The sequence below is a fragment of the Sceloporus occidentalis genome, unplaced genomic scaffold, assembly GCF_023333645.1.
Source record: "Sceloporus occidentalis isolate IW3139 unplaced genomic scaffold, rSceOcc1.0.p SCAF_336, whole genome shotgun sequence".
Taxonomy (NCBI): Eukaryota; Metazoa; Chordata; class Lepidosauria; order Squamata; family Phrynosomatidae; genus Sceloporus; species Sceloporus occidentalis.
Window position 1 is genome coordinate 108,338 of NW_028317316.1, and position 71,013 is coordinate 179,350.

Genomic DNA, 71,013 nt, shown 5'->3' on the forward strand with positions numbered 1-71,013 from the left:
GTATTTGCATCCTGGAAAGTAACTGTAATCATTAAGCGCTGAGTTATATCATTTTATTTCAATTTTGTTGTTTTGGATCAGGTGGAGTCCTGCTCAGGCACCAAGAATTAAAATATAAGCCTTACTGATGAGGTTTGCCCTCTGCACATACGTTATAGCCATTGCACTGCACAACCGCCAGGTTTTAAGTGATGAAGGGTTGCAGACATAGTTTTGTGTTTTTTTTCCATTATGTGCACATACATTATTTCTTGTCTGTTTGCTTTATAGAATGCATTCTTTCATATAATCTATGACTTCTTTCATGCAGTGTTTTCGGGTGTTTAGGGTATACTGTATACCAAATGCATTGGAAAAATCAAAAATTTTAATATATATATCCACGGAAAAAATAGGAGTACTCGCAGGACTTCATATTAAAGTGCAAAAATATTTATTAGTTTAGGTCATATCATTGAGTGGCAGTGCTGCTGAGGAGTGGGTAGCACCAGGGCCGGCCCTACAATGGAGCCGACTGGGGCAATTGCCCCAGGCGGCACTTCAGAAGGGGCGGCACTTTGCCGCCCCAAGCGGTTTTTTTTTTGTTTTTTTTGAAGCGGAGGAGAGAGAGAGGGGCACCGAGTGGTTTTCGCTTACCTGCTCGGCGCCCCTCTCTCTCTCCTCTGCGGCGAGTTTCCCTGTTCGGTCTCTGTGCCGGCTTGTAATGCAGAGCGCCGGAAGTGACGTGAATTTCCGGCGCTCAGCATTACAAGCCGGCACCGTGGCAGCACAGGGAGACTCGCCGCAGGACTGTTTAAGGGTAAGTACCGGTGGGGGGCGGGTAGATAATGCCGCCCCCCCTCGGCGGGGGGCGGCATTTTAAACTTCGCCCCAGGCGGCGTTAAGTCTTCGGCCGGCCCTGGGTAGCACCTAATCGTTACAGGCCAGCTATCCCTCCTTTTACTGCAATTCCTGGCATTAATATTGATGTAACCGTAGTACTGTGCTGCTAGCCCTAATTATTTTTGGGCAAAGCGGCCATGGACCCCATTGACACGCCAGAATTTCTTAATGTTAATGGGCATTATAAGAAAGCCCTCCGCTCCTATTCGAGCACCAGCCCCATCTGTAGTACACCCATTTATGCCCAGTCTATGGCTAGGCAAAGAGCATTTCATAAATTTTAACAACAGCCTATGCCCCCTAGGGAGCACCACTGATTACCCACCTCGCTGCCAGGTTTCCAGAGGTTTATACACCAGGAAGGAATATCTGTGTGGATGAATCCCTGATTATAAAGGAAGCTTGGGATTCAAGCAGTATATCCTTCCAAACATTCCAGGTATGGAGTGAAGGTGTATAAGCTCTGCAAGGGCGAGACTGGGTACACTCAGGCCTTCCATGTATATGAGGGAAAGCATAGCCACCTTGACCCTCCAGGTTGCTCAGAACATCTGGGAACCAGTGGAAAAATTGTTTGGGACTTAATATTGCCCCTTATGAACAGTGTTCCCTCTAAGCTGTGCGCTTGTGCGCGTGCACATAGCTTTCAGAGGGAGCGCAGACAAACAAAAATTGTGCGCACAACCAGTAGCGTACCGAAGGGGGGGCGGTCCGCTACCGGTTGTGTGCACAGCACCCCTCCAGAGACGGACAGTAATGTCTGCCGCTAGAGGAGCAAGCTCGGTTGGGGAGATCAAGGATCTCCCTCCAACCGGCTTAAAATCAATCAAGGGAGCGGGAGGTCTGTTAATACAGACCTCCGATCCTGCTCCCTTCTGATGCGTGCGGCAACTGATGCTGTGCATCGGGATTTGATGTCAGATCCCGGCGCACAGCCCACCGTCTTTACTGCACCGGAAGGAGAGGACACAGAAGAGGAAGAACGAAGAGGAGAAAAAGTGACAGAGAAAAGGTAGGAAAACACTCTGTGAGAGTGAATTAGTAAGTGTGCGAGAGTGATGGGTGTTATGTTGTAGTTTAAACTGAATGTTTGTGAATGAGTGTGTGTAACGACCGAGGTACGGGATCTGGATCCGCGATGCGAGAGTAATGAGAAGGTGAAACTCAGGAACATAAAATAAAAAATAATAACGGGATCCGAGGGGTCAGGCAATAGAGTAGTCGGGGTCACAAGCAAAGGTCAGGGCAGGCAGCGAAACAACGGAGGTCAGGTTCAAGCAGGAGTCAATACCAGAGAGATAAATCAGGATTCAAACGCTAGTGTAGGCAAAAAGGCACTAACACAGGCAAGAGTGTAGTGCCAAATGAGGGTTTAAATATCCCTCCAACAATACAGATCCTCCTACCCTCCTAATTAGGGGGAGGAGGAAAAATGATAAATGTCACTTTAAGAGTGACATGAATATTCATTAGTTTAGCCGTTCGCTACGTAGAGGCGTGCGCCCCGTCACGATCCCTCGAACTCGCCGGGGACGCGTGTCTCGAAGGAGGACGGACCCGGCGGCAGCTCACCGCGACGGCACGAGTAGGGAGCCGACCGCGCGGGCTATGTCTCAGCGTCCCTGCCGGCGGCAACACGACGGGAGCAGTAAAAGTACCCCCCCTCTATGAGAGCCATCCTGGCGATCAGGAGCAGGCTTCTGTGGAAATCTGGAATGGAAAGAAGGAATCTTGGCAGGAGCATGAACTTCAGAGGCCGGAATCCAAGAACTCTCCTCAGGACCGTATCCCTTCCATCTAATAAAATATTGTAATTGCCCCCGTTTCTTTCTAGAATCTAAGTCTGTACTTCATATTCCTCTTCATCTTGTATCGTTACTGGTTCAGGAACACGGACCGAGGAAGAGAATTGGTCACCACTGATTTAAGCAACGAGACATGAAATGCGTTATTGATGCGCAAAGTTTTAGGTAAAACCAGGGAATAGGTAACTTCGTTGATTCTTGCTTTAATCTTGTACGGCCCTATATATTTGGGTCCCAAAGTTCTGGCAGCTTGCTGAAGATGCCTCTGGACCAATATTTGTCAGCTGTCTTCTTTTGCAGTCTTTTAGTGTGCTTTAAATGTTCAGCCAGTATTGCCCAATGATCTTGCAAAACTCGAAATTGAGCTTCTGCCGCTGGAACCCCTGTGGAACTGGTTTCCTGAGGCCATAATTGGGGTTCGTATCCATGAACAGCTTTGAAAGGAGACATCCTTAAAGATTCATGAAATGAGCTATTGTAAGACCATTCAGCGAGATGTAATAATGTAGACCAATCTGACTGGTCTTCTGAGACATACATCCTAAGATACTGTTTCAGTACTTGGTTAGCTCTTTCAGCTTGTCCATTGGATTGTGGGTGGTGTGAAGAAGAAAAATGCAGTTCGATACCCCTGAGCTTACACATGGCCCTCCAAAACCTGGAAATGAATTGTGATCCTCTATCGGAAATTATTCTTTGAGGTACACCGTGTAAACGTACGATCTCTTTCATGAAGATCTCGGCTAAGGTACTGGCAGACGGCAGTTTGGAGAGAGGGATAAAATGAGCTTGCATGCTGAACAGATCAACTACAACCAGAATTGTCGTGTGGCCTTTGGAGGGAGGTAGGTCTGTAACAAAATCCATGTCACCAAAATCAGGAATCTGCACTCACTCCCCACAGGAACTCAGGTGCTTAGCTGTGCCAGGAAGGGCCAGCTCCCCAATAAATCAAAATAGAAAAAGGCTCCAGGCACTCATGGGTTCCATCAGGCAGATTTATTGGAATAAATCTGCCTGATGGAACCCATGAGTGCCTGGAGCCTTTTTCTATTTTGTAACAAAATCCATGGCTTTATGTTGCCATGGTTGTTCTGGAACAGGTAGTGGACATAACAATCCTGCCGGTCTGATGCGGGGTATTTTATTATGACCACATACGTTACATGCTTGTACAAAGTCTACAATGTCCCGAGTCATAGAAGGCCACCAAAAATGTCTCTGGAGAAGAAATTTCACATTCCGAATTCCCCGATGACCCACTACTGGAGAAGCATGACCCCAAGATAAAACGGCTTTACGAAACCGCGGCTGAACATATAATCTCCCAGGAGGTGGTGTCAGTCCCTTAGGACGAGGTGTCTGCGATTTGGAGATGCGCCACATGAGGGTGTTGTGAATGGTGGCAATGATTTTGGTAGGAGGTATGATTGGTTCAACAGGGGTGTCAAAATTAAGTGCTTCGTGTTTCCTGGACAATGCATCTGCTTTACGATTCTTTGAACCCGGACGAAACGAGATCGAGAAATTAAAACGGGTAAAAAACAATGCCTTGTACGAAAAGATTGCAATTTATCTGAGGCAAATTGCACAAAAAAGCAAATCCTAGGATTTAATTGTCTTTTAATCCAAGACATTTCAGGGATCTTGTACCAGATGCACCTGGTCCCCAGGCACTGATGAGGGAAAGCAGAATTGGGGCTACCATTTTTATTTTTAAAATCCCCCTTACGGAAAAGAAGCAGAACCCCCCAAAAAAGATGCAGAGTATGCTACAGCATGGGCAAAAATTGCGTCGGTAACTGCTTCAAGCTGTACCACACCGTTGCCTATTTTATTTCTTTTTTGTTCCTGCTCCAGCCTTTTAATTTTTTTGTCTATGAGCCTAAATTTTGCTCTGTATATATCCCATATATTTGCACTGACAAGTGTCCCCTTTGTCTATTCTGTGGCTGGATCAAATCCCTTCTTGCAGAAAGGCCAGGCTTTCTTGTAACCTGTCCCTTCTGATAGTTGGGTACAAAAATTTTTGACCCGGATGTTAAACTTCCAAATTGAAAAACTGAATTGCTCAAATGTGGCCTTTTAGCCCCGAAACAATCTGACAAACCCATGTCATGGTTGGTATCACTGTACTCAGGGGATGTTGCTGAACATATATTGTGGTGTTGTTTGGCAGTGACATATACAGTATCTTACAAAAGTGAGTACACCCCTCACATTTTTGTAAATATTTTATTATATCTTTTCATTTGACAACACTGAAGAAACACTCTGCTACAATGTAAAGTAGTGAGTGTACAGCCTGTATAACAGTGTAAATTTGCTCTCCCTTCAAAATAACTGAAAAACTTTGTTTTCAAAAATATTTGGGTTGATGGGGTGAATTTCATTGGCCGGCTTCAAAGATGTCCAAAATAGGACATTGGGTCATAATGACCAGATTTGGGGAAAAAAAGGTTTTGAAATAGCAATATGCTACTTGTTACTTATTGCCCTACAACTTGCAAACAACAAACAAACATAAAAACATAGGGTATTTCTAAACTCAGGACAAATAGTAGAGTCTAATTAGCAGGTTTTTTTTATCAGCTTTTGTAGATGAGTAATATTTATAGTAAATCAGATGATACAATGAAAATATGGTATCTAAAGAAAGCCCGTTTTGTCCTGAAAACAAACAATATATAATTTGTGTGGGTTCAGTAAATGAGAAACAAGAAAATTACAGCTACACATACAGCCATTGTCACGAAAGGTCCAAACAATAAAATCAGCCATTGTCACGCGGGGGTTAAAGTGTTTCTCTCCATGTGGTATAATAGTAATCTTAGGTTTTAATGAACAATCTAGCTCCTCTCTCAGTGGCTTCCCACTGTATCTAGGCTCTGATAAACCATGTTTTAATTACATTCAGTGGCATGCCAAGGTTGATAATTACTGTAAGTCTAAAATCCCAAAGCAGACTAAAAGTGTATGTGGTAATGAGAACAAGTTAATGAAAAGATTGCCTGATACGTCTGCTATAGTTATACTGCTTTCAAGTCTGATCTTCCAATATGTTTAGAACAGCATACATTTCACTAATTAGTAAGCCAAGTAAAAACTATATTGTGTATAAGACTTTCTATAACAACACATCCATGCAAGGGGTATGACAACACTAAAACTGACAGGGTATATATATAATATATTAGTACCCCATTAATTTTAGGACTGGCATATGTTTAGAGAGAAAGTATAAATGACACATACACTTTCACTTAGCAGATGTTCTGAGGATTCAACAGAAGAGTTACCAAATTAGATGACATGATTTCAAGTTAGAAGTGAGAAAAACTTACTTTACAGAAAGGGTGCTAGATACTGTACCTGGAATACACTTCAGAAAGTACTACAGACCAACACAGAAAAGGAATTCAACAAAGCTTGACATTTACATTAAGTTATAAAGAATTTCTAGCACTTATAATTGTGTTACCTTGATATTTACTTATGTCCCTAGGGGTTATGTGGCCATTAGATCCTGCAGCAAGAAAAAGATGAAATCACACACTTACAACAGAATCACAAAGACAGCTTGCTGTGATGTGTTTGATGGTTGACTGGAAGAATACCTACCAAGTATCCCATCAACATCAAGGCTGACAACCACTTTTATGATAATTGGCATAATAAGGCCCAGGCCTAGTAGGTCTAGGATGGTCAGATCAAGTGGAGCAGCAGCAGCTCCTGGTGGGGCAGCCCTCTATTAGTCACCCTAGTGTTCCATAGCTCTTAATGGAAGATCAAAAATCCTTTAAACGGTAGGTTGTACTATAGAGGTCTGAGCAGATGATGTCCACAGTCTAATATGCATGAGAACTAAAGGCCTGGGTTAGAAGGTCATATTCCAGGCTCTAGAGGAAGAGGACTCAGTAGAAGAAGAGATCCTCCGCTGCTTAGGAGTTTTGAGGTTGAAGGTCTTGCTGTTAAATTTTATCAGAATATTTGGAAATATATTCTAGGATACTGCATTTACCACTACTAGGTACAAATGTGCTTGAATATATATATATATATATATATATATATATATATATATATACACACATATATATATGTCCCAATAAAATTTATGATACATATTTAAAATAGCACTATGATTCCCAAATGAATACAAAACAATAAACAATACATCCCTTAAAGAATACAAAACTAGTTTCACTATAGCAGTAGAACAAAATCTAACTAAGTCAGTAAGTTGTTAACTATTTGTGAACTGATGCTAGTAGGTGGCTGGAGGCAATTCAACAAAGCCTTCCCTAAGAAGAGAAAATAATTCTATACTGCTCCTCCAGCTAAGCAAGACTACAAGTGCTCAATTCTGGGAAATTCTTTGTTTAATGTGTTTTTATTAATTTGGGGATCATATGGCTATTTTAAGTATTTATCATTATAAGTTAAAGTTAATATATATATATATATATATATATATATATATATATATATATATATATATATATATATATATATATTTGGTTATGAATTGTACCATATTTACCATACTACCTGAACTCAAGCTGGCCTAGATGTTTAAGATTCGGGCTTTAATGATACTTTATATAATTTGATGGTAGTTTGTTGCCTTAATGCAGCAGTTGTGGGTTAATCAAGTGTCTTTGTTTTAAAGATCTTGCAAGAAATCTGTTTAGAACTGTCAACATCATGGGCCTGTGGGAGTCATGTGTACATAAAACAATGATTCTAAGTAACTAATTATGTTTTGTTAAGCACCCTTACTGCATTAAGTGAAACTGCTTAACAAAACATAATTAGTTACTTCACTAAAATCACTTGTGTCTCCCCTCAGCAATCATCGCTTCTTTACACTCATGTCTCTATGATGTCATCCAACCTGCACCTAATCGCTAGAATTCCTTGACTTGTTCAGTCTGAGTGTTCCCTAGGTATTCACTAAAAACCACCTGTTCAGAACCAAATAATTCTAAAAAAGAAGCTATCCCACTTACTTCAGCATGTGATCTTTGGGTCAAATCATCCTCGCTTATGCAGACTCTCTCGCCTTCCTTCTAATTCCCCCTCAACCACGTAATAGACTGTAACTCAAAATAACAGTGCCCTCTTCTCCTTCTGGATCAGTATGTCTAACGCTTATTTGTGTTTTTAATAATTTTGTATATTATTATTTTTAATATTATTATTAAATTTGTATTCTCCCTTTGTGATTGGGCTATGGAATTTGGAACTATAAATGAAAAATAGCAATAATCATAATTGTAAATTGGATCCAATTGTACCTAGATTTAAAAGTGGGACCTGTGTCCGGGTCTGTATGATATGAATCTAGTTTAATGAACAGTATAATGTTCCAGGCAAGCAAAAATAGCCACCAAAACTCAATATAAATATATTATGAATAAAATATTAAAACTTCCCCAATGTATAGCCACAACCCATGTCTGGCACTCTCCAAAGCCTATTCAAAACTATATATACAATGGCGCTCATACAATAATAGAAAAAAACAAAAAGCAGTAGATATAACTCCCTCTAGGGCGCTTCAGCTGTGTTCCTTTCCAAGTGCTATATGGTTTCATAAAGTGCTGGATGTTTTCTCAAAGTGCAGTGTCCAATAAAGAAAAAACACACAAATAAATCGATAGATAGATAGACAGATAGATAAGAAAAAGGTGCAAATCACAGGATCAAAAGCCTTTAATGTCCTCAATTGTCTGGATGAGAAAAAAGTTGCATGTTTGATCCCTCCACATTGCTCCATTTATTTACAATGCTTGTTCACAATGCGTCCGCTTACAGCAGCAAAGATGCGTGCATCTCAATGTATTGGGCGTATGTATGGGGTCCTCTTATGGACAAACATCTGTTACCATATGCATAATGTCAAAGACAGACTCGTCAAAAGAAATAATGTACCTTAAAGTACTTTATAAGTAATATGAATACTTTAAAAAATGAAAACTAAAGCACTTATGTTAGGATGAAGCTGCAGCTCTATTACTCCGAGGTCCAACAATTATCACCAATAATTGGCTGCTTGAAGCAACCAGTCAGTGGCAGAAAAGTGCTCCAATTAAAATGTTGTTTGACCCCTTCACAATGTTTGCCAAAACAGCGCTGGGGCTGACCTGCAGTAAGTATATCAGTACTAAGAAATGTGTTTGTCCTGAACACTTCACCTGCTACGAAAAATAGCTGGTGTATGGGAAAAGGGACAAATGCATTTGGAGGGGCTCTTCATTTAAAAGGGGGACACCACCATCTATCAGTCTGTCCATCAAAATAGTTAAATGAAAATGATTTTGAACTAGAACAAAATTATATACAAGACATTTTTAGTTGCTCCCTTGAGTCATAAATGTTTTCATGGCGTCTAAAAGGTTGCAGATTACCATTATAGCTCTAACTGTGATAAGTGCCTTTTTTGTATTCTTAAAGAAAAACATTTCAAAATGTCCCTGTTTAGAGAGTATATGTGTCCATTAGTGGGTAATAATAGGCATAGCTTTTATAATCGCTGAATATAACCGCTGTAGTTTCTCCCTGTTTGTCTGCTACCAGAACATTCAATATGCCCATCAATTATTCAAATCTTGTCCTTGTTTGCACTATAATGTGCCAACAGCTAAACTGTGGAGAGAAAAGGAACATTGCAATAAATATAACAAAAGGCATGTTTCTGTCAGGCCGAACATCTGGTCCATCACCTCTCTGAAAACCAAATAAATTTTAAGTAAAAAAGTTGTAAAGCAACTTTGCAAGGTGTTGTTTTTTTAGTAAGATACATTACAGGGTTGGAATTAATGACAGGGACTCAGACAGCTGTCGCCCCAGAACATGTCTATTGTATGTTAGTAAGTCTTGTTCCCACCCGAGGCGCAACAAAAGCCACCACAGCATGAGGACTATGCCTATGTGAATGCTTAATGTAAAAAGGCATGGCGTGTGTGTGTGGATGCTTTTTTGTTAGGGAATCAGCTGTAAAAATGTACATTTACTTTGTAGAACTTATGTACCTGGGTATGTAAAGCATGTCATTACATACATAGTTGGAAGCTGCGTCACTGGTAAATTGACACTTTGCCCCTCATCATGATTGTTTCACAAATTATAAACAGTATTATAGATCAATATACAGTTTCCAATGTATTTGTAGTACATAATACAACAATACATTCAATGTTTGCATAACCATTCTGGACAAATTATGCTAGTATTTGCCAAATAAAGGATACAGTTAGGTGCTAAATGACAAGACATCTGTTTTAAATGATTGATATCATTTATTATCCTTTATTTATTTAGCACCAACAATTTATGCAGTGCTTCTTACAGTACATGTATGACAAATCTAGAACTGACAGACTAAGACAAACCGATGCATTTGGTAAGAGCTTGCTTGCAAGCTTACAACTTAGAGGATCAGTTTTATAAGCCATATGAAATAGTAAAAGCATTCAAAACAAAACATACTTGTAGGTGATAATACAACCTATGATGCAACATCCATCATTATTATTCTGAAGGTCTTTTGTGTTATAGACCACAAAAGATCACCTGGCAATTTCTAATTTAGAACAATAAATAATAAATTTTGGATAAACTGCTAACTGGTTGGTGACCAATCTGCGGCATTCTGTTTACTGCAGAGGAAGCCTCTGCTTTTAACTATAAACAAAAGCCTTTTTTTCTTTAATAGAAGTCTTTTGTGTGCAGTTAAACATGTGAGACTTCCCCAGAGACGGGGGAATTGACTGAAAATCGGCTCAGTAGCTCATAAGCTGCCCCAATGCTACAGAAAATGATTTTGTGCTAAAAACAATAGTGGGTGGAGGATGTTGAGGTGCCACAACATATTAGACACACGGTTGACATTGTGGGTCCACTTTGCCAACCACGTATCACATATGTTGTCAGAACTGAAAAGGTTAATGGCAGCTGGATTTTGTTATTAGCATCAATTATTTATATAGATTTACCAACGCTTGGTACAATACATAAAGTGTTACAACCTCAAACTGACAAAGAATAACTGATGTCACAAAGATGTCATAAAGTTTCTTTTCAACCTTACAATCATGGAGAGCAAAGCTTTACTTACCGCTCTTGTATTAAATGCAAAATACCTTTCAATCTGTATATGCAAAGACTGAAATTAATATGTTATATTATTCATAGGGCACATCCAGAATATGTTGTGGTCATGACCTGAAAAGATAATCCATTTATAGCTCCTAATGAATTATTTAAACTGAATCAACTAACTACATGAGCTTGTCATACTGCAGATCTGTCTGCAAAATATTTTTATTTTTATTGATCCTATCTTGTCTAGTTAACGAGCCCACATGGCTCTGGTTGTAATTAAGGCATTTTACGTGCAAAAGTCCTATTATATAAAGTAAATTAGTGAGCAAGAATGACAAGCATGGCGTGTTTCAGGTCATTTGTTGTGTCAGCAGCAGAGGATACCCTATAAACAAAAGCCGCTTTAAAGGAACAGATAGGGCAAACGCTGTGGGTGAGGTAAGGCGGGTGCGAGAGAGAGTATGTATATACAGTCGTGTGAGAATGAATGTTTGTGACCCTCTTTGAATTCTATGGTTTTACATAACAACATAATAACAATCATCTGTTCCTTAGCAGGTCTAAAAATTAGGTAAATACAACCTCAGATGAACAACAACAAGTGACATGATTTATTCAACAAAAATAAAGCCAAAATGGGGAAGCAATTGTACGCCCTTACTGATTCCATCGGAATTAAAATGCTAAGTATCAGACAGGTGTTGCTAATTAATTGCCCTTGATTAATTAATCAACAGCTCCTCCAACACCATACACTTACATACACACAGACACTCTAAAAATATACACTTACATATATATACATACATACATTCACCCCCATTTTAGAGAGCTACACATTTATTCACAATGTTTATTAGGTCTGTTGATAAAGTAATTCACATTCATTCTGTTTAAAAAACATTGTTTTCAGTAATGTATTAATCGGTAAATTTCATACTATACCAGACATGCAGATGTGCACCGGCTGCCATAGAGGAGGGTCCAGGTCTCCTGCAGCGCTGCAGGGGATCTGGATCTTAGTCTTGTAGTCAGACCTCTGTTTGAGGTCTGATTATAAGACGACCTTGAATATAAGACGAGGGATATTTTTCATAGCATTTGCTCTGAAAAAACATTGTCTTATAATCAAGCAAATACGGTAATTTTTTTCAGGCTTCAGCCACGATATGGTATATCAAATCACATGGGTAGGGATTGAAAATACAGACCGCAACTGGCGCAGTAACGTCAATCAACTTTTTGTCATCCAGTGTCAAAAAGGCACTTACAAGTAACAGTAACACATAGTTCCAGTATCGCTTTCTTTTGCCAACAACACTGGGAACCGAAAGAGTACTATAAAGTCTCATTCTACTCAAACATAAATTCACAAAAAGTCAGCCATGAGGCTGATGAGGTTTATAAATACTCATCAAATAAAGTGCCCACAAAAAATGTCATGGTTAAATCAGATATAAGTATCAATAAATTATCATACATAGATCAATGTTCTAATATTTATGGTATATACATATAAACAACTCCATAGTTAATTTATAATAAATACATTAAATAAACTTATTTAAAATTAAGTATAAAAGTATTCCCCAAATTAATTACATTTTAGAATTCATATGAAAAATATAATACATATTTGTATACATACAAAAATAAAAAGTTTAATTAAAATCACATTTTATTAATGATTATTAATACTACTGGCTTAAGAGGTTTGGAGGTAGTGAGTGTGATCACGATCAGTCGAGAAGGTATAGTCCAGGCCGTTCATAGACTTGATGTACCAGTGCGTCATAAAGGGGCGCAAATGGATTAATCTAATTTTTATTTGTTTACTTTTTCCTTTCATGTATGTATCTATAAAAGGGTAAATCACCCTTTTTTTGTTAACTTGTCAATTTACTCCACACTGTGTGCTTTGGCACATCTAATAATGCATTTTGCTTCCTTAAGGTTAACTTTATATTTGCTTTCATCCTTCTCATTATGAGTCTATTTATCGCTCTTTAATGCCACATAGTGGTTTCCATAGTGGTTTCCTATTTCTTTTATTTTTGCTAACAAGTTTAATGCAATACTTTGCAGCCTTTAGCACATCTCTTAAATATATCCATTTCTGCTGGTCTTCATTGAGATGGACATCAAAGACTCAACTATATATATTTTCATTTTAGAAAATTCAGCCTTTCTAAAATCTAAAACCTTACTTTTAGTGAGGTCCAATTCAGCCTTTGTCCTTATATTAAACTGATTCATGATCATGGGAGCCCAAACACTCTCCTACAGCGACATCCGTAATCAAGTCTCCATTTGTCAATACCAAATCCAACACAGCCTCCTTCTTTGTTGGCTCTCCCATCAATTGCCTAACAAACAATACCTGTAAATAATTTAGATTTCCATAATAATCAATATGAAATTATTTTTCATTTCAATCCACCAGCAAGGTGAAGGGCTCGCTTGAGTTGCCCTGTGACAACACTATGATCTTTTCTGCTTCCAGGAGTGGATTTGACGTCTACATGTAGTGAGATCCTGACCCCCCTCCAAGCAACAATAGTATTCATTTGGCTCAGGTTGTAACAAGTTCAACTGAAAACTCACTATAAACTCAGATATGAGAGCTTGTGTCAGAGCCGGTCTAAATATCAGATGCCAAGCTGATGGATTTCCACTATTCTTTGTCCGGTGTTCCCTCCCTTGTAGAACACTGCCTCCTGAACCTAGAATTTCCTTGACCTCATACCTGGATGCCAGGGGGGTTGGTGTCAGAGAAAGAGAGGGAGTGGAGCAATGAACTTATTCTGTAAAATATTTATTTTCTACATGACTCACAGAGGTTTTATTGAATTTTCCTTAGGCTGCAAGGGGTTACCGATCTGTTTTTTGCCTGTAAACGTTTGGCATGATATACATATTCTGGCCTCGGATGACTTTATTACACAGCACACCTAAATAGTGAAGTTGGAGGCCATAGATGGGGGTGTCTGGGGGTACAGTGTGCACTCTACCTACTGCAGCAAGTTTTCCTTTCCAAATTTACATAATGCACTCTCTCATACAAGACCTCTCTTTTTCCTTTAATGTGTCCCTGTTGGATTATTATTATTATTATTATTACCATTTACCATTTTTAACTTGTGAGACTAAATGGACATGTATGTTACTTTTGTGGGATAAAGTTTAGCTCCACATTTAGGTAAACTAGTACCTGCTTAACATCCCTTGTGTGGCTGCAACTTATTCATGCACTAGACAAAAGACAGCCACCACTGTGTGTTAACCAGACCTCAACCAGTTTAGCACCCCTCCAAATTAAGAATTTTGACAAAAGATCATTCCATTTGCTAGACCAGGTTAGATCAACTGGTTTTCGCTTTTTAGATCTACTCTAAAATATGCAATACTAACAGTCATTTTCAGGGAAAGCTAACCTGTAACCAGGTCACGTCAACATTTGGACAAAATGTTATTGGCTATGAAAGTTCTGCACTAGATAGGGTTTGGTCAGCCAAAATGTTTGTTAGGCTTATTCCTGAGAGATTGTGTTTTTAATGAGGGGGGGCTACCCTCAACTGAAATTTGGACAAATTCGTATTTATTTTGATAGATATTCATTAGATTAGATCAACTGTTTATTTTCTTCAGTTAGATATATCACACAAGAGGAGGTATTCACAACCTGATTTTGTAGGGGTGATGATAGGTTAGACCCTTCAACTAAAATTTGGACACAATTTTACTTTATCAGCCATGATGGATCACCATTGATCACACTGATGAGCCTGCCACAAGGAAGGAACAAAGAAGAAGATTTGTTGAAAATGCCATGGGCCACAAGCTTTTGAGCTGGCTGAGAATCATAGGAATTATAGTCCAGAGCTGAGTTTTGTCACCTTAACTGTTGTTAACTACCCTTTATTAAGCTTAGCCATCATCATCATACCTGGGAACTTCTGGGCTCCGGCTACCCGGAGCCTTCCCTTGCGGGACGCGGCCAGGACTGCACGGCAGCGGGAAACACCACCATTTAAAAGAAAAATGGGTGGGGAGCGGGGCGTGTCACCTGGCAATCTCCGGGTCAAACCCGGAGAGTTCCCAGGTATGAGCATCAAGGAAACTGTGGCTGCTGCCACAGCACTGAAGTTCTTATGATATGCAGCCACCATCATGATAACTGTTTGTTTGGCAGAGTATTTTGGAGTTGTAGACCTCACTATTGTCACTATCATGTACAACCTATTGCTGGCAGCCTGTATACTGTGAATAGCTAGCATGTTGTACTGTGCAGCTGGAAGACTACATGACAATGATATTGATATTGATACTGCATCACCGTCAGTGGCTGGCACAGCATGTTCTGGTAATAACTTTGTTATATCACCATCTGTGGCTGGCACATGATATGCTGGTAATAATTATGTTATATCACCATCAGTGACTGACACGCCATATGCTGGTATAACCTAATTCTCTTTTCTCTGCACCAGGAGCCAACAGCCGAAGCTGAACTCATTCTTGTTGTAATAAAGCATTGGTAATGCAATTAACTACTCCAGCAATAGCCCTGACACACATGTTCAAAATTTGGCCCGTGGGGATTATGCGACATGCAAAGTTCAGTTTGCCTAAAAGTTTTAACGTAATCTTCTGTGCTGCGCTGAACACACCCACCAAACACCTCAAATCCCGCACCTTGTTCATGGGAAGCTGAGAAACCATATTAACCGAGTTAATTTCAATGCAGAGGAATTTCAACGTAGTGCAGGGCCAAGAAAACCCCAAACCTGTCAAAACATGCTTTAGTGTAGTCAGCAGCATGTCCCAAACATCCGAAGCAGCAGGCCTATCATGCAAAAAGTCGCATGATACAGGTTGCACACCTGCTTCCTCTCTGACCACCCATTCAGGGAAGGAGCTAAATGCCTCGAAATATGCACGAGATAGAACATCCCATGGGAAGACATTTGTCAACATACAGTAATAGCTACCCTCTGGTACCTCACCCCGGCTCGACTGTCACATATGTTTCCGTCCTGCTCGCCTTTCTGTTGGCGTGGTTGCCCGGACAGGGGCACCATGCTTCATGTGTGGTGGCTGTGTCCCCCTGTTTCTCAACTTTGGAGACGATTGATACATCTTTTGGAATCCACACTGCAAATATGCCTCCCCTTTACACCACAATTAGTGTTATTCCACATGTTTCCAGATGACATTTCTGTTTGTGTTAAGAAATTGGTGATTCATTTCTTTTTAACTTTAAAATTGATGATAGCCCGTAATTGGAAGTCGGCCACACTCCCGAAACTCGTTGATATACTCTATCATCTGGAACACACGCACCTCCTAGAAAAATTGTCATTCCAGAATGATCAACGAATGCCTTTGTTTGATAAGGTGTGGGCTGCTTGGACGCAGGTCCAGCTTTCCCCACTGTGGCAGGGATGATTGTTGCGGTTTTTCTGTGTGATCGTGCCCAGTCCTTTCTCTCTTCTGTATCAGATTACCATATGGTTCTCCCGATGACTTGTCCTGTTTTGGTCGTGGTATGATAACATTCTAATAGAGCACTATTTTGTTTTCATTTTTCCTCCTTTTTTTATTTATTTTCTTTTTGTTCTGATGTCTGTTCTCCCGGTTGGGCTCCCATAGCCGTAAGGCTCCTTCGTCGAGTCTCGTGCCACTGTTGCGACTGTTCTTCTGTTGCTATTGTGCATTTATGCATATTTACCACTTGTGCCTCTTTATTGGGACTATTGCCAATGTATTACATTGTTTTATTTACTGTATTATCAATGTTGCTATTGATTTTTCATGTGTATGTTGTTCTGCAACTTTGCCTCGACGAACTTAAAAATGAAAAATCCAATAAAAAACTTTAAATGTAAAAAAAAAAGTAATAGCTACCCTCCCAACAACAACCTAGCAAGTGAAAGCATTCCGGGTGTACTGGCAATAACCTGATCTACATCTTCATTGTCTCCACTACCCTCCCCTGTCTGAAGTTGACCACCTCAGTACACCCAGTCATGCCACCACTCCGCTTATTCAAGGTCTCTGGGGCTCACTGTCCCATTGTCTATTAGCGGCAGACAGTGGGCTGCTGGTAATAATAACTACACTATATGTAGCTACCAACATATGTGCTGATTCTAAATATATTATAACACTCTCTGGCTAGCAGCCCATATGCTTATTTTAACTATATTATACAGTTGTTTGTAGATAGCTACATATATTTTTATTGGAACTATAGTAAACCACTGTGGTGGTGGCAGACTATATGTTAATTGTAAGTATATGGTAACACATTTTGTGGAGAGCAGACTATAATCTGGCTATGTAATTAATTGATTTTGTGATGAGGTTTCCAGTTTACTTTCACAGTTACAGATACCAGGTGTCTGGAGCTCAATCCTCCTAGTTTAGACATACATAGTTGAATTTAGGAACTAAGGAAATTGGGCAGACTAGTTGGGCCGAATGTTTCTTCTGCAAACACATTCTAGCTCAGAGCCAGACTGAGAATAAAAATCAACCATGGGGGGGGGGGAATCTCAAGAGGCCCAATACTGCATTGAGACAGCATTGCACGTAGATAGCAGCTATCAAAAAGCATAAAATAGATAGAAACCATGCATGTTTTACATTAAAAAATGTAAAGCAGTATGCCCCCTTAATACATCACAGAGCCCTGTTAGGGTGCTAGCCCCCTCAACAAAGTTACAATATCTCAGGAATTAGACTAGATCTAACAAAGATTTTGTCTGTCAAATCTGATCTAACGCAAAGCTGTCATAATCAATAATATTTTGTCCAAATGTTTGTTAATATTGTATATTTAAGGTAGATCTAATGGGGAATATAACAGTTGATCTAAAAAATGGAATGATCTTTTGTTAAACAAAATTACATATTATTATTACATGGGAGGTAAACCGGGTGAGGTGTTAAGGAGTGCCTATGAGTTGTTCTTATGTGAGCGTCTGTCTGTGGGTGTTGCAAGTACTATTTGTGTGTGTCCTCCTCTTAGTGTTGTGCTGTGTGTGGTGAGTGTCTGAGTGCTGATGTCGAACTGTCTGTCTATGCAGGCTGGACTGGCTAATGCCAGTGTGCTCATCAGATCAGTATATGCCTGGCTGCACACTATGTGAGCATAATAATGTAGCTTGTGTCCATGCATATCCATACCTGGTTATTAGGCAGCCACTGGCCTTAAAGTGCCAAGCAGCCGCGTCATCACCAGTCTGACCCCGTACAGCAGTATGTTTGACTATGATCCTGCTTTGCATATCAGTGAATGTGCAAGTGAGATAACGCACCATAAAGCTCTAAGTGGGAGTCTGATCTCTCTGTTAATAGGTTCAACTGAACCATCAAAGTGTTAATAAAGTGTAAACTTGGCACAGCATACTACAATCTATGATATTATTTTACAAAGGCAGGATTATATCAGCAATATGAGCTTAACTAAAGAGATAATGAATTGATATTTTTTTATTAAAGTGCTATGATTTAAATCTGGCTTTAACCCCTTAATGACAAGACTCGTAGTATACTTTGGGACAAAGGCTCTTTTAACATTTTTCAGTGTTGCTGTGTAGCTGTAATTTTCTTATTTTGTGCACACGCACACATTATATATTGTTTTTTTCAGGACAAGCAGGGCTTTTTTTTTTTAGATACCATTATTTTTATCATATCTAATTTACTATAAAAAAAATAATGTTTTTTTTTTTTGTTAAAAAAAGGACTCAATTTTTTTTTTACTCATCTGCAAAAACAAATGAAAAAAACTGCTAAATAGATCTACTGTTTGCCCTGATTTTAGAAATACCCAATATTTTTCATGGTTTTTTTTGCAAGTTATTGGGCAATAATTACAAGCAGCATTTTGCGATTTCAAACTTTTTTTCCTGAAATCTGGTCATTCTGTCTCATGTGCTATCTTTGGAAACAAGACACCCTGGGTATTTCAAATGCTGGTATTTTCATGCACTAATTCTACCATCAGCCTTTGTCAAACTTTACGGTAGTAATTTTTTCCCACACACATTGTACTTAAGGTGTGAATTTTCGCTTCTGCTATATGTCACTTTCAAACAAACCTCGATATGTGTTCAGTAACATCTCCTGAGTTCATCGATACCCCCCCATGCATGGGTTTGTTGGGTAATTTGGGATAGCTGGGCTCCATTGACCTGCATGGTTGAATGCAGTACCCTCTGTGAACTAATTGATGTGACATTTGGTGCCGCCATCTTGTGAATGGCAGCAATCAAATGATTGTATCCTAACATTTAGACACAGATCATGATACAATCTAAGAGGGATAAACGTATTGTCTTGAGTGTAGAGTTGTCTATGGGACTTTCTGTCCAATGGTACTATATCTGCCCTCCAAAGACAGATTCAGCTTTACAAGGCCTCGTCTAAAAATGTAGGGATGTGAGTTCACTTAAAAGGTATAGAGTTGTACCGTTTTAGCCACAGAAAGCTAATTTGGTAAAGATGATACCTTTATTGGCTGTCTAATGGACTGCACAATTTTAAGACTATCTAGGTCTCTTCTTCAGGCATATTCATTTGGTTCTTACGTGAGCATCTACCTGCAAATTGTATGCATGTGTGTCCTCCTCTTAGTATTGATGTGTGTGTGTGTGAAGTGAGTGTGAATGCTGAATTGTGTGTCTGTAAGTGCTGATGTCTTAGGGTCTGTCTTTGCAGGACCAGACTGGCAAATGCTAGTATGCCCACCCGATCAGGATATTCCCCCTGCATGCTATGCAAGCATAAAACTGAAACGTGTCCATGCGATTCCACCCATTGCCTGCACTTGTCATTGGGTGGCCACTGGCCTTAAAGTGCCAGGGCCACCATGTCATCAGCAGTCCAACGCTATATAGCAGTAATAAACCAGATGCCAAAGGCTCAGCTATTCAATGACTCAAAGACTCTTTTACTATTTGAAAATTTAATTTTTTTCTCTCTCAAATGAGCACCAAACACATTGTAAATGACAGAAATAATGCACTTTTGCCTAATACGGAAAAGTTATGTACAGTAACACAAAACATGGAGACAAACGTTTACATTTAGAACAAAACGTGACCTGATAAAACTCATAAGCAATATTATAACAAAATAGTACACACATTTTGTAAACACAGAAGCAATACACATATGTATCCGATTGATTTACCTTGTAAGATAGAATATGGATTTCTTATACCTCACAAGTGAATTATGCTTGTAAAGGTTTGACAGGATAGTTTTTCCACGTTAAATATGCTACATGCATGAGCCTCACTAATCCCCTGGATGCAGAAGATTTCAGAAAACCTCACAACATTTAACATAGAAAGATCTTCGATTCCTCCCTTTACTTTTTTTCTGTAGGATTTAACTTACACCAAACACAGGCATCGTAAACTTATCTACTGTGGCCTTTTAACATCATCCAAAGTAATACCAGATATTTCTATTACAATAAAAATTTAAGCGATATTGCCCCCTATTTCCAGGTTAATATATTAATTTTGCCCAAAATGCACACATTGGTGATCTAAAAGACCACTAAAGGATAGTTTTATTACGGGAAGAAGGATCTTCTTTGTCAAGCTTACATGTCAATACTTAAAAAGGTAGCTATCCAGATATTTAGAAACCATCAAGCCAAATGGATTTTGACAGCTATCCTTTAAGATAAGAGCTCTGCCTCCTTACGACGCACTTAAAAGGAACCCTCCTGTCTGTAAATGAAGCCTCTAAAATACATCCTTTCATTTATAGTCAAATCTGCCCAAGGATCTGCTGAACACTACAACTTTAAAAGAGCTGAACAGTAACCGGTTCAGAATTTGGAGCACTAAAGCGGAAGTTTCTTCTCAAAACACATTGTCAAACCTCCACACACCACACACTCCCTCATAAGTTAACTGAGGATTGTTAATGTTCCTTAGAGAAAGTTACATTACCGTAGTTCAGAGCTTTAGTAGATTAACCTATATGGGAAGAAAATGTAATGTGTGGGTCTTCAGAAAACCTTTCCCCTGAAAGGTAGAGTAACCCAATATTAACGTTGATATTTTGCAGCTTTATTACATTATATCCAACCACTATCCAAAAAGCCAGTGTTACTGGAGCTCTTAATCAATGTGCTTGGGGGGGGGGGTTCTTAAATTTCTCCTTCCTACAGGGGTTGAAAGGGTGTCTTTCTAGCTCCGGACCAGAGTTGCATAATCCAAATCGGTTTTGCTGTCCTTTTTCAGAACATACCGAGAAGATTTTTTTTTCTTCCTCATATTCAATTGGGTACTCGTTTTGCACGGCAACTTAATACGTTTTAAAATATATTTTTTCTTAACTAGTTACATTAATCTAAAGATTAATTAAATCTTATGTTTCCTTTTTATGTTGCCAAACAAGCAATATTTTCAAATGGTACTTGTACCCTCCTTAATGTAACCAACTCTGCAATATCCAAGTCAAATGCATTTAAAACACTTTAGTGATATTTCTATTTTTATAGACACTTCTATATATATCTATATATAATCTATATATTAATCTTTAAATATTTTGCATGTTGAAGAAGAAGAAGAAAAAAAATAAGTAAAACCCTAAAGTACACTCTTGGGGTATCTGAATTCCCAATAGGGACACCGTACTGCAGGACCAGGGCGCTATATATTAAACAAGAAGGGTTTTGTTCTTGGCATTTGGAAACTTCAGAGCTATAAGGGCTTCCAGGAAAAGCATTTAGAGCTACAACAATAAAAGTGCATGTATTTTTCTTAACCTGTGGGAAGAAAGGCTACATTAAATTGGTCACTATGATCCAGGTGCTAGCCACTGTGTATGGTACAGTCTTAGCAGCATTAAATAGAAATGAAATAGCATAATAAACGAAGCCATCTCACCAAAGCTTTGCGAAAGTACTCCTTTGAATCTAACTTTGGTGAGGAAACCCATATTTAACTGGGAATCAAACAGCATTAGAACAGGTATCAAAAAAGCATATTTTTACTTAAATGTAACTAGGTAAGAGAATATACATTTTAAGCTCATTGTGCAAATAAAGCTTTCAAAAAAATCTAAAAGTGAAATATAGGCTTGCATTCTGCAAATTTGGCCGCGGCCTATTTTTGGTTTTGCACTTAATTGTCAAGCTATAGCAACAAACATAAGAAATGTTCTATGATGAAGACCTGGAATGTCTTATATTGACAGTCATCATGTGCATCAAAATCCCACACTGCCTTAACATCAGGAGGATTGGGATACTCACTGAAAGAACTGGAAAAAAATTAAAGATCAAGACAGTCAAACAGCTGTCACTGAACGTTGTACACAGGGGCAGTTGGCCAATATCTAGATTTAAGAGCTACAAAGCTCCACATTCTAGAATTGATGCAACAGAAAACGAACCAAAAGAAAATTAGTACTCCAGACATCTCAAATTATACATAATCTCCGATCCATGGTGCACAGTATTGCTAAAACAATCAAATAGGAGAAGCAGTTATTCCCAGAGTTTGTTGCTATAGTTTAGAAATAAATGCCATTATGTACTCATTCTTTCAGCATGTAGAGTTGGATTTCTTGCTTTTAATCCTGGCAGAAAAAAAAATCTTATCTAAATAACATTTTGCAACTTTGATGCCTCCTCAGAATTCATCTGAACCCCCAATGAAGAGCTAAAAAAAAACAAAAAAAAAACCCAGCTCTATATGATGTACCAAGTGGCATGTAAATCCTACAGCTAACTATATCTAGTTCCAACAAATGTCCACATGCATATAAAAGTGTGTGCCAGTATAAAAAAATAAATAAAAAAATACAACAATGCAGTTTCAACCCCACATCGGTGTGATGTGGGGTTGAAACTGCATTGTTGTATTTTTACATCATTCACACCAAATACAAAAAATAATGTAATATGTGATTAAACCACACTAATGAAAATTCATTTTTTAAATACCTTTGGCCTGTGCAAACCAGTTCTAATATAATATGGGCAACAGAAAGGCACATTCTTTACATAAATCCTTTGAATATCAGTTAAGTCCAAACTATCTAGAAAGAAAAGGGTACTTTAACCTGTAGTTTTTTCTTTTTTTTACATTTTTTCTGAAACTCTTTTCAAAGAGAAATACGCAAGGAAACCCTAGTTAGTTGCCTTTAGGATGGCAGGAAGTGCATGTGGTTATATTCCAAAATGCTTCAAATAACATTTTTTGGGAAACAGTTTCAAAGCATGTCATGTCATGTCTATGGAAAGGGGTAAAAATGGCCTTAAGTTATATGAAACATGTTATTGTTGAGCAGGGGCATTATGTTGCTTTGATTCTTCTGCCATTTTGGAAGGCTGGAAGCTCTTAGAACCAACAAAACTAGTAATATAAACACTCAATGTTTTTGAGTTCTGGAAGTTGGTAAAAAAAGTGTTTATCATTGGCCATCTGCGTCAATGGTTTTATGGGTTAACAAGCCAGTTACACAAATTAGTTACCCATTTTTATCTTTTCTAGGAGTGGCCAGATGGCTCCTTTCATAAGAGCATAATTTAAAACAAAAATGGATCAGAGGACTGCAATACCCTCAATGCCTTCCATACACAATCCTTCCTTAAAAGGGAAGCGTTGTCACCCTTTTCATCATCCATTCATCGTTTTTGCATCTGCCACCAAGCTAATCTGGCATACAAAGTACAAGACAACACGTGACAAATATATTGACATTTTTGTTTGCTTGAATATATTATTTGCATGTGAAATTAGGCCTGAAGGAAGAAAGAGCTTTAGCAAAGGCCTTAAAATAAACACATTCTCTTCTGTTTTGAAAGATTCCTGTAACTCTATTAGCACAGGAATTTGGGAAAAACCATAATAGAATACTGGCATGACATTTATATTGTTTTTTATTTTGCATATTATCTTTTTCATATCAGTATGACTATTGATCACCCAGATCAATAGAGGCAAAAGGCAAATTATAATATACGTTATACAGTTACTACTTATCCCCATCGTTTAATCTAAAACTCAAATATGCTCCTTTTTGGGCTCTCTATTAGAAAGTAAATTAAATATTTGGCTCCTAGTTTATACTTGTGCAAATAATCCACAATGATGACTATGCATCTGGTGATTCAGTACTGTGGTACAGCACTTAAGCTGCTGTGTAGATGGATGTTCATTTCATACTTTGTACTGTGACAGATGCTGGACCCCCATTTTATGAAAATTATTGGGTCTTAATTATTATTATTATTATTTATTTATTTTTTATCAGGTACAATCTGTAATGTTCCCTTGGTGATTTATTCAGTGAAGACTACATCATTACTGGTATAGTGAATCTGGACATTCAGTATATAATGTGCAGGGATTAAGGTGCAGTTTGGGAATAATAATAATAATAATACCAACAAAACCCCCATAAACCAAACAAGATCTAGATTCATTGATCTTGTGTTAAATCATTCTAATAGATGTAGGAGGGGGAAAGTACCATTTGGCCATATCCAATATAATTGGATTGCAGCATTACCATGGATAGGGGTAGTTCCGGTCTTTGTACTTTCTTGGACATATACATTTTTGGTATCTGCAAGGTAGATGTTCATAACCAAGCATTTCCTGAAAGTAAGCAGCAAGGTTTTCCCCTTCCTTAGGAAAGAACCTTTAACAAAATTCCACCATACAACCCTGACTTACTAGCAACAACTCCATCCTTTTTTTCCAGTTTTAATCCATGACCTCACCCACCCAGTGTGTCTCATTCCTTATGCCATACATACAGCTTTAAATCAACTTTAACAGTAAAAGAAGTGACTGGGCTGTGAGGCTCTTAATTCTTTCCTTTAACCAACTCTACGAAAGAGCAGGATGAGGCCAAGGGCAACTCACAAAAGGGATACAAAGCAAAGAGACAGAGTGTCAGAAATTGAGAGGTCATTCACCAAGAATGATGGATTACGGCTGAGAGGATGCTCCATGCGGCACAGCCTCTGACTTATATGAAACCAAGCACTCAGTTACTCGATCATTCTAAGGGTATAACGTTCAGCTGGATGTTCTTCTCAGACTTCTTAGAGGGACCGCTGTTTCAATCCCAGCCATTATCCTTGATCATGTGAGCTAATTCAATGATGTATTTTCCTTCTTTATACTTCTGGCTGCTTTCAAATGCATGTTCCTGGCAAAAAAAACAAGAAAAAATAGATCTCTCTATACAATATCAATAAATAACGAGCCTTTGACAGGTGGACAATAAAATTAGGCTGGTCGCACAATTTAAAAAAGAATAAAAAATAAAAAAAAATGCAGGTTTTTTTTTTGTAGAATCTCAAGATGCCAAATTTGGGTCTACAATCTACTCCCGAATTTAGTCACGTGACGAGATGCAGAAAACCATTCTATGATCAAGACAGACAAGGGCCCATTGGGTTTAGCTATAAAGTCATGTAAGCATGTTCTTCAGATGAGGAAATATTAGAAAACAAACTAAATTAATATGACTTTTACTTCACTATACATAAGACAGTTATATACTAGAAAAAAAATAGGGCTTTGCAAAAGGTTAATGGTAGGGGGGATACCTACTTCATAAAACAAGAGGCCCGTGATGATCAATTTTTTTTGCCATGTTTAATCATCCAGATTTAATTTTTCATGTGCTTTAAACTACACTAATACATAGAAGACGATATTAGGACTAAAACATAAGCTAACATTTTTGCACACCCTCTCCAAATGTGCTTTTAATTTTCTTCATCAAGATAGGTACTACTATTGCTGAAAAACTGTTTTTAAATACTTATTTTTTGGATTAGTTTTATTTTTAATTTATCTTTATTTCCCCCACTTCTTTATTCTGCATCCCTGTTTTCCTGATCCCATGCCAAGTCTAGCGACTTGTGCAGGGGTGCTAAGCCCCCAAATATTTTGCTAGGCTTTTAACAGATCTGGGCAATGAGCTCATACTAAATTTAACATATATACATTGCTGCTTACTTTCATGCCTACTTGATGCGTTTTCCCCAGAATCCAAACATAATTTTTGCTTTGGTTCCCCTAACATCCCTTCTACTTTGCTGAAGGCGGCACCCAGCCTGTCTTACAGGCTTCTCCACAAATGGCACAGCCAGGTTTGCTACGCAGGACCGGTGCCTGCTGACAGTAGTCGGTCATCATGTAAATTAAGGTGCAGCATAGTTTTGTTTTACTGATCTCTGAAAACACCACAAGGACATAACAACCCCTTCAATCACCCTGACACATATGCAATACTCACATATTTCCAGCCAAGTGTTGTTTTGCAATTTTCACAGTAGATATCGGCTACCGCATGAAGCCCAGTGAGTAACACACGCTCTTCCGCAGGCCCACAACCCACGTTAACACTGGATATTGAGACATAAAGGAACATTAAAAGGTTAGTTCTCACTTTATCAAGATCTCATATGCTATATTAATAAAACAGATACAGAAGCAGAACAGAGACACTCCTATTTTCTAGAGGGTCATCGTAGTACAGTGGACTATTGGCAGCATAATAAAAGTAACATACTTGTCTAGCTCTTTGAAGAATAATGGATATATGACACACATACCTAAAGGTTACCTCTTAACTGATCCTCCAAAGACATCATAAGAAGTAAATAGTATTTGTACATACATAGTAAAATGCACATAAAGGACACAGTTAATCTAATAATAAAGCAAATTCACAGTTACATAATGTAGTTATAATTTCGGTATAGTCTAATAAAATATGAAAACATGTTTACTCAAGAGTTATGAATCAAACGCCATTTTTTGTTTTCTAGATAAAATACTGATCTGATCTATGAAAGCAATATCCAGTAGGTCCAACAGTACAGAACAGTCCGATGCCCTTTTTGTAATTGTCTGGATATATAGATTGCTTAGAATAGATGCACTCGTGGAAGAATTTTAGTTCTATATGAAGCACTGTAGATCTTAAATTGCATAGATTTTCATTAATGCCATGGCCCCCAGCTCTCTCGGCCCCTATTTTCTGGGTATGTGTATGATCGTAAGCTGCAGGTCACAACTTCTCTACAAAGGGATGTTTGTTTAGAAATTAAATTATGCAAGTAACATACGGGTGTAAATTGTATCCTTGTATTACCAGTAGTAGCCCCTTTTGAGTGGAAGTTACACTCAAAAATGGCAAACTACCATTCCTGCCAATACCTACAGTCACATCCAATATAAAAAAAAAGAAAAAAAAACAAAACTCTTTGGACATCAAAAAAGTTGGTTTATATTTATATGATGTGCGAGCTGAAAAAAATATGCAGAAAATTACCTAGTGGATTACAGCGCATACTTTTTACAAAGGCTATGCGTAACGTAATTTTCATGTGCAAGGATCAGAGTTGATTGAATGTGTATAACAGTTAATGAACTGGTGATATTGTAATATTGGGCCAATTTCCATTGAAAAATCTATTTTAAATAGAGCTTTTCTTCTCCTTAGACTGCTGGAATTGTTTTTGTTGGGTATAGTGTGTAGACTGGCAGAGCCTTAGTACAGAGAGGGTTTGGCAAACAGAGATCATGTGAAAAATGCTGAGGTCTGGCATGTTTTTTTTTTTTGTAAAAAGGCTTTCATATCCACCAGTTTAAATGCAGAATGGTGAAGGTCATTAACATCTTACTTTCCACTTTCTAAAAACATTATAGGTCACAACTCAAATTTAAAAGAAAATAAATCATGGCATTTAGGTTAACCCAACTCTAGGAACTACAGAGTAATTAAGCAGATTATGCATTTCATTGTATTTCTGGATTTGTTAAAGAGTACAGTGGGTTCAACCTTCTCTAGTTTGTAACTGAGTGGATTGTGGTAGCCCTGGCTTTTTTTAAAGCAAAACAAACGGCCCTATTCCATGAAGAAAGAGTACTTTGTTCTGTACACACAGATGTAATCCCACATACTGTAAATGCTTAGAAGCAGGGAAAACAGTTTTGAGAGTGTGAGCTTAGTTGAAAAATACACTGAAAAATGACTTGTTGCCGGGGGGGGGGGCACTTTTGGGGTCGTTATTTTTAGGTAAAAATTACTGGAGCTACATCTGGATTTCTCCCAACAGTCAGTATCTCTATTCATTTTGACATTTTGTCTACATTTGTGCTTTCAAAACACAGAAAAGCACACAAAAAAGGACTATAAATTACAGGACGGCACCCAGAGGATGATGGAGAAGGGCCTTTTGGAGGAGCCCAGTGTATATTATATAGTGGGTATATTTAGCTAACAGAACTTGTGTAAAGCGATAGAAACCCAAAGGGCGACAAAAGTCATGTACGGAGGCTCTAATTCGCGATGTTCTGGGAGCATTTTAGGTCTTCTGTATTAATAGCTCAAAGAACACGGCTGCTGGTATCATATGGACTTTTTGACCTATAAGTTTTGGCCACAAACCAGCCAAAACTGATATTCCATAAATGGACATGTAAAAAGGTTTCATTATTGGAAGAAAAAAAAAATGCAAAATAAGTTGCTCCAAATTTAATGATACTCACACAGAATTGAATAGATATGCCCGACCTTGACTTCCTTGAAAAGACTGCAATTCAAAAAGGAGACAAAAAAAATTATTATGCACCATATTTGCACTGTGCCATTTATTATAATACCCTGTTGTAAATAAAAGTTTAATCAGATTTTCTGCAATTAAAATAGACCATCATGTTTTAAGTTTCAATTCCAGAGGGGAGACTTTGCAAAACAATATGCTCTTCATCCTTTGGGCAGTGAAAGGTTAAAGTTCCTTTTTATCTAGATATAGGGTAAATAAGCCAGTTATAGATAGATTCAAGGGGAAGGATATTTCAGTACACAAATATGCTATGTTTTGCATTACTACGGTTTATTCATAATCTGAGATCATCTAATGAGTGACATGTGCTTAATAGAAATGCCGTTTTCCCTCTGGTGTAAAAGGGAGGAGACCATAGTACTGGGGTGTTCAACATGTGGCCCGTGGCAAGGCCCCCATAGGAGTAGCACGTCGAGCTCCATCAAAGATGCCGTTTGTGTGCCTATGCATGTACGTGTGTGTGTGTGTGTGTCTGGGTATTGGTGTGTGGGGAGATAAATCAGTATGTGAACAGGTGTCTGTCTGGGTAGGTTAGTGTACGTGGATATTTTACTGTGGAAACATCTTTGTCTGGATAGGTTAGATTACGTGTCTGGGTAGGTTAGTGAAAGTGTGTTAGCATAAGCGAGTGTCTGGGAGTGTGCATTAGTGCTGAGTGTTTAACTCAATGTATGTTAGTGAGAGTGCCCGACCCAGGGTCAGGCTTTGGATCAGTGCTTGCCTCCAACTACATTTGTTAGTCGGAGGGACTGTGGTTCCAGAAACTAGCATCATAACCTTTGCCTGCATGATCATCAGGGGATTGAGCTTCAACACAGGGTAGCCAACCAACGCCGGCCCAAAGACCCAGGACAGGTTCTTAGCCCTTGATCACTTTCATCAGTGATATCAGTAACATCCATGAATTCGGAGTGCAGGTTTTTTTGCAAGTTGCACGGGAAGTCTTTCAGAATGTCGCACGCAGCAACATTTTCCGACGTAGCCTTCAGTGCGCAACATCCCTCCTCTACCCTGTGCGTTCGCATGAGGTCATGCTCAAGGGTCAGAGGGAGGGAAGATGAGAGAAGTGCAAACATCACTTTTAGGAGCAGATCACAAGAAGTTTTATTCCTATGCAGCTCTGTGAGACACACAAACTATACATTTACAGTTTTATGAGGTCTGTGATTCATACTGCATATTATTGTCAACGCACAAATCTCTCATTGTAGAAGAAAAAAACCAAAAAAAAACCATGGACATAGTAGAACACAAGGGTCGGTATCAGTGCATTAGCATGCCAAATTTTTTTTTTTTAATAAATATCCCAAATAAATCCAATTTTAGTATTGGGTTCTTCTTTTGAGATGATGTTTAAGATAAGTCATGTATCTAAAGACATTTTCTTAAATTAGAATATCAGAGATAAAGAAGATTTGGCCCAAGAGCAGCATGAAGATATATGCCAAGCAAAAAACAAAAAGAGGTGCATCCTTGTCTTATTTTCCAGAATATCCAAAGTGCTCTGCACCCCTGCTGGTGGCCTAGTTGACAGAGGAAGCGAAACTTGTCCAGTTTATGTGCCAAGCATGCATACAGACCAAGTGGGGTATATTACATGAGACTCAAAGATTAACCTCTCGGGGCCAAGAACAACAAGTTAACAGGTTTATTGATTCAGCCCCAAGTTGACCAGATCTTCTTCAGGCATCTCTGAGACGTTTGTGCCCAAATCAAGGGCAATGTTTGTGGGGTCTCAGTTGCTAAAATTTTAGTTATGGGTCTATGTCAAACATTCAATATTAAGTCAAAGAGACAGTTGCGAAATGGACAGTTAAATGCACAAATTAAAATGGCACAACATATGTAAAGTTTCAAATTATACCTGTTTTATAATTTTACCTGAAGAAAAAGAAGATTGCTTGACACAATTGCCATCTAGGACCACACACACAGTACAAACGACTGTATTTATAACATGGGTAACTATCACAAATAAAAGTAGGACACTTAGTAGCTTGGGGGTAGAAGCATTGCATGTTAGGGAGTAACTGCCAATAACACATTTATATATTCCATATTAATATTTGTTTGGCGCATGCATGAAGTTAAATGTAAAAAACCCAAAAACATTTAAATATGTGCACTATAATGTCAAGAAAGGAAAAACAAACCATATCAATTGTATACAATTACACTGGAGTTCCATTTTTTGCTACTTCTTCATATAATAAGTGTTTATATATTATTAAATTCCCTGTAATACCGGGCACAATTGAGTAATACTGTAAAAACAATCCAATGTTCCCATCTAGAGAGAGATGGCTCAAATTACATGACAAAATATTGCAATATCATACTGTATATGCATTTAATATGCACGCATGGACTGTAAATTGAGAAACAACTAAAGTACATTGCAACAAAAAATACTAGCACTGATATAAAATGTTCTTTTCTTTCTGTAACAATATCAGCCCATTCAAATACAGCCGCTTCTATATGCAGCATGTAATGTTCAATAATTCCACCAAGGGAGTTCATTCTCTTTCAAAACTTCAGCTGCTTCTGAGAAAGGTTTACTCAATTTTAACCACATTCCCTTTTTAAGCCACTTGCTTACAGCTGAAGTGCCATCTCTGTACCTTAATTTTAAGCGCTAATCCCGTGTCCAAAATTCACATGCTCACATATTCTTTTTGAATTCAATTAATTGTATTTTAATCGTAAATGGTCACATGCTCCATTTAAAACTTGGCTTTGTGAAACACCAAGTCATAAAGAGAAACGAAGGCAAGGTCTACCTGGTGGAAAAGGTCAAACAATTGGCAAACTATAATGGATGACACGGGACTGACATCAATTGGGCAGGCAGAGTTTACCACTGCTTCATTTTCCCAGTACATTGGATAAAGTTCTCCACTATGGCCTAAACCACTCCCTTCTTCTTAAACTCTCTTACCATACTATTAACAAATGTTCATTGCCTTTGCATAGTTTTAACAAAGATATCCAAGACAATCCTACCAAATTGCAACAAGTAAAGTATGAAATTAGTTACACTTGCACCTGGGCTAGCCACATGCGGGCCAACGCTAGCCCCAAACAACCTGTAGTTGATGATGAGTGGGCAAGCAGGAAGTGGAAGGGGAGTGGGAATGGTGAAACACTCCCCTGCCTGAAGAAATAAGAAGTTGACCCGGATATTCAGGGCATCATCCAGCAAGTCCATGAAGGGGACAGCAGCCCTTTTACTTCAAAATGTTGGATTTACACAGATACTAGTTTCCAACGTATCTTCTGTTAACGGCAGGATTCAGGATTGAACCCTACTGGGATCTGCCTATCTAGAACAGACTAAACGGTTCAGTGCAAATCCAAAATGATCTGTGTGTTTATAGAAAGAAAGAAAAATAGTTTTTTTGTGGTTTTTTTTATGTGTTTTCTACTGCAAAACAACATATGATCAGATAGCCACACTTAAATAAACACTTTATTATTTTCTTTTAACATGGTCTGTTACAAGGTTCCAACATTATATATTTAGTTTGTTACAGCAACACAAAGTGTGTCCTTGTTCCATGGCTATGCTGAAACACTATCCACGGATTCCACCCACAGATTATGAAAATGCCTAAATGGACAATGGTCAGGATTCTTGGCTGCCTGATGGTTTTAGAAAGTTAAGGAAAAAAGAAAAGTATGTTCGAGATATTAATCAACGTGTCTACTGTGCATTTATTCCCAAAGTAATATTAAAATATATTTACATTGCAAGCAATTTTTCAAAAACGAAAAGAAATGCAAAGTTGCTATGGCAATTGGAACAACTTAAGCACCACACTTGCTTAATAAAGATTTAGTGTTGAACATGAATATTTGTAGAAAAAACAGCCACATACTATTCCTTTGAAGAAGAAACCCCCCCCCCCCCAAAAAAAACAACAAAAAACGGGTATAGGTTCTGTTAAGCATATACAGAAATAAAAACAGATTTATTTTTATGCATCTAGTAATTTGGTTGTCCATTTGCATGGGTCTGACTGTGATGGTGTAAGACAAACTGATTTGTTTTCTGTTACAATTTTAAAACCATACATTACATAAAATAAAAAAAAAAAAAAAATAGTCAAGTACCCCATCTTACAGCATACGTTATGGTAAAGGAATTATATTTCCTAAACAGACAGAATACGCGATAAAACAGAGTCCCTAACCTAATGTGGTGTTCCCAGTTGCCAAAATGACTGTTGCCGAGAACGTGGGTTAACCCACCAGAGAGTTGACTGATGGGGCAATTTCTCCTGGTTGGAAGTCCTAGGTGCTAGTGTTCTGGGGCCTGTAGCAACCATTAGCTGTCGTCTGACCAAACTAAAGGCAGTGCCATGGCCCGAGTCTGGACAAAATTGTTCCTTACTGGCATTTACGGTCACCCCAAAAAACTACAACCCAATAGAAGGAAAGGAGGGTAGGAAAACAAAGCAAAAATGTTAGTTTTACCGAAAGGGTGATAGATATTGGTACAGCCTCCCAGCAGATCCAACATGAAACCAAGGACTGATTAAAGTTTTTAAATCAGGATTTATGGGCAGACTAGAGGGGCCATATGGTTTCCATGCTGTCAAATTTGACGTTTCTAGTGATAACTAGGTAGACACCGGCATAATCTATAGACACCAAATCAAACAAAAAAAAGTGTATAAATTGTTCACATTAGGTTTCTGGCCAAAGTTTATAGAAGTGCTGTCCTGATTTCTTACTGCAACATCATTGAAGCTATGCTCTTTTCACTTCTATAAAGAGCAGTAGAAGACACAACAACTTCTTAAATGCTTACTAACTCTAAAGAAAGTGTCATTCACCTCATTTGATACAATTTCAAATCAAGTCAGATTTGCAAACCCTCAAGTAACCTACTGCATCAACTCAAGGCTCTACAGATTTCAATTTAAATTTGAATGTTCTGTGAGCTCAGACTTCCCCCTTAGAGATCTCTCTATCTCAAGTAGTGATAGATTGTCAAAGATTATCATTTACCTGAGTAGTAAAAACACTCACAATGTTAACGGACATAACTCCTTTCCCAGTGGTGGGCTGCAGGGATCAAGTAGTGGGATGCAGCCCCAGGCTTCACCCAAGTGTCCTCTGTTGTTGCATCAAACTTATTTTGTGCTGATTACAGGACTTGACATCACATCATGGTGCGGCACCTCGGAAGGACATTCTGGCATCGGGTGTGAAATATAATAGGTGCTTTGTTGGCTAGGCATAGACCTCAGTAGGTTAAAAACAGGCCAGGTCTAATCTCCCCAACGAGCCTGCGGAAAAGCAGTGCCCCAAGGAGCCCAATCATTACGTTAATGCAGGAGAGGACTTTTGCCTCCAGAACCTAGGCCAGTATATTCCACCATGGAACAGATTGGGACAAAATAGCCTCTTCTGCAATTACATAATCAGATATCAAGCTCAGATGCGGTTTCAAGAATTGTACTAAAGTATTTTTTTCCTCTGTAATTTGCCTGGTTGCCAGGGTTATAAACAGGAATTGAATAAACCATAATAGCCTCTCACTGTGATAGAGAGAATAGATGCATGCAGTAGATTCAGAAATGCAAGCCAATGTTCAGCAATATATAGCTGCTTAGGAATTGCTTACAACGGGGCTAAGCAGGTACGTAGTGGGTATCAAGAGATAAGAATAGCGATGGATTTTCCTTGGCGTCAACACCCAGAAATACAATTGCTGACACATTTTTCGTCATTCATAATTAATAGGATGGAACTTGCCGCTGAGCTGTGTAGGAAGATTAGACCGTGTAGGTCTATAGCAAGGACATATAAACGGAAAAGCTTTAGCTTTACCATAGCTAATCTGTCAGTGCAACTCTATGTCTGAATGCTCTAAGTCAAGACAATTAAAAACCTTGAGCCCCCAGAAAATGTTTAGCTTTTACACAAAAAAACTACCAATACAACTAAGACTCATTCACTCTTAATAGTACCAAGAGTTGTGCAAGTACAAACTAAATTTTGGGAATTCAATCTTTGTACAGATTTTCTTTTTTGCCACCCAGTTATCAGACCGACTTATGAAATTTTTACGCTATTAATTATAACTCATATGTTGCCTGGTAACAATACATTCAGCCACCATATAAAAAAACAAGTTACATTTTTATACCTTGTACAGTTGCTTAGTTCTAGCCCCATCCGTGATCTGGTATCATGGAAAAGACAGCTTGCAGCTGGGTTTGACCCAATCTGTATGGCACATTCAGCAAATACCATTCAAAATATACAAAGGAGGCATAAATATTGGGGATTCCGTCACACTACATGGCCATTTATTTCTCAGCCCTTCCTGCCACACAGGTGCCTCATTAATGGTGTCCAGAGATTAAATAGCTTCAGTGTCTCTTTTGGGTTTAAATGCAAAGCAGTCCCACTGATTGACCTCCTTGGTAAGCAATATAGCCATGAAAAAATAGATAGGACTTGCCAAACTTGGGGTACTTTGAAGAAGTAGTGGTAGAGCCTTGGATAGATGTTTGAATGGTATTTGCTGGATATGTGCTGAATTCTGGCTTTGCTTCCTGCACCTATTGGTCAATTTTCTAGTAGCAACCCGGGAATCCGAATGTTTATGCCTTTTAAAACTTGTTAGGCTGTGCGTTCACCTATCTTTGTTTACCTAGTATACGATACGTTACTGTACTGTAAGCACACGTGTCCACATCTTGTATTCGGGGTAAAGCAATCATTAATTTGTTGTTGCAGCATTGAAAATTATTACTACAAATGTTTTAATTACAAAATCTAGTGCCCCAGGCAGACCCTTGAACAATGCATGCATATGAAAGTACTTTAATGTGTCTTCAAATAACCTGAACAGATAATTATAAGTGCCAGAGCTAACTGGATTCTGCAGAATGCCCACCATCCATTTGCTAGGTACCCCTCTGCTATCTTTCGTATGAAAGCACACAGGATGGCTGTAGTGTCCATTCTTAAGGCTAGTATTTTGAATGAGTAACAAACAGGGTAAGGGGCAGGTAAAAATGCTATAAAAAGTATTTCCAAATAAAGGAGCATTTAATGGGACTCTGCCCTACGCAGCAACCCCAATTGCACATCCTCTGTTCGGAACGGTGGGACATGGTGTCATGTTCATGTCCCGAAACTCTGCCCTTACACAGCCAGCACAGGGGAAAACTGCTATGGAGGCTATGTTGGGTAGAATAGAGGTTGGAATCCACTGCATAAACTGTAGCAGTAAGGATAGCACTGCCATTTCAAAGCACTTAAATTAGAATATTTTATTGTGTATTAGGCCTTATTTAATTACTTACATAATGCAAAACCTCCTAAAGTGTGTGACACGCACAGTAAGCCAACATGTTAATTTGTCGTTTTCTGTAAAATCCAATGCCAGTTTTCTTCTACAGTGATTAGCATAAACCCAAAGTATGTTTTCTGTTTATACTAACGGACCCTTGCCAAACTTGATTTTTGATAATGCAGTTATTACGCAATGGGAATTTGGTGTAATTCTACAGCTTAACACAGATCTTTTCAGTTTCTGATACATAAATCATAATGAAGAGGTACTGCATTATTATATGGAAGGACAATATAGACTGAATTTTAATAAGAAAGAAAGGGAAAAAATAAAAAATAAAAAAAGACAAAAATTCCCTCCCACTTTGCTTAAGTAATATGAATCCTGACTACCTAAGAGGGTTGTCTCAGGATTGATTTTTAATAATAATAATAAATGATTAACCGAGTATTGGAGTAAATATAAGCACAACTTCTATCCATATGCTGTAAAGTTACCAACATTCTAGGACACTAGGCTATAAAACAGGGAGTTTAGTTTAATAGCAAAGTGGCATATAATACAAAAAGTAGATACGAATAAATAATCACACCAAACCTTAATCTGAAGAGAGGACTGCATATAATTAAAAAAAAATAAAAATGTAATATATATGCATGTGTTTATATCAAAAGTAGAATATATCAAATTAATAAAATCTGATGTGTTAAATGCAAATAACTGGAGGATGATCTGATTTTAGATAAACATTATACAGTACAACATAAATCACGGGCTAAATGCCTTCCTTTACATTGAACAAATCTGCCTAAATACTTAGAATTTAATGCCCGACAAACATGCAACACTACCAGATAATCAACTGCTTCTCTAAAAGCATTAATTTCACAGGTGAACATTTTCCATTTAAAATCTGAAGTTTATCTGTCTTATCGCTATACATGTCTTTGTAACCATGACAACTGTATAAAGCATCCTTATCAAAAAATGGGGCAAAAGAAAAAAAAAAATCTAACTGCAGATTTTTATTTTTTTTTTTTAAATTAAAACTGTTAAATTACTGAACATTTTTTGGTTATACACTGAGAAAACTGGAAGTATCATCATGCCATGGAATATTCTAATGCATCAAACCTATTCACTTAAAACTGATTTACGGCTCATTTGGATCAAATGAGTTTCCAGTCTTAAATTGTAGAAGCCCCATTGCATTACTTTTATCGATAAGGCTTATTTTTAGCCAACCCCTCATACGCAATTTTACAAAAATTCTGCACAAGTTTATAGGTATGTCTATAAAATATTTAACAGCTGCAAACCTGGCCTACCATTGGAGAACAATTTACATGAGATGGGTCTGGTCCCATTATTTAAATATTATTTACACTGTATTTAATAGTGAAGCAAACGAGAAGGGGTTGCCAGTTGTGGGACTCAATGGCTTAAATTCCAGCACCAAATTAACACTTCTCTGAGAACTAAGCAAGGTGCCAATTTACCCCCCTCCAAAATAAATAAATAAATAAATAAATAAATATCTATCCCTGCTGCACAAGAGCCTGGCCTTTAGGCTTCTGCTCCCAAGATGGGTTGGAATCCACAGATTATTTTAGTATATGCTGAACTGAGACTTTTCTATAAAACATGGCATTTTTACCTCTACCCCCAGCTCACTCAAGGAGCGGAGTCTCACAAGGGCATCTAGGCATGATACGAATCTAAATGCAGGCGTTGGAAGCAAGACTTTGCTTACCGATACTGAACCTACCGACAAATGTTTTTTCCTCTCTGCATTTCATTTTAACAGAAGCCAAGAGTAAATCAGAAGAACATTTAGAGGGGGCACTTCAGCCATAATATGCACTCTCAATCATAATATACTTGGTGCCTTTAAATTATAGTGCCCTCTCCGAGTTTGCTCCTACCCCTCTCAGTATTTTCTATGGAAGCCAAACATCACGTACCATGCAATATTTACCACCAGTCAGCTCCAACGCAAAATGAGGTCTAATGAGCTTCCAGCAGTGTCAAGAATCCTTGTACTATGTAATAGGAGAGCTGCAGCTGCTCCCTAAGGCAAGTGCTTTTTTTTTTTTTTTTTTTTCATTTTTAAAGGAGTGTTCATAGAGTACCTTAAATTCATTTTTTGGTGAGGTTGTCTGGGACATTACACTATCCTTTTGTTCTAATATATATAGTAAAGCAGTTGGAATCTCTCTCTAGGCGAAGTCTTACTTCCCCGGATCTCTGTGCCAGTTTCTTATTTTCCTGGGAAGTGGAGAGTCATGTGGCCATGTCCGCATTCTTCTCACTTTTCCCCCCTCGATGCCTGGCCACATTCCCTCCCAAAAAGGCATAAAAAAAGACTAACTCAGCCCTCATACTGCTCCAGAAGAGGAAGGGCTCTAAGTAGCCTGACCTGGGAAGTTCCGGAAGTATGAAAGCAAAAAGTAAGCGCATCACTATGTGCAGCTATACATTTAATACACTTCCCAGCACTTTAGATGTGCTGTTCAACCTACTCTGCTTTTATCACTGAATGCAACATTAGCATTGTTGAATGCCAAACTTTTTCAAGAAATCATTTTCAAATCACGTTCGATTTTGCCTCATTGAAGACTTCTGTTGGGAACACTTGTCATGTAACGCAAAAGCAGTCACAGATACAGAAAAAAAAAAAATCTTAAGAGCTTCTGTATTTTTCTCGTGATTAAAATATCCTGTGTGAGCGGAACAGCACCTATGATAAACAATGAAACATTATTGACACGGATCTTAAAACTTCAGAACTATTAGGACGAAGTAGATTTCAAAAGCTACTTTTAATTAGGTCATTTTCCAAAACAAAAAAGTCCTTACATTTTTATTTGGCTAGTTTAACTCAGATTTTCCATGCTGCTTCTCCTTTGCACATCTTCCCAGACGTAGGAAAGCGTCGATGACTAATCTATCCTAGAATAAATGTTCCTGTAATGCTATATTTTTACATTAATGCATCCTCAATATACAAAATATAACGTGTACAACAAATTATCCACAAGGGATTCTTCATCTCTACAAGGAAAAAGGGTGTAATTGAATATAAAATATACCTCTAGATCAGGGGTGGGCAATTAATTTTCCCATGGGGCCACATGAGAAATTGTAATGGTTTTAGAGGGCCAGACCTCTACAAACTACAAACTCCGAAGCCTTGTCCATTTTGTTAACTTATGTGCTGTTTAATAAAGTTATTCAAGCCTACGTCATTGGTAGAGGTGCTTGAATAAGTAAGGCCTGAATAACTATTAGCACAGCACAGAAGTGAACAAAATGAACAAGGCTTCGGAGTGCATACCGTATTTTTCGCTCTATAAGACGCACCTGCTGATAAGACGCACCTAGATTTTAGAGGAGAAAAAAAAGGAAAAAATATTTTGAGCTAAAAAATGGGCTAAAATATTTATTACAATAACTGAATAAGCTATGAACACAGTAAGACACACGCAGTAAGACACACACAGACACAGTAAGACACACACAGACACAGTAAGACACACACAGACACAGTGAGACACACACAGACACAGTGAGACACACACAGACACAGTAAGACACACACAGACACAGTAAGACACACACAGACACAGTGAGATACACACAGACACAGTGAGACACACACAGACACAGTGAGACACACACAGACACAGTGAGACACACACAGACACAGTGAGACACACACAGACACAGTAAGACACACACAGACACAGTAAGACACACACAGACACAGTAAGACACACACAGACACAGTAAGATACACACACACACACAGTAAGACACACACACACACAAACACAGTAAGACACACACACACAGTAAGACCTCCCTCCCTAACCCCCCTTCTCAGTATCTCCCCTCTAACTCCCCCTTCTCAGTATCTCCCCTCTAACTCCCTAACCCCCCCTTCTCAGGATCTCCCCCCCCGCCCCGGTCACTTACCTTAAACTCCTGTGTTGGAAGCGTGAGGCGTTTGTCTCGGGTGCCGGCGCTTCACTGCTGATCGCCGGCGTCTGACGTCATATGCCGGCGCCCAGCGTAAAGCGCCGGCACCCGAGACAAACGCTTCCAACACAGGAGTTTAAGGTAAGTGACCGGGGCGGGGGGGGGACACCGGACTCATTGGTGAGTCACCAGGACACTCTTTGCGGGCCGGTCCGAGCTATTCAGCGGGCCGGATGTGGCCCGCGGGCCGTGCTTTGCCCAGGTCTGCTCTAGATTGTAAGCCCTTTTGAGCAGGGCACTCCTGACCTGTTTCTGTAAGTCAAATTGTAATGTTATATCCTGTTTGTCCAAGCCTATATATATATATAATATAAATGTATATAATGTTCTACTGGTCTGTGGGATATCACAAGTGAAATCATTGGAATACCTACATTCTGGTTATTGCTGTCTCTTTACTTTGGTTTAGATCAGCTCATATTAGAGATACAGGATATTGGCAAGCTGTAGTACATTATAATTAATAATTTGGTGGTAGTATAGATCTATATAGTTTACACATACACAAAACAATTACTAAACAGTATAAAAAAACAAAAAACAAAAAAAGTAACATTGACCTTAATGGATTTGTGTTTTCTCTTCCGCATCTTGATAATTAAGGACATGGTTATTTTAGTGTACAGATTTACGGAGACTTTCTTTGACTGTTAATACCAGGAAGCCAAAATTTGGGACCGATGCCATCCCGGCCAGGCTGCATAACCCTTAAAATTACTTTGTTATCTGGACCGACAAATACCGTATATTTTTCTCGCTGCAGCAAAGGAGTTAAGAACTCAGAAGCCTGCGTTCGCAAGAGGAAGGTCGGAGATTTTTGGCTCTAGGGAAACATGATCCTTAAAAAGGCCTGCTATAGAGCTCTCCACCACAGAATGAATATAATCAGTTTGCTTTCAGAGTGAGCTCATAGCATTGCAGGGTAGATTTACCCAGGGGAAAAGCGGTAGTGAAGTGACAGCTGAGACTGCAGACAGAAGCAGGTCTCTCCAGGAACAGGTATCTGCTCCGGAAGTGCCGTGCTGTAAAGAAAGAAAGAAAAACATGCCATACTGCATAAAAAGGAGCTCAATGAATGGCTTCTTAGTGGAATTTTAGTTACTGGAAAAAAAAATTGGATGTTTTAAGCCAAGTATGTAGTGTTTAGGATTCCAAAACCAAAAATAATGTTGTGGGGTGGGGATGTTATTATTAGAAGAGCACTTCAATGCTATTTTAACATTAAATGCAAATGTAAGTTCAATTTCTGTGGACTCCGGTGTATTTTGTTGCCTGCAGATGGTGCAGGAATTTTTTTTTTTTTTTACTTACTGGAGTTTAATGAGACAAGTCTTTTTCTATTGCCTCCCTGGCTAGGGGAGAGCAAGGAGCATACCCAAGTATGCTTCTTAAAAACGCTCAGAAGAACCCTATTCTACCAAATAGAAACACAATCATGGTGAAAAGACCACCTCTTTGCCTAAATGCATTAGAAAAACCATCCCTCATGGCCTTTAATGACCAAACCAAATAGCATGATAGTCATAACATTTTGACTCATTCATCATTTTGGCTGAGAGAACCCTTTAATTATCCTGTGACACAACAACAGGTATTCATGGGTTGTTGCCAGAGAAACTTAAAAAGCTTCTTTTAAAAAAGGTTGTGTTGTCCATATGCAATTAAACCTTTAGCGGCAAATATATATTCATAGATCGGTACATCCCTTTATCTTGTGGGCAGAGTATATCCTGGAAATATATACCTTAATTAAATAACCATATATTCAGAATTTCAATAGGACTAATGGTTGGAAAGAACACCACGTCTGATTTTCTAAATACTTGCTTAAAATATTAGACTTAAAAGAATGTAATAAACGCTTGCCTAGTAAATAATAAATAAAGACAGATGCAACCTTCATTGGGCCCAACTATTTACAATGAAGCCTTGGGGCTTCTTAAAGCACACACCTTAGTAGCCTATGTTATGCACCTACTCATCAGTAGCACTCCTATATTGAATCATATAGAAGGCAGAAAATAAACTCAGACCTAGCGCTATACTCAAAAATATATAAAACTGTATAATTTACTCAAATGCCATAATTACGTCAGCACTTGAATACAGATTCAAATGTATCCTAACCCATGAATACAGAGTAATTTTATAGTGCACAGAAATTACTTGAATCCTTTTAGCATTTTAGGAATACTTTGGTACAGCTTGTATTGATTACAGCTTACATCCATACATTGAACTTGTGGGCATTCAGTTTTTGGGTATGTATACACTGCATAACAACCAGTGACATCTGGAACAGACCATGGAAAAGTACTTAATTCTATGGGTAGCTTGCGCTACAGAACAAATATCTGCAATTGGTACAGGAAGACTGTACTTTTATGTCCTGTTGCTTTAAGCATCAGCAAGATCCCCGACAATGCAGTTGGGGCCCCCCCAAGCTCAGCGATTTCATGTAAGCGCTCAAAATGAGTGTTTCCACATTATGGGAAAAGCACCTTTTGGCCATTTCCCTTCATCGCTGACATCACCGGCGGGATCCCCTCACAGTCACAGAGACCAGGTCTCCAAGCATGTTTAATGAGCTAAAAGTCATTATAAGAAGGCCCTACTTGTTCGGAAAAAAATAAAAATATATCTATTATATTATATATACACACACACACACACACCAACTGATGGCCCACAGGGTCCGACTCATTATCATACAAATTTTTGTGAAGAGCCAGGCATAATAATTCAAAAAACATTAGCCTATTTACACTTGTCAATTTTAAAAGTCATCAAGTTCTAGAGCGTTATTGCATAGAGGCCAAAAATGCATTATCAGATAGGAATTCACTTTCAAAATGAGAAAAATATAAAATTAACAAAAATGTCCGCTAATTCCAAGAATTTAAGATGTTCTATCAGAAAATAGATGGTAAAGTAGACCTTACCTTTGAAATCAGCTCATCGTGATTTGCCAGATGAGCTCTGCAGTGGATGCAGCTATATGTTCTGTGGCAAGAGGGTAGGTAGGCTTGAAAAGTTTTGGACCTTGTCATTTTCACCATTGGAGCCACTGAGCGCTGAGTAAACTCTGGCGTGGCCCACGAGGCGCTCCCGCAGGAAGGATCGCACGGGAAACACCGAAACACACAAGTAAAGGCCGTGGTTTGGCAGGTACCGTGTGTGGGGGCAGGCTCCACACGCTGAAGAACACACTTATTTTGATTTGGTTAAGGGAACTCTCTCCAGAATGTTATCAAACGCCCAATAATCTGAAAGAGAACAGGATAAATAATGAGTTGGTTATATACATACACACACTTGCATTTCAGCATATCTTTTTACACTGCTCAAAAGAAAAAATAACTGGCATTTATTAAAATACTCAGATATGTTGGTATAAAATATATACACACACACACACACACACACATCAGGGCAGACATGGCATTATGTTAATTAGAATATAGGTTCGGCAATAGTTTCTTCATTTTAAAAGACCTCCCTCCATACCTTTATATGCTTAATCTAATATCCCATGGTTGTAAGAATTATATATGTGATGGTGGTCACAAAAAAATTTCAGAAATAGTACCTCTAATATAATTTATTTCTATTTTTAGGAATACTCTGCTATTTGTAAAGCTAGCTCTTGTGACCCGGAAGACTCTTGGAGATCAGAGCATGGCACAGTTTGCTTTACACATGACACAGCATGCAAGGTAATTGTGTAAATATTAATGCTGAAAATTGTGTCAAACTGGTGGTAGGTAAGCCACTGATAATTTGAAATATGCCACGTATGGGGGAGGATATATCTGTAAGCGTTCCCCCTTTAACTTTTCTTTTTATGGCCACAATATTCTTTAACTTTGACCAGTAAATACATGTGGCTGGCACGACAACAACAACAAAAAAAAACCAAAACACCAAGTACTCATTCCAAATACAGCTGTGTGAAAAATAAAGTACACCCCCTTTGAATTTTATGGTTTTACATATCAGGATATAATAACAATCACCTGTTCCTTAGCAGGTCTAAAAATTAGGTAAATACAGCCTTAGATCAACAACACATGACATATTACACCATGTCATGATTTATTGAACAAAAGTGAAGTCAAAATGGAGAAGCCATGTGTGAAAAAAACAAGTACACCCTTACTGCTTCTATAGAAATTAAGTAGCAGACAGGTGCTGCTAATCAAATGCCCTTGATTAATTGATCATCAGCAAGCGTGACGACCTCTATAAAAGCCTAAGTTTCAGCAGTTCGTTGGCATGGAGCATTCAGGTGTGTGTTAACACAATGCCAAGGAGGAAAATCATCAGCAATGTGCCTTGCCTGCTACCCATGTTTTCTGCTTTGCATTAACCATGTCTCAGAATGCCATGCTGAGCTGCATTTATTTTATTTAGTTTATTATAGACTGTTGATAGATCTATGCAAGATATTTACTGTATGGTCCACCTTACATTTGTACCGCACCTGAATTGATATTTAGATAAGCTGATTATCCCAAAGCTACTGCCTAAAGGGTCCCAGAATGCTAATTTGTCCCTTGCATCAAACCGGCGGCATCACTGTTCAGCTGACTTTATAACTGCGTGTCAGACCATACATGTCACTTTACAATTTAATGGACCAAATGGTTCAATCACTCTCCTAGATTTCTACCAACAATGTTTACCATAGTTTACGTTCTAAAGAAGACTCCCGGTTTTAGTAGATACAGAACTGATACAAGACGCGCTAACATGCCATTTTGCTTTTTTTTTTTTTTAAAAGTAAAAGCTATAAATAGCAGCAGCAGCAGGACTTTAACACTTACAGACCTTCCAAATCAATGTGTTTGATGATCTTACATGAAAGAGGAAAATTCAATAAGTACAGCATAGTGGCTGGAGAGTCTTCTAACGAGTAGAGCATAATTACATATTTTGCTTAACGCCATGATCGCTAATTTACATAGAAGTTGATTGACTCTGCAATGCGGTGTCACACAGCTGCGGACTAACTGGGTTTAGGACTTTGTGTACACATTTCATGACACCTGCTCATCAAAGCGACAGAACAACTAGCTTTGAAACAAAACCGCATCATCTATCATCACCAAGCACTTAAAAGAACGTGTGCTCCTATTCATTGGAATAATTGCTTCTTTAATACGAAAAGGCCATCTTTTCACCAAAGTGCGTTCCAGGTGCGGTGGATTCATGATCCAGTTACTGGGTGCTGCAACACAACCCTACTGCAAGATGGTAGCCCTACCCCGTCTCAATGATCTATGTACACGTCACAGACTCAACTGAAATATTTTCTTTTATTCATATTGTTCAAACATTTTCAATAAAACATTTCTATTTGAAAAAACATGAACAAAATGCCATAATGTACCTGACTTACAAGTAATATACCGGCTAGTGAATATACCTAATATCTGCTTTTTGTTGCTTTCCTCTATAATGCTATTTTATTAGACATTTTAAAATAATGAATTTATGCATTGGGTACTTTGACTGCTGTGCCAGTACACGTATTTTTGATTCTGCTGTTATAGGGCTTGGAATTAAAAACCTTGGCAACAAAGATATAGTTGCCATAAAATGCTTTTTTCTTTTTAAATGGAATTCACATTTTATTTGTGTTGATAATAGCACATTTAAAACATATTTACATGAACCAGGGTTACTAATTACATGTAAATATGTATGAAGACCTTGTTAGAGATTTAATAATAATAAATAAATAAATAATAATAATAAAAAAAAATCACTCCTGACACAAAATTATTAATAGACAGGGATACCGCAAGCAATTAAGAAGTTCCTCACTGGAAATTTTACATAGGTGGACTAAAAAATTAATTAAACGTTAGCAATCTATTAATATGTGTTTACTTATACATTGCGCCAATGGAGTTCTTTATAAACAGTGAATGAAACTCACTATATCATTCTATCAAAATACAGCATTAATGACTATGCAGCTAAATAAAAGTTTCTTGCATTCAGATTTGCTAGAAAATACCCCAGGTACTATTTGATTTCACATCAAAGTAAACCAAAAATGAATGTGCACTCATAAGTAATGGTTTATATTTGACGATCAATGTTTCAAGCCCCTAATGTAGGACCTATATTAAGATCTGGTTTATTAAGCCTGTATGTACATACACACAAGTTCCCAGGAGCTCACATCAGTATACTGACGAGACCAGGCCAATCTTCATAGTTTTGCTTCTATTATTTTTATTTTCAAAGCATGTTGGGCAAACCATGGATGCTTAGTATAAGGTAAACGGTGCATCAAATCACTGTACAAATGTTACATTTGAACAAAACAAAACTTTAACCCTTTCGCTGCTAAGGACGTAGTGGTTACATCCTTCAGGTGCTAAGGACGTAAACACTACATCCTCAGCAGTGACTAACCTCACCTTCTGCCCCAGCGATCTGGCCTGTATCCTCACAGGCATCGCCAGGGCTTCGTCCTCCAGCAATGACATCATTGCGCAATGTCGTAGTAACATCATCTAACACCTTTATTAACAACTGACAGTTGTCAGTTAAAGAGGTATGGGGACACGCTGCTTGTATCACCTTTCCAACTTTCCGATTACCTTTCCAACGGTATAAGGCTTGTAAAAGAATAAAAAATATTAAGTTAAAAAAGTGATTTGGGGGTCTCAAAAGGCAGATAAATAAAGATCAAAACTAGTTTAACTTTCCCCAATTTTGTTTATTCCCAAGAAATTTACTTCTAGACGCGTTTAAACGTGAGCTGCAGCAAAATGCTCAAAAATTGCCCTAGCACCAGGGTGGGAAATGGCTTAGCAGCGGAAGGGTTAAGCAACTCGCTTCCCAATGGCTTAGTGTGGCATCATGGATGGGATTTGTGATTTGCTTTCTAGGTGTACCACACTTTATGTATGTTTATGTAGAATTATACTAAGAGTATTTAGATTCAGCACTGCAGAATCTGATGACGCTATATAAACCAAATAATAATAATAATAATAATAATAATGTGGATATATCAAAAGAGGTCGTAGTCCCAATAAGTAACTGAGCCATGGTTTAAAATAAATAAGGAGTTCGGTGGACATGTTTATTGGCATATCAAATACGAGTGATCCACTATCCACCGTTTGGTTCCTTACCCGGCATCATGGCTTACTCAATAAACATGTAGCGTCAGGAATCACACATGACCCCTGTATATATGGCCCCCTTGAAATTCAGCTCCTGTTATTGAGGTTTAAAATAAAAAAAAAAGGGGGGGGGGTGCTTCTTACAGATGCAGTTTATCCGGCACATGCACTACTATTCAGTTCGCATGGGCCTTTAAAAGGAGTGGGTCTACCAAGACCCCACACAGAAAGCATTCAATAGCAGCATTTAAAACTGGTGTGTATTTGCTGACTGAACAATTGGTATGCCTTTGTAAACTATTTTTTAGATATTTATGAGATACAAAATGCAATATACAAAATTCTGGCGTTATTAATTATCGTAGGACCACACCCACAAATCTAAAGTGATACCTTATATTTTATCTGTGGTCCTAAATTATTTTAAATCACACAAAAGGTATACTTAAAAATGAGATATTATACCACCACGATAGTTAAGATATTATTTATTAGGAACACAATCTACAAAATAACGATATGATCTGTTCATTGCAAAAGAAACAGAAAAAAATATCTTGAAATCATGTCAAAATATATCATGACATAAAAGTGCATTATTGATCAGTTATTGGGTATGAATTACTGTCTTTCGGATCTAACACATAAGATAATGCAACAGATGAAATATATCACATTGCATAAACATCTCAGATTTATATAACCTTATATAAACAGCATGCGATAATATCAAACCAGTTAACTTTCAATCCACTCAGCAACATAAAAAAAGCCGATGGCAAAAATAAGGGTGGTAACCAGAAGAATCACTATATCTCATTGTACCAGACTGTTGCAATACTGAAATAACCATTTAAAAACAGACAAGTACTCAAATATGTATGTACTTTAATATCTTCTACAGATTATTAGTGAGATGCTTAATAGATGCAAAGAATGTTAAACGTTCTGTAACCTCCCGGACAACAGGTAAAGAATTGTAGACCTCACTTGCCACAGTTAAGGTCAGTGTTCACAATTCTACAATGAGCAAGACTGTGCAAACAAAACAAAACAAAAAAAACAAACAAAAAAAAAAAGGCATCCATGGGACAGTTAAGAACCATTGCTGACTAAAGAGAACCAATAAAGCGATTTCCTTACATATATCAATACAAACCTGTCTCACCCTAATGGATGTCAACAAACACAGAGACCTCTTCCAATAAAACTCTTCAATGGAGAATGAAAGGTCACATTTAGAGAAATAAAAATAACATCCAAACACATTCAGACGACCTTCGTCGTACTACAACATTTTAATTTACAATGAAATCTTTAGCCTTGGAAAAGAAAAATAAACGGCAGACACACTCAGTTAAGTTATTCCATACAGTTAATCAGTGATAACAAAATACAACGGAACTCATAAAAAAAGTTAGTTTTATTCTTAATTATTAAATTGTTGCAATATTGGCAAAATGTATTTGGAAACACAGAAAGCCACTAAAAAATTATTCTTTACAGTCACACAAACGGATACCAGTAACAAATATAAGCACCAAGGCATTACAAGGCTGTCTTTATAAAAATAAAATGCATGTGGTGTATATTTATTCGAAACAGTAATCGAATGAATTTCCATCACCATTATTTTAATAAATAGGATGATGGGTTTTTGTTGATGTTTTATTACTTTTTCCCCCTCAAGCCTTCTGCCCCACATCAGTCAAGCTCCCCAAAAACAAGACACCAAATATGATAAGACCCATACAACAATTGGCTTTTGGATGATGAAAATGTTTTTTTGTACTTTGGTTACATTTTATGAACAGCTATGATCAGATATTAGGTACAAATGTCATTTGTATTGTACCAGTCACACACTCAATACAGAAGGCCTATCAAATAGCAACCTAGTCTTCCAATATCATCACCATGTTCACAAATCAAAATCTTTGTCAAACACAAAAGTTAGAGGCAATCAATGCTGCTTTCATTTGGACCAGTAAGGACCTTAAAAGTAGCTTTCTTGTCATCAGCAGATGTTTAGGCACATTTTAGGTAAAGATCTACCTGCTGCCATCCAGCACTGTTTATTTTATGTACCCATCACAAATGCAAATGAGATGACAGACCTTAAAAACAAACTTGTGCTTTTCCTTATGGCACATTAGAGAACTTGACATATTACTAGGAATTATGCTAGGAATAAAAAAAATAAAATAAAAGTTAAATGTTACTTTAGTTTTTGTCTCTGTGTATGTGGATAGCCTGAGCTTAAGGATGAATGGGGTTGTTACTTTTGCACATAAATGCAAGAGACAAACAGGTTACGTGCATAAAAAGCAATTGGAAATTGTGGCAAATAGGTAATATTTTACTGTCCATGATGCATGTCCCCCCCCCCAAAAAAAAAAAAAAAAAAAAAAAAAAAAAAAAAATCACTAATAATTGTGCCGGCCCTGAAGGCCACTAACTTCATGGCGGTTGCAGGTGTCAAAACCTGAAGGTTCTATAACCAAATAACATGCCTTGCTAGTGCTATTAAAGCCATCAATGCAATATGCCACAATCTGAATAATAGTCATATACCGTAATGAAGATAGATAGAAAAGTAAACCACTGCATTTTTTTCTGCACTAAAAAGTAAAGCTGGAGCCATAAACTCACTTTTGTTTCACATTTTACAGCAATCAAGAAAAGGAGATGCAGAACACAACAGCTTTATTGCACTCTGATATTAATTTATATATATGGTATGCTGCATAGGGTGATGTACAAGGAAGTCCTATAACTAGTATTATTAGGGACTAGTTGTTCTTGCATGCTGCAGCGTGATCCATACGAGTAAAGTAGGCGCCAGATGCTTAGGACAGCTGTAATGGGACTTAAAAAGAAAAGGGAAAAAAAGCATTAATGGAATGCACAAAAAAATTAAAAAGTATAGAGTAAATACAATTGCTTTTCACAAATGCTTGCTAATCCTGAATGGACAAGTGTCTTCCATACAGTGTTGAGAGGCAACATTTGGAGCGAGACATCACCTCATCACACAGACCATTGTAAAACCAGGGAGCGTGCAGGGTTGAAGATGTCTTCATATGCTACGAAGGGATAACCACTTGCTCTGAATAAAGGCTGGCCCTGCACAAACAGGGGCAGAACGCTTGAAAATCTCACCTATTTTCAACGCTGCTCTTCTTTGAGGAGAAGCTCATAAGAGAGGTTGAGCCTTCATACTGGATAGTGAAGTCACTAAAAGGACAGTTGGCAGGGGGATTCACTTCACCCCTACATTAGGAAGGTCCAACCCCAGCGAGCTTCTGCAGCAGGAAGAGCTTGGCAGACCCGGTACAAATCATTGTTAAATAAGTAAGATCTCTTCAGTCTCCTCACAAATTGGCCAGCTCAGCTTTTCGTGCTGGAGAAATCTGGCAGTGTCGGCCCTTCATGATGAGTGAGGGAGTGGATACCAACACGAATGGTGCGTTTTTGTTGTTCAAATGGAATACCAAGAAAAACTAATATGGCAGCGGGTAAACCTACACGAAGAATCTTCGTATTCGTTAATATCTCCTAGCTAATTTCCCTGGTCCCTTCCCACTGTCTCTAGCCTATCTTGTCTACTTAGCATCGCAGGGATTAACAGGAACGGGAATCCGTAGGATCGCACGAGGAGTTAGAGGTCCGTAAGAGCGCCTCTATTGGATCCCCAGGCCAAGTTTCAGCGCCAGGAGTTAAAGAGCCATTCTATTGGTCACTGGCAGGGGCCTTCTCTGGCATCAACCAATGAAGGGCAGCTGTCAAACACACTTTAGCATGGGGTCGTAAGTATTTTAATACAGCCCTGAACACATTACAGTGTCGTCTGTACCAAGGAAGAGGTCTGCTTCTTCCATGAGCAACTAAATTTGGCAAAAACTAGAAATATTTTCCTTCAGAATGAGCAAACTGAAAATGGTTAAAATGTAAGCCATTTTTCCCATGAAAAAAAATTTTCATAGAAGAAAAAAGGGAAAGGTAAACATTACAGCACATACAGCATTTCCTTGACAGCCAATTGCAAATCTGCAACTCTGAAGCATTCAATTATCTTCTGCATACATGCTTGAGCAGCTGGAGGCGGAAATCCCTCCCACTTTCGGTGTGTTGGTAAATAAGACAGTCACGTGGACTTATCTATTTAGCAACCGCACCAGATCCCCCTTCAGGCATTACCTACCACTTGTCAGAGAGCCCCTGTGTCCAAACAGATCTACCTTCAGCTTAAATCGTAACCTCTCAGAGGGCAGATTCACTTACTTGCCTTGTGTGCTACCGATCCATAAATAGGGAGGGTATATAATACACAAAAAAACAGTACCAGATTGTCCACACTATAAAAACACAAAACATAGCACTTAGAGTTAAATAGGCGTACGGATCTCCTTCACTCTCCTTTCCAGGAACAGGAAAGCAACAGAAAATGCTCTCACACCCCCAATGTAACAAAGTCCAACAATCATTGTTTTGATTCCATGCCCTCGGTGTCTGGAAGGGCATATAAACCATTTAAAAAAACAAACAATCTGGAAGGGAAAGAAATATGTTTTTTTGCTGCAAACACAACTCGCTGGTCAGACAAACCTCCCATACTGCTGTTTACAATATACACACACACACACATACTTGAACGGAAGAATTTCAAGACCTTATTCTAAGTCGATTTGTGATGGCAAAGCAGATGTTAAATAGTCCCAAATTTAAGGATCGCAAGGAAAACAACCTTGCTGGGTTTCATCGATTCACTAAAAAGTACCAAGCAGTCTGTAAACACCAGGAGAAAAGCAGGAACTGAGTCTGCTAGCGCGGAGCAAACACGTACACACCGGGGCAGCTCCTTATCGCTCCCTCATATGCTTGGCAGCCTGGTATCTGACGCAGAAAATTCGCATCTGGATCTTAGTTTATCTGCAGAGGCCACAGGCAGCAGCTGGACTGCCAGCACCTTATGTGGAATTCTTACCGCTCTATTGCGCATGTTTTTCTTCTTGATTGCTAGCTGGTAAGGCACTGTCATGGAGGGGGACAAACACACACATTATATATATATATCTCCACACACAACAACAACAACAACAACAACACAGCATACACACACAGCTGCCACGCCACAGCTCCACCACTGCAAAGCCTCAGTTAACTTACTGAGCAAAAGGAGATGTTACAAAGTATCCAGTGGAGAAATGTTCACGCAGCTAAAGTCACTTTCCAGCCAGGTCTGCATTTGCGCTCTAATGCCTGCAGTTTACCATAAGCACAACCGAGCCATTTTACGGAATAAATGACACCTTGATCCACCTATACGCAATAGAAAAAGGCTAGCAACACTGGTGTCATTGGGCAGTGAGCGGCACAGCCCATTCGAAGAGTTGGCCAATCAGGTAGAAAAGGGAAAGCCTACGCACCGCCCATCGCACTTTAGCAGCTAACAACTAGGCACAAAGTTAGGTTGCGACGAGGGATTGACAACAGCTGTGCTGTAGATAGACAGCCTGTGCTTTTCCTGCATGAGGTGCCAGCATGGGCGCCTGACCGCTTGCCGGAAACCTTGTTTTATTAGTCCACACAAGCCATATTTTTATAGTGCCGAGTCTCATTATACACGTACCAGCAATGGACCTTTTGTGTAGTAGTTGTGGTGCTGGCACTGAAGCAGGGGTATTGACATAGCAGCAAATTGTGTTTTTTGATACAGAGGTTTTTTTCATGCCCGGTCAGATTAGGTTAAATATGGTTACTATTCTGTTACTCAGGATTTTGCTTGCTTTTATCAGACATTAAGATGACAAGAAATATGAATCAAAACAAGAATATGTAGGAAAAAAATTATATATATAATACATACGCACGCACTGGTGAAGTTATACAGAATCTGTGATGCTTAGAGAAGCAGCAGAAAATGTAATATTCAGGTCTATTTTATTATAATATATAATAATCCTCAAGATTGTAAATTTGTGAGGGGGGCTCTCTCCACCTAATATATCGGTTTGGCTTAGTCTGTCAATTCTTGTCTTGTCTTCCCCTTGAATATATGTATTGTATTAAGCGCTGCGTAAATTGTCGGCGCTATATAAATAAATAATAATTAATAATAATATAAACGTATGAAATCCCCTTGCTGCTTGCCAACCCCAAAGGCTTAAAAAAGATATATAAACGACCAAAACCTCAGGTATGTGGGGCATTACTGATTCAATTTTCCGTTTATTGAAAGCAGTAACAACATATACAGTTACAATATAAATCATATCACAGTGGTACAATGGTCGTTGGAAGAATACAGTAGCATATATGGTCAGCATCAATATAACTCAAGATACTTTTATAAATGTCATATGGTATACAACAGATTGGTCAAATCCAATACATAGAATGCTAATTTAGTGTAGATCAAAAGACCAAATTCAGTACCAATATACATGGTTACATAGCATAATATAGGTGTGGAGAGTAACAATACAGAACAATAAAAATGATGGATGGTGCGCCGTCAAAAAGTTTCTGGATTAGCAAAACGTACAAAATAAAATAGTATAGCGTGTAGGTATCAGAGAGAAAGCATGACGTCACGCCACATAATACATCTATCTGCGATAAAAGGGAGTAAGCAAAAGCTTTGTATTTGACTTAGAGCCCAGGATCAGGGCACACAACCACTTAAGACAGCATGGAAGGAGGGGGAGATAAGCAATTCCCTCCACGGTAGCCACTTCAGCCCTTTTTATACGCCAGACCTCTGGGGGCCATAACCAGATCTTCCATTTGACACATAAAATTAACCTTTTTAAGCCAGGCTGATATGGGTGGGGACTTGGCCTGTTTCCAAAACCTTGGGATCGTCACCTTAACAGTGTTAATTAAGTGAATAGATAAAGACCTCCTATAAGATCCCATTCAGGAACTACTGTGGTGCAACAACATACCCTCCAGGGAGGACTGGAAATCAGGGTCATCGATCTCTCGAATTACAGCTATCATGGCCTCCCAGAGTGGCTTCACTAGGGGACAATCCCACCAAAGGTGCATGTAGGATCCCACGTCAGAACCACACATCCAACATTGAGGGGGAACGTGTGGCAGGAAATGGCGAAGCTCAGCAGGCACCTTATACTAATACTAATTTATATAAATTTGAAAGGAGATGAGAGGTAAAAGTGGTATCTGTACATATAGTTTCAAATGGTGTAATTGATCTACCCAAGTTAGTGCCAGGAGTCAAATGTTTAATTTGATGGTAAAGAAAGTGTGCTCTGAAGGGCATGGGGGTCACCCGAACCAACTCAGGTAGAGAGCGAAACGTAACACATGGGACACGCGCAGAATTCTTTCTCCTTCCGGAAAAATGGGCAACATATTGTTCTCCTTCTGGTGCCCTGGTATTGTGGGACGGCGGTGCTGCTCTGCTAACCAGGGTATTGCGGAAATCTGAGATGAGAAGAGGGAATTTTCAATCTGAACCCAGGTATGTGTGGCATTACTGCACATACAGGATGTTACTGAACATAAATCAGGATTTATTTTTGCATCTTTTATTTTTAAGTGGTACTACTTATTTTCTTTTATGTGCGAATAAGGTTTTAAACAAAACTACTGAACAAAGCAATATATAAAATATATGATGCAGGTACACTGAGACGAAGAATGGAAATCTTGTTTGCATGTTGTTTACAACTAGATCAAGTAGAGACTGCGTGGCATTCATCCTCAGTTTCTTTGTCCGTACTATGTATGCATTGTGCAGGTTATGGATTACACTTTCTAGGATTTAGTTATTGATCCTGTGGCAGAGAGAACTCTGTGGCTGCATAAGTTTCAATATTGTTAATTAGGGCTGCAACAACTAATTAATAAAATTGATAATGAAAATTGTTGCCCACGAATTTCATTATCGATTAGTTGAATCTATTTTATCAAAAGAGCCAATGCTCTGAAAAATACCCCTCACATAGAGGTCTGACTATAACACAAAGATCCAGATCCCCCACAGCACTGCAGGGGACATGGATCCTCCTCTCTGGCAGCTGGTGAACGTCTGTGCGATGCACGTAGACATCCTCCACTACTGCCCTCCACTTCCGCCGGGGCTTCTATGATGGAGCACAGGCATCACATGATCTTCCGATGCTCAGTCAAGAAGCTCCAGCGAAAGTGCTGGCCAGCAACAGAGGTTTGTCTACCCGGATCGCGCAGACGTTCACTGGCTACCCCCACTAGACAACAGGGAGTCTGGGGGGCACGGGGGGGGTACATCTGGGGGGGGGCAGTGTGGCATATCTGGCGGTATAAGGCATATCAGGGGGCATGTGGCATATCAGGGGCACAGTGGCATTTAGGGGGTTATAAGGCATATCAGGATGCCACAATGGCATATAGGGGGTATAAGGCATATCCGTGGGTATAAGCAGGGCCGGACTGGGAATGAAAAGCAGCCCTGGAAACATTTGGAGACCAGCCCCATATAGTTTATCTCGCGGTCGAGCTCTTGTACCCACACGCACCCCTTATACATACCTGAGTCACACTATTTGCCATACAAATAACTATAAAACATTTTTTATCACATTATTTGCATTAAAATGCCAGAAAGCAAAAGTCTTAAAAGGCCCTAATAAATGAAATACATTAGACATAATGGAATCAAAACATTTGCTACTGCAAACATTTTTAGATGAAAAAGTTCCAGTGATCACATTATTCTTCACGATATTCTTGTAAGAAACTTTTATTTAATAAAAGCTATGATTTTGAACATTGGCTTCACTGCTTTCTTCTTGCCTGACACTTTCCCTCAAATGATTATCGTTGCATAGCCAAAAATAATTTAAGAACCTAAAATTATTCAAAATGTATAAAGGGAACCCACGAGTGACATCATCAACAGTTCCCTCTAGTTTCCAAAGAAATCGAGGTGTAGGAAAACTCTTACACAAAGGTAAAATAGTTACACAATAAAGTGAAAGCAAAATAAAAAAAAAGTATTAAATGTGTAGAAAAAAAACACCAATTATGTTGTGACAAGTCCCACAATCACAGGATCAGCCCTGGTTCTGTAGAGAGAAGGAAAACCAACACAGTTTGCATTGGGCCAAGCATTAATTATTCTACTAGCTACATTTTGTAATATTTGAACTGGTGTATATTGGGTGGGGACTGTGGAAGACAGTTTTTCCACACACCGCGGGCTGGGGTGTTTTGGGTTTGAATCAAGTGCATTACATTTATTGTGCATTTTATTATTGTTATTCAATGTAAAATATAATGAAATATATTCCCTGGTTGTCTTTCCATCCATAAAAAGCACATAAAATTGTGCCACTCTGCCCCCCAGATATGCTTTATGCCCCCCAGATATGACACTCTGCTCCCCTGATATGCTTTATGCCCCCCCAGATATGTTTTATGCTCCCCAGATATGCCACTCTGCCCCTGATATGCTTTATGCCCCCCGATATGCCACTCTGCCCCCTAGATATGCCACTCTGCCTCCTGATATGCCACTCTGCCTCCTGATATGCCACTCTCCCCCTGATATGCCAGCCTGCCCCCCTAGATATGCCAGCCTGCCCGATATGATTTATGCCCCCCTAGATATGCCACTCTGCTCCCCTTATATGCTTTAAGCCCCACTAGATATGCCACTCTTCCCCCCTGACTTACCAATGCACCCCCAGACTCCCTGGTGCCTAGTGGGGGCAGCCAATGTACGTCTCATCCGCCGGGGCTTCTATGCTGGAGCTCGGTCATAGAAGCCCCGAGCGGAAGTTGTCTTCACGCATCGTGCAGACCTTCCCCGGCTGCCAGAGAGGAGGATGCAGGCGGGGAAGGTCTGCACGATGCGTGTGCTTTTTATGGATGGAAAGACAACCAGGGAATATATTTCATTATATTTTAAATTGAATAACAATAATAAAGTGCTGCCGGAGCTTCAATGGTGGAGCACCGGAAGGTCATGTAACATCGGCGCTCCTTCATAGAATTCCCGGTGGAAGTGCCGGCAGCAGTGGGGTTGTCTGCAATCGCACAGACGTCCACGGCTGTCGGAGAAGAGGATCCAGGTCCCCTGCAGCGCTGTGGGCGATCTGAATCCTCACCCTGCTGTGCAGGGCTAAATGAAAAAAGATAAACACCCGCCCTATTACAGAAGTGCACTGGGAGGCCTGGTTCACACAGAAGCAACTGGAAAAAGAAGACAACAGGAGAAATGGCTGAAGAAAGAAGACAGACGAAAGAAGACAAAAAGAAAAAGAAGAGGCAAGAGAAGAACTAGGGCTGCAGGATATAAGACAGTGACACAGAATTGGTCAGAAGAGTAGGTAGAGAGACTTCACCCCTCACACTGTGCTTCCCTTCTAATCCACCCCTGCTATTCACCTTGTGCACCCACTTAGGTGCAGCCCTGACCGGGAGGACCTTCAATTAAATATAGAATCTTAGGTAGGGCCATCATCTTTTAGGCAGTGAGCCTACCTCTCAGTCAAGATTTTTGTGTAGTTTCTGAAATAGTTGTTCAATTTGTGCCCTAAAATAAATGTGACAGATTGTGAGAGGGGGTGTTGTCAGAAATAAGGTTATTGTCGGGCATCACCCAGAGTCCCACAGACCGCAAGGCATGGCCGCCCCTTTAATGGGCGGACTGAACCCCGCCTCTCTCACCTGGCCTCGTCATTAGGCTTTAAAAGATCAGCCTCACCTCCAGCCCAGTATCTGGTTATTGTTTTTGCTTCTGGATGTGCTGTGATAATATGCCTGATTCCCTGGACTTTAACTTCTGCCTTGATACACCGTTTGTGAACCCTGTCTGCCGGCCCTGACCTCTGCTTACATTTGACTCTTACGTTTGACATCCGCCGGGGCTTCTATGCTGGCGCTCGGTCATAGAAGCCCAGAGCGGAAGTTGTCTGCGCACATCGTGCAGACCTTCCCCCAGGGCCGGACTGGGACTGAAAAGCAGCCCTGGAAAAATTTGGAGACCAGCCCCATATAGTTTATCTCACGGTGAAGCTCTTATACCCACACGCACCCCTTATACACACCCGAGTCACACTATGTGCAATTCTTTTTATCTCATTATTTGTATTAAAATGCCAGAAAGCAAAAAGTGTTAAAAGGCCCTAATAAATTAAATACATTACACATAATAGGATCAAAACATTTACTACTGCGAACATTGTTAGATGAAAGAGTTCCATTTTATTTGGTGGAACAAAACACTGATCACATTATTCTTCACGATATTCTGGTAAGAAACTTTTATTTCTTTATTAATTCATGTAGACTATTTTTTTCCATATTTAATAAAAGCTATGATTGAGACATATTTGGTTTTTATTTCCTTTCATTTGACAACCTACCCCCGAGTTATGCACCTCTGCCCCCAGGCTTGCCACTCTGCCCCCCTGATATGCCTTCTAACCCCCTATATGCCACTCTGCCTCCAGAAATGCCTTATACCCCCTATATGCCACTCTGTCCCATGATATGCCTTCTAACCCCCTATATGCCACTCTGCCATATAGGGGGTTAAAAGGCATATCATGGGGCACTCTGCCTCCAGAAAAGCCTTATGCCCCACTATATGCCACTCTGCCTCCCTGATATGCTTTATACCCTCTCTTTATACCCTCACTCTGCATCCAGAAATGCCTTATACCCCTATATGCCACTCTGTCCCATGATATGCCTTCTAACCCCCTATATGCCACTCTGCCATATAGGGGGTTAAAAGGCATATCATGGGACAGAGTGGCATATAGGGGGGTATAAGGCATTTCTGGAGGCAGAGTGGCATAAAGGGGGTTAAAAGGCATATCATGGGGCACTCTGCCTACAGAAAAGCCTTATGCCCCCTATATGCCACTCTGCCTCCCCAATATGCTTTATACCCTCCTATATGCCCCTCTGCCCCATGACATCCCTTTTAACTCCCTTTATGCCACTCTGCCTCCAGATATGCCGTTGACCCCCTATATGTCACTCTGCATCCAAAAATGCCTTATACCTCTATATGCCACTCTGGCATATAGGGGGTTAAAAGGCATATCATGGGACAGAGTGGCATATAGGGGGGTATAAGGCATTTCTGGAGGCAGAGTTGCATAAAGGGGGTTAAAAGGCATATCATGGGGCACTCTGCCTCCAGAAAAGCCTTATACCCCCCTATATGCCACTCTGCCTCCCTGATATGCCTCAACCCTCCTATATGCCACTCTGTCCCATGATATGCCTTCTAACCCCCTATATGCCACTCTGCCATATAGGAGGTTAAAAGGCATATCATGGGACATTTTTGTTTACTTTATATGGCAAGCCGATCCAGCTTGCCATATTAAATAAAAAATAATATATGCCACTCTGTCCCATGATATGCCTTCTAACCCCCTATATGCCACTCTGCCATATAGGGGGTTAAAAGGCATATCATGGGACAGAGTGGCATATAGGGGGTATAAGGCCTTTCTGGAGGCAGAGTGGCATGAAGGGGGTTAAAAGGCATATCATGGGGCACTCTGCCTTATGCCCCCTATATGCCACTCTGCCTCCCCGATATGCTTTATACCCTCCTATATGCTCCTCTGCCCCATGATATACCTTTTAACCCCCTTTATCCCACTCTGCCTCCAGATATGCCTTTTGACCCCCTATATGTCACTCTGCATCCAGAAATGCCTTATACCCCTATATGCAACTCTGGCATATAGGGGGTTAAAAGGCATATCATGGGACAGAGTGGCATATAGGGGGGTATAAGGCATTTCTGGAGGCAGAGGAGCATATAGGGGGACACACTTACATACACACACATGCCGATTTTTTTTGTTTTTAACAAATACAAAAAACATTATACAGTACAAAAAATACATTCTTTTACTCACCTTCTACTTCTCTTGACTTCCTGGTAGCTGCACACTGTTCTCCTCTATGCTGACAGGATGCCACTGACCTGACATCCGGTGCTGCAGCAGTCTGAGTGCGAGGGGGTGGAGCTTCCACCTCACGCTGCTCCCATCACTATGCAGCCATCAGACTGCTGGGAATGTAATCTAAATGGCCGGTGCGTGCTGATGCCGCCGGCCGGAGCTACTTTAACACTTTTTTTTTATTTATATGGTAAGCTGGATCGGCTTGCCATATAAAGTAAAAAAAAAGTATTAAAGCAGAGCCGGCCGGCGGCATCAGCACGCACCGGCCGTTTAGATTACATTCCCAGCAGTCTGATGGCCGCATAGTGATGGGAGCAGCGTGAGGGGTGAAAGGTCAGTGCGAGGAGGCGGAGCTTTCACCCCTCACACTGCTCCCATCACTAGACGGCCATCGCACACGGCTGCTGGGTGCTGATGCCGGCCGGCCGCATCAGCACCCAGCGGCCGCTTTGGTTAGATTTCGGGAAGCCTGGGGGGCAATTGCCCCCCTGCCCAGCCCGCCCCTGGCACCGAGGGAGGCGTTCATTGCCATTTGCAGCCGCTCAGCGGCTGTCTTCATGGTAAGTGCCGGCCGCCCAGCCCACGGACCTTCCGGCCCACCGGGAAATTTCCCGGTATCCCGGTGGGCCAGTCCGGCCCTGCCTTCCCCGGCTGCCAGAGAGGAGGATACAGGTCCCTTGCAGGGGGATCCTCCTCTCTGGCACCTGGGGGAAGTCTGTGTTATAGCATAGCCCTCATCAGTATACAGCATAAGCACATGATGCCTGATATATGTGGTATATTTTAAATTTCATTAGTATATGTTAAGAGACATGATCCAGGCACTGCTTATTGGTATGACTCAGAGCTCACACCCATACTCACGCATACATTTTCTTAACTCCTAGAACAAAATGACCATAACAACTTTTTTTTCTTTTGGAATGTGTAAAGGCCACAGTGTTTATTTTATTTTTCAGCCACACCTTTATTGATATCAAACAATGTAACAATTGTATAAATACGTTAACATGTTTACAACAAGCACACCACGGGGCTATTTCTTCCAAATATCATTGAGCCCCGCATTTCGACAAACAGTCCCACTTGAGGAACACCATTCACTTTGTTACCATGTACTGCACTCTTCCCACCAGCCGTAAACTGCACCAGCAGATGGGCTTTGTCAGTACTACTAACCAGCTTCCCCTTGGGTCCCTGCCCGCAGGAAAGACCACACCGTACACTTGAACTAACGCGGACCCATACCTCAGATGGGTATCCCGCAATTTACCGTATTGGCTCGAATATAGGCCGCACTTTTTTCCCCTACTTTAAGTCTTTAAAGTGGGGGTGCGGCCTATATTCGGGGTCTAGCGCCCAGCGCCTGGGACATGCAGTCCCGGGCGCCGGGCAGGCAGCGGGGTTAGGATACAGATCCCCCGCAGCGGTGCAGGGGACCTGTATCCCACTCTCGGATGTGCTCAGACAGCCTCCCCTGCCAGCACTTCCCACGGGGGGAGTCCCGGCAAGGGAGATTTTTAAAGCACATCTTGCAGACGTGGTGCCGGCAGCGGAGGTTGTTTATGCTTGCATCGCCGCTGCCAGTGAACGTCTGCGTGAACAATCTTCCTTGCCGGTACTTCCCACGGCGGAAGTGCCGGCACCTGAAGTTGAATACATGTTATGTGTAGATGTCCCCCGCCGGCCCCGCAAGACCCTGTGGAGTCTGCACCGGTAAGTCTGGTGGGGGGGAGACATCTTGGGGACAGAGTGGCAGCATATCTCGGGGGGGGGGGTAGAGTGGCAGCATATCTCGGGGGGGTAGAGTGGCAGCATATCTCGGGGGGTAGAGTGGCAGCATATCTCGGGGGGATAGAGTGGCAGCATATCTCGGGGGGGGCAGAAACTTTTTTCATTAAAAAAGCACCTAACTTTTAGGGTGCGGCCTATATGCGGGTGCAGCCTATATCCGAGCCTATACGGTACGACCAACTTGAACAACAAACTGTCCAGTAATTCCCAATAAGCACGCCAACATACTAAAACACCGACGATATTGTACATTTTATTTTATTTTTTCATTTTAAAAAACAAATTCTTTGGGGAGGGAGGGCGGGAATTTCTCCCTTAACAGGTCTACTCTACTTCCTAAAAGTTTGTTAAAAACTGCACAACACCCTCAGGCAACACATGTATATATAGCCCAATTTGTTTTATTTACCTCTGTTGCTAGTGTAAGCTCACCTATCAAGAATCTGACCCCACGCACACTGTCCTCCTAGGGTCAAGCAAAGGACAAAATAACTCCCCCTCCCATCTGGGGTCACCCAAAGGGCAGCCTGCGTCAAATACCAAAACTCAGGCACAATCATGGCGACCTTCCTCTTATACTATCTTATCCAGGGCTTTCTAGAATAATGTAGACAGATTCACGGAGAAAGAGAGGAGCAGAAACTCCACACAGGCAGCCTCTTCTCCATTCCTCCAATCAAGGGAGAGGGTGTCCTCAGAAGCTCTGCCCTATTACAGAAGTGCACTGGGAGGCCTGGTTCACACAGAAGCAACTGGAAAAAGAAGACAACAGGAGAAATGGCTGAAGACAGAAGACAAAAAGAAAAGGCAAGAGAAGAACTAGGGCACAATGCTTCTGGATAGCCCCTGTCTGTACTGCGTACCTGTTTTGCCCCCATGCACACTTTCACTGCTCTAGTGATTTCTCCATACTGTCACTCTGAGCAGTGTTATTTTGCATGGGTGTGTGCCATCTCCTGCAACTGGGCTCCAGCTCCTGGTAAATCCTGACAGTTATTCTGTAACCTGCTAGCCCATCTTGATACCCCTGACCTAAGGGGTCTGTAATCTGGATCACTAGTGGATTAATGTAGAGGGGAAAAAAGAAGGAAGGGGGAAATCCTAGAAGGTCCCATGATTGATTTCAATTTCTCAGAGAAATTCAAAGAGCTAAGTATATTTTCCAATCTGTCTTTACTGACCTTGCAGAGAGTTTGGGGAAAATTATTCAGAACAATGCCCTTGAAAGTGTAAATTGGCCATCAGAAGGTCTTCAGCTCCTGAAACAATGGGTACTATTACCTCCCAAGCATCTCATCTATGTGTACTACAAGATCGGAATAAGGATGGTAAGAGACCCTGAGAGGGTAATTATTCTTCTCATGCAATTTTGGCCATCACACTAGAATTTATCAACACTGTTAGGTAAGTGTTGAAATATCTGCTTCCTATAAATTTGCTTTTATACTTTTCAAAAGTTTAGAGCTGGCTTGCTGTTTGCTTATTTGTTTTCATCATATGGGACATTTTTGGAGGATCTTTTTTTTTCGCGAAGGGGAACATTTTAAGTTTTGTTTCGCAAGCACTTACTAACATACTGTATGTCCAGAGGTACCTGGCGCCACAGAGTCATCTACCCAAGAGCATGACACAATTTCCTTTTTCATACATAAATCACAGTCCCTTCTCCTTCTGTTTTGTCTGATACAATATGAGGTCTGATTACCTGATTGTGTTTATAAAATATACATATATTACATACAAGGCAAACTGTGAAACAATGCAGAAAACAACATCAGCAGCTTAACCAAGCACATACAGTGATAGCATTTTGAACTGTCCATAACCAATGGTACACCTAAAATGCAAAAATACAGAGTGATCACATCATACAGTAAGAAAAACACTTAACAGTTCCAGGGGCGCAGAAATATGGTCTTTGCAGAATGAGGATTTAGTGGAGTTGGTATGACAAAAGTCCAAGGCTCGGTGACTGGAGTCAAATCAGTGGTCATGCCATCAGACGCTTTTTCTTTAGATTAGCAAAAGGTGCATTAGACCTGGAAATGTGATAATAATCACACAAATATATCTCACTGCAAAATTAGATATCTAATATCTCTGTAGATTTTTGAAAAATCCCATTTTCTATGAATTGGGCTAATATTTGGGGCGCTATAGCTTTAAATTTCCACAGTAAAAATGCACCATATTCTCAGAAATAATAGAGGGGCATGTGTTTGAGATATCTGCAGTGTAACTGTATTGGTCCAATGGGGAATTTTTTTTTAACCCCCTGTAGAATGTTGAAAAATGGCAGTTGCCGTCTACTGGGCTGATATTTGGGACGCTATAGCTTCAAATTTCCACAGTAAAAATGCACCATATTCTCAGAAATCATAGAGCATGGTGTGTTTGAGATATATGCACTGTAACTGAATTGGTCCAATGGAGGATTTTTTTTAACCCTCTGTAGATTTTTAGAAAAATCCCATTTGCTATGTATTGGGCTAATATTTGGGGCGCTATAGCTTTATATTTCCACAGTAAAAATGTACCATATTCTCGGAAATAATAGAGGGGTATGTGTTTGAGATATCTGCAGTGTAACTGTATTGGTCCAATGGGGAAATTTTTTTCAACCCCCTGTAGAATGTTGAAAAATGCCAGTTGCTGTCTACTGGGCTGATATTTGGGGCGCTATAGCTTTAAATTTCCACAGTAAAAATGCACCATATTCTCAGAAATAATAGAGGGGGTTGTGTTTGAGATATGTGCAGTGTAACTGTATTGGTCCAATAGGGGAATTTTTTTTAACCCCATGTAGAATGTTGAAATATGACATTTATCAAGTACTGCGCTGCTATTTGGGGTGCTATATCTTTAAATTTCCACAGTAAAAATGCACCATATTGTAAGATATTATATAGGGGGGGGGGTGTGAGATATGTGCAGTGTAAATGTGTTGATCCAATGGTGGAATTTTGTAATATATGCAGAAATGTTATAAAAGGTAATTTGCTAGATATGAGCGGATATTTACCTTTAATTTGTTTAATAAACGTATGTAATTTTGCAGGGAGATATAATTGTGTGAGAACTCTGCAAAATCCACTAAAAATTGTAACATTAAATGATTATTATCACATTTCCAGGTCTAACACACCTTTTACTAATCTAAAGAAAAAGCGTCTGATGGCATGACCACTGATTTGAAAGTGTCTGATAGCTTGACTCCAGTGCTTGGTGGTCAGGAGAGTAAGGGCTGGGGATTATTCCTCTTCAAGATTGTCAATGATAGAGTAATCTGTTAGCAATTTGAGAATTAGCCTGCACAGCTCATACAGTGACCTGTTCCCTACCCTGGATCAGGCGGTTCCTGATGAACCACAAAGTGTCCTTAACACATTAGGCACCAAGCTTATTTTATGGCACCTTCTGTGTGAGTTCCTGGAAAGAGTCTATATAAAACTAAATGGTAAAAGAGGAACTTCATCTCCACTGAGTCCTCAAATTGGTTTTTCAGGGTTCTCAACAAAGCCTGAACAGATTTAGTGAAGTCTCCTCCCCTACAATACCTGAAGCTGAACAGGCCTCTAGCATGTATACATGTCCTTAGGGAGTGGGCTCTCTTAATGGCCATGTACTTGTGTCTATTGGGTTGATTCTATCTGAATATCTCAATATATCTAGTAGACGTGTGCATTCAGATTCATTAAAATTGCAAATTGACTGAATTTTGGTAAATTAGGAGATGAGGCCAGACCCAAACAAATTTGACGAAAATGATGTAAAAAGCTCAGAATTTACATCCAAAATATGTTGGCCCACATTTACTCACATTCACTGTAACTCTGTACCTATTGTTTAGCTTACTCACTTTGCAACAAGAAAATAAAATTTATATTATTAATAGAAAAAAGTGGGTTTAGTGTTTCTACCTCTATAGTAAGCTATTGTATTTTTTAATGTTAAACCCAATTCACATAAGGATGCCTCCCACAACTGCCTTAATGGGCCCCTAGATGTTTACCAGATCTGCATTGGTATCGTTATGTCTTTAAAAGTACTATGTGCAGATATTTGAAGAAGTTATAGTTTTTAGATTGTCTTGACTGTGGGTACTGGATCAGGTAGAAGTAATTGTGCATGGACAGGTGCTTGTCCAGAACCCTGCATTTAACTAGTAGATTTTGGGGTCTCTGATAACAGGCAGCCTTATTCCTCTTTTTCTACCCCATCTAAAGACACAACCAGGAAGACACTCTATCTTCCAAGCTCTGCCACCCGGTGTCCCGATTCTCTGGGGGTAGAAGTTGGGAGGACTGGTTAAACTCCTCCCTAAGGTAAATGCTTTATTTTGATTTTACTTTAATATGCATTCTTAATTAGTGGCAGTGTCAAGGACAGTAAACTGGCATTTTAATGAGAAAGATGTGAATTTTGAATAAAAGACGCAGCAAAAGGCCCAAAAGCCCTTGTCCTTGAAATATGAAGTACAGTAAAAACAATTATACGAATTTGTGGATAGCTTGCTTTTTTGTAGGACCTCTTGTGGTGTGATTGAAGTACAACAGATACATTTATCTACATACTAGTGAACGGTGACACATTCACATGCATAAATTAGAACTTTCTAAATAAGCTAAACCTGAGATTCTTCATATATTAACCTATAAGTAGTCAATCGCAAAACTTTCATTGTAGTGGAATGCTAATGGTGGCTACTATTAATATTATTGAACCATATAAGGGGTGTGTATGTATGTATATATATAAAAATTCTAATGTGATTTGCCAGTAAGAAAAGCACCAGTTGGGATGCTTAAATAAAAGATAAATGATTGTTGTTCGAAATTCTTTAAAACTTCACAGAAATAAAGTGTACACAGTCTTATCCTCTCAAAACTAAGAGGCTGCACCTGGCTTAAGGTACAACAAACAGTAAACAGTGAAATCTGTAAAGAGTACCACCTACTGATGGAACAGTATATAACCTATAAACTGTATAAGCAATAGTTGTTGCAACATAATATATAATAAACACAGTATTCTAACACCCCCACTCAACTACTATTCCTTATGTTAATCCCAATTTGGATCTTAGTTCAACAAATCTGTTTCTTGTTAGCAGGTTTGTCATGGCATGAGCATTCATGTTATTAGTCTCCCAGCATGTAAGCACAATTACATTTTGTTCAAAAAATCATGAATGTAATGATGTCTGACATCAGTATGTTTGGTTCTTGTATTGATATTCTCACTGTTTGCAAGTTAAATGGATCCTTGATTGTCCTCATATAAGACCGTAGGCTGGGACATTGACTCTCCACGATCTTCAAGCAACTGACGTAACCAAACAACTTCTTGACTGGCATAGGCAGCAGAGATGTATTCTGTTTCTGTTGAAGTCAAAGCCACTCATGTTTGCTTCTTGCTGGACCAAGACACAGGACTGTTTCCTAATTTGAACAAGTATGCCCTTGTAAATTTGCAAGTATTGAGGTCACCTGCCCAACCAGAATCCATATATCCTATGAGGTTCAAGTCACCTGTTGCAGACAGTTTCAAACTCAAGTCTTTCATTTGTTTGAGACACCTCATAACCAGTATTCCCTCTAAGCTGTGCGCTTGTGCGCGCGTACATAGCTTTTTTAGAGAGCGCACATGTCCAAAAATTGTGCGCACAACAGTTTTCCCAAAAAAAGAAAAAAATAATAATTTTTTTGAAACTTTATGCGGCGCGGATATTGTGCGCACAAAATTTTTGCTCTGTGAAACTTTTTGCACAAGAGAAATTTTCTGCGCATTCCAACTAAGAAAAATTAGATGGAACATTGCTCATAACCCTTTTTATTGTCCATGGAAGTGCTCGCTTCTTTGGCATCGGTTATGCCAAACTGCTAAAGAATTTGCATAAATTTAGATTTCTGGTTCCACAGGAAGCTGATGTCCTCCTTGAGCTTTGTGTTAATCCCTAAGTAATATGTTACTTCTTCAAGGTCTTTAGTCTCAATGTGCTGGTTGAGCACTGCAGTCAACTTTGCAATTTCCTCATTCCTTTGTGTGTAATAACCAAATCATCCACATAGAGTAATATATACATATACCGTATTGGCTCGATTATAGGCCGCACCCGAATATAGGCCGCACCCTAAAAGTTAGGTGCTTTTCTGAAGAAAACATTTTCTAAGTAAAAAAAATCAATCAGTGGAACAGATATGCTGCCACTCGGCACCCCCCGAGATATGCTGCCACTCTGCCCCCCTCAGATATGCTGCTACTCTGTCCCCAGGATGTGCCCCCCCAGATATGCTGCCACTCTACCCCCCCAGATATGCTGCCACTCTATCCCCCCCTGAGATATTCTGCCACTCTGCCCCCAAGATGTGCCCTCCCCCCTAGACTTATCGCTGCAGACTCCCCAGGGTCTTGCAGGGCTGGCGGGGGACATCTACGTGGTACGCGTATTCAGCATCCGGAAGCTTGTTAACATACATCGCGGCCTATATTCGGGCAAATACGGTAGTCAGGATCTATACATTTTAAATATTTACATGTGGCAGCTTTTCTTCATGTAAATCCTTCATCTAGCAGAACTTTATTTATTTTCAAGTTCCACACTCGAGCTGATTGTTTGTCATATAGGAATTTTTGCAATTTTCACATATTCTTCTGTCTGTGTCATATATATTTCCTCTTCCATACCACAATTAAGCCGACACTGTCGTCAATGTTCTGAAAGTACTTTGTTTTGTAACTGGAGCAAACGTAGCATCATAATTCTCACCATATTTTTAGAAGTACCCTTTTTCCACTAAATGTGCTTTCTACCTACAGACTTGGCCTTCAGAGTCACATTGGGCTTTAAAGACCCATTTACATCTGATTGCACATTTACATTGAGAAAGCTTGGAAAGTGTCCATGTTTGGGGTTCACTAAACTAAGAGTTTTTCCTTTTTGGCAGTATTAACAATTTAACTGCAGTTCAGCTGATATAGTTAATCTGTCACTTTAAAAGGTCATGACATTGCCTTGTTTTGTGAGCTTCTTTATTGGTAAAAGATTACTTTCAAGTGCAGGTACATACAGACCTTTTTTAGGTAAATCAATTTTATTGTTTTAACATGTCAAACGAAGAAGGGTACAGGAAGAAAAGGGTTAAGAGGGAGAGCAACATCAGAGTTGATGATCCAGCATGATACAGTGCGGCATGATACATACAGCCATTGTGTGACCGATGGTGGACACGAACATAGGATACAGACCTTTTTTAATAAGTATCTTTCGCACACGACAGGTAGCCCTCAGGATGGGGCTTACATGACAGCTAGCCCTCTGGATGGGGCGCACACGACAGATAGCCCTCTGGATGGGGCGCACATGACAAGAAAGTCCACTTGCAGGGCACTCAGGTTGGGAGTCCATTTGCAGGGCACACAGCTTGGGAGTCCACTTGCAGGGCACTCAGCTTGGGAGTCCACTTGCATACCACCTTAATAGTAGTCGACAGGTTGACCAAAATGGCACATTTTGTACCTCTGAGGTTTTCATAAGGGAAATTGTTTGGTTCCATGGGGTCCTACACCAGTTACTTACTGACCAAGGATCACAATTCACCTCCAAATTCTGGAGATGCTCCTGTAAAGGATTGAAGATCAAGCAAGCCTTGTCCTCTGGTAATCATTCATAGACAACCCAAAAGGTTGAATCAACGTCTAGAACAATACCTGTAGGTGTTTTACTACCCATCTACAGTCAGATTAGTTCCCTCTGTTATCTATGGCTGAATTTGCTCATATAGTAACAACATAAAGAATGCTTCCACAAAAGAAACACTGATTTGCCAATTCTTGTCCTGTCTGTATCTGTGCCTGAGTCAAACAAGAAATTATGTTCTATTTAAATGGCCATACACTCATCCAGTTCCAACAAAATGTAAAAAAGTAAAAAAATATTTTTTTTAAAAAAAGTTTATTTTTATGAGCAAGTGCTAAAATTTGTGCTGTATATGCCCAAAACTTCTGTCAAGGAACGAATTAAAATACCAGCATTTCAAATACCCAAGGGGTGTCTTCTTACAAAAAAATATTGGTTTGATGGGGTAAATTGGAATTTCCGGGTTCAAAGGTGTCCCAAACAAGGCATAGGCACAGACTAACCAAAATGAAAAAAGCGCACATCCCAAATTCGGCTTTATCCCCCAAACAACCCAGAAAACCCATGCATGGGGGGTATCACGGTACTCAGGAGATGTTGCTGAGCACATATTGGGGTGATATATATGTGGCATATACCAGGAACTGTACGTTCATACCTAATGTAGAATGTGTGTGAAAAAAACACACAGAAATACTACTGCAAACATTGATAAAGGCTGGTGGTAAAATGTGTGCGTGGAAAGAATGAAAATACCAGCATTTGAAATACCGTGGGGCGTCTAGTTTTAAAAATATATGATTTGATGGGGTAGATTAAACTGACCAGCTTCGAAGATATCCCAAATAGGATATGTGGCCAGAATCTTCATCAATTTACAATTTGAAAAATGCACACTTCCCAAATGTGGCCCTTTAGTCCCCAAAGAAACCGACAAACCTATGCATGGGTGTATCACTGTACTCAGGAGATGTTGCCAAACACATATCGGGGTGTTGTTTGACTGTGACATATTCCAGGAGCGGTAAATTCATACCAAAATTACAATGTGTGTGGGAAGAAACCCACAAAAGATTACTACCACAAAATTTCACTATGGCTGGTAGTATAATTAGTGCCTTGAAAGGGTTCAAATACCAGTATTTGTAATACCCTGGGGTGTCTAGTTTTCAAACATATATGGTTTGATGGGACAAATTAGCCGGCTTCAAAAATTTTCCAAATAGGACATGGGGACAGGGTTATCAGATTTAAAAAAAAAATGGTTATGAAATAGCAAAAGGCTCCTTGTACGTATTGCCTTATAACTTGCAAAAAACCCATAAAAGCATTGAGTATTTCTATATTTCTAAACTAATTGAATTGGCTGGCTTCAAAGATGTCCCAAATAGTACATGGGGCAGAATTTTCAACATATCAAAATTCCAAGTTGAAAAACTGAATTGGACGTGACCCAAATGTGGCTTATTACCCCCCAACAACCTGACAAACTTATGCATGGGTGGTATCACTGTACTCAGGAGATATTGATGAACATATATAGGAATGTTGTTTGACAGTGACATATACCAGGATCTGTAAGTTCATACCCAAAGGAAAATGTGTGTGAAAATAAAACACCAAAAAATGACTACCACAAAGTTTGACAAGGACTGCATCCTGCAGGGGTAGGCTCCCAGGTATGACTATACC

The 71,013-nt window shown here is 39.5% G+C and overlaps 1 protein-coding gene and 1 pseudogene across 1 annotated transcript; one reads left to right on the forward strand and one right to left on the reverse strand.

Annotated features, from left to right (window-relative positions):
- The first annotated feature begins 4,603 nt into the window (after positions 1-4,603).
- On the forward strand, positions 4,604-4,712 carry LOC149274313 (small nucleolar RNA SNORA35; annotated as a pseudogene).
- Positions 4,713-24,908: 20,196 nt separating this feature from the next.
- LOC149274314 (protein yippee-like 2) lies at positions 24,909-42,852 on the reverse strand. Its single transcript, XM_089505630.1, has 4 exons — positions 42,736-42,852; positions 28,358-28,401; positions 26,097-26,205; positions 24,909-24,998 (listed from the first exon to the last, which is right to left on the reverse strand). Exons 1-4 carry the CDS (start codon positions 42,850-42,852, stop codon positions 24,909-24,911), a joined length of 360 nt encoding a protein of 119 aa, XP_089361756.1.
- Between the last annotated feature and the right edge of the window lie 28,161 nt (positions 42,853-71,013).

Excerpts from the sequence above, each read along its gene's own strand:
- LOC149274314 (XM_089505630.1), bottom strand. The coding sequence starts at position 42,852 with ATGGTGAAAATGACAAGGTCCAAAACTTTTCAAGCCTACCTACCCTCT. Across the intron at positions 28,402-42,735 it reads ACGATGAGCTGATTTCAAAG|TCTTTTCAAGGAAGTCAAGG; the intron begins GTAAGGTCTACT and ends TTTGAATTGCAG. Across the intron at positions 24,999-26,096 it reads CAACACTTGGCTGGAAATAT|GAACATGCATTTGAAAGCAG; the intron begins GTGAGTATTGCA and ends TTTTTTTGCCAG.